The sequence below is a fragment of the Capsicum annuum genome, chromosome 8 (assembly GCF_002878395.1).
Source record: "Capsicum annuum cultivar UCD-10X-F1 chromosome 8, UCD10Xv1.1, whole genome shotgun sequence".
Taxonomy (NCBI): Eukaryota; Viridiplantae; Streptophyta; class Magnoliopsida; order Solanales; family Solanaceae; genus Capsicum; species Capsicum annuum.
In genome coordinates this window covers 5,188,754-5,251,035 of record NC_061118.1, presented here as the reverse complement: position 1 = coordinate 5,251,035, position 62,282 = coordinate 5,188,754, and the positions used below count along the sequence as shown (strand labels likewise).

The 62,282-nt window shown below is 30.8% G+C and overlaps 4 protein-coding genes and 1 long non-coding RNA gene across 6 annotated transcripts; 1 reads left to right on the top strand and 4 right to left on the bottom strand.

The window, feature by feature from the left end:
* Positions 1-8,724: 8,724 nt before the first annotated feature.
* On the bottom strand, positions 8,725-11,909 carry LOC107879606 (probable inactive receptor kinase At1g48480). Of its 2 annotated transcripts, none has more exons than XM_016726621.2 (2): positions 10,671-11,909; positions 8,725-9,485 (listed from the first exon to the last, which is right to left on the bottom strand). In XM_016726621.2, exons 1-2 carry the CDS (start codon positions 11,020-11,022, stop codon positions 8,917-8,919), a joined length of 921 nt encoding a protein of 306 aa, XP_016582107.1. In that variant the 5' UTR covers positions 11,023-11,909; the 3' UTR covers positions 8,725-8,916. The 2 variants fall into 2 exon arrangements, with proteins under 2 accessions (XP_016582107.1, XP_016582106.1); XM_016726620.2 differs by having other exon boundaries at positions 8,725-9,488; positions 10,671-11,904.
* Positions 11,910-20,328: 8,419 nt separating this feature from the next.
* Positions 20,329-28,412, bottom strand: LOC124886369. The gene is made up of 2 exons (XR_007043451.1): positions 28,084-28,412; positions 20,329-21,851 (listed from the first exon to the last, which is right to left on the bottom strand). It is a non-coding gene; the product is annotated as an uncharacterized LOC124886369 (long non-coding RNA).
* LOC107879607 (protein SRC2) lies at positions 26,734-27,992 on the bottom strand. Its single transcript, XM_016726623.2, has 2 exons — positions 27,276-27,992; positions 26,734-27,086 (listed from the first exon to the last, which is right to left on the bottom strand). The coding sequence occupies exons 1-2, from the start codon at positions 27,481-27,483 to the stop codon at positions 26,941-26,943; spliced, it is 354 nt and encodes a 117-aa protein (XP_016582109.1). The 5' UTR covers positions 27,484-27,992; the 3' UTR covers positions 26,734-26,940.
* Positions 28,413-36,199: 7,787 nt separating the features above from the next.
* Positions 36,200-37,113, bottom strand: LOC107838802 (protein SRC2-like). Its single transcript, XM_016682003.2, has 2 exons — positions 36,832-37,113; positions 36,200-36,636 (listed from the first exon to the last, which is right to left on the bottom strand). The coding sequence occupies exons 1-2, from the start codon at positions 37,037-37,039 to the stop codon at positions 36,521-36,523; spliced, it is 324 nt and encodes a 107-aa protein (XP_016537489.1). The 5' UTR covers positions 37,040-37,113; the 3' UTR covers positions 36,200-36,520.
* A 21,513-nt stretch (positions 37,114-58,626) lies between these two features.
* On the top strand, positions 58,627-59,169 carry LOC107878998. Its single transcript, XM_016726135.1, has one exon. The coding sequence runs from the start codon at positions 58,627-58,629 to the stop codon at positions 59,167-59,169; it is 543 nt and encodes a 180-aa protein (XP_016581621.1).
* Positions 59,170-62,282: the final 3,113 nt, after the last annotated feature.

Genomic DNA, 62,282 nt, shown 5'->3' with positions numbered 1-62,282 from the left:
ACTCAAGAAAGATAAAATAAAAATAAAGAGAAGAAAGAAAAGACAATAAACGTCCCCTTTAAAACAAAGAAATGAAAAATTCATCTAAAAATGATAGTCAACACTAATGATTATGCCATGCATTTTGGATTAAGCAGCTTGATCTTTTCATCCAAACTTTCTACCCATTGTTGTTGAGTTAATGACCTTGAAACTGAGTTACTTCCTTAGGTCAATTGCATTTAAGACCCCATTCGGCTAGTGGCGCCTTGAAGGGTTTTCTCCAACAAGCTTTTCTCATTTTGTTTTCCTCAGCTCACCATTGCCTTATGGTGTCTGTAAGGATTTTCCACTAATGAGACTCTCTTATCTTCGTTTTCCTTAAATCACAGTTGTGTTACGGTGCTCGTGAGATTTTTTACCGATAAGACTCTCTCATTTTTATCTCTCTCAACTTATCATCGTCTTACAGTGCCCGTGAGGATTTTCACCAATAAGACTCTCTCAATTTTATTTCTCTCCTGATTTCTTATGCTGAGGAAGACAAGTAGTTCCCAAATGCATCATCATATCCCTTGCATGCTTAGCCTTAACATCTTCAAAGATTGATCTGAAGGTCTTTCTTTGGTTATAACTTGGCTTTTGTATAGGGTTAGAAAGAAAGAATGGCATAAGGCCCAAACGACACTTGAAGTGGGGTAGGACTTACAACTTTTGGAATCGACTCAAACAATGAGGATTAACTTATGCCCCAGTTTCTTTTGACTGGTCAATTCTAAACTATTTATTTTGTTGGACCGAGCCCAGAGTAGGGCAACCTACGTATCTCACCCCCAAAAGAGGAGAATCAGGTAACGCGTAGTTCTAGCAGCTTGTTCTTTTGATTGATTCTGATATTTTTTGTTTTTCTCTTTTATTGACTCTTTTTCTCTTTGAAACTTTCTGACTCTATTTTTCTCAACACTCTTCTCTTTTCTTTCTTTTTGGTCATTTTTTTTTCCTTTTTCTTCTCTTTCTTTTTTTTCTGATGTTTTTCTAACTCTATTGCTTCGCTTGACACTTTTTCTTTGAGGTTTGCTGACTCTATCTTGATTTCAAAAGAGGGGTATGAAAGAAAATAATACTAAGGCTCAAATGGGATAAATAAAGGATGACGCAATATTTGAATAGCAGAATGAAATGTCTTCATCATATCAATCCTTGAAGATGCTAGTACATAGAATGCAATGTAAAAGTACAAGATCAATATCACTTATGACATGTTTTACAACACTAACTTGCCCCGAGCATATATGTCACCTTTTTTTCTACACTTGTCGAACATACAACTCCACCTTTGTTGTACATCCCTCACATTGAATGACTCATGCTTTCGTGGAGTTGATTTTCTTTCTGTTCCTCTTGATAGGATCGCACAGACACTGTTTGACCTAATTAAGACATTTCTTTCAATTGATGATCAAGTTATTCTTGTGATTCTAAAAATAATTGCCTTAATTTTCAAAGAAGGCTTGAACTTGTCACTAAATGTCTCAGCATTCTACCTATTTTCTCAGATGCTCTCTTTTCTAACTTTAACTCTCTAATTCAATGTTTATGCTTAAACTGGATTTTAAGATCTGACTAAAAATTTTGCAGGCATGTCATATCACTAGAATCAACATAAAATGTACTGTTATAAAGAAAACAAACAAAAAATACATATTTGAAACATAAAAGGAAAAGGGACACTTCATTTAGTTGAAATAACAAAGAAAAGGATTTGAACATAAATGATAAAGGGACAAAACAAGATAGATCCTGAACTACAACCCTGAAATAATTCAGAAAATAGAAAAGAAAAGAAAATAAACTACCAAACCTCTTCCTAGTAGGGAGAGGTGTGACTCCTCAATTGCTCAACCTGACAACTTAGCCACTGGTTTGCATAGTAACATGACTATAGCTTCCCTTACTGTTAATGTTCCGCCTCATAATTAATTTATCTTGAATCATCTTTTATATTTCTCTTTTCAAAGAACGAAAATCTTCAATACTATGACCCTGAACATCAAATGATATACATATCATACATTAGGATCAAAACTTCTTGAATGTCAGTCAGGAGTATACCCAAGGAGAGGAGTGATCATGCCCCGCTGAACCAACCTCTGGAATAAACTGGCATATGACTCTCCAATTGGTGTGAAACTATCCTTCGACTTCTGTCTCATTTTATTATTTGGCTTGGATCGAAAATCGAGCCTAGAAGGGCTTTGATATATTTGTAGAGTTAGAGGGTGACTCTGAGGAGTTGGTGCGCGCCATTGTGAATAAGAAGAGAGTTGAACATATGGTTGTGCGCAGTATACTAGATATGGAGGTGGGGAAATAGATTATACTGGACTTTGGAAGGAATTATAGAAAGCTTGGGTATGAACTTGGGCTTGAGACTGACGGTAACGACGACGTCGCCTTCTTGGATGTGTCTGTTCTCTAACTACATTGGCAGTTGCATCTTTCTCATTCTTCTTCCCTCCAGTTTCCCTTAATTGATTACAATATTGTCCCAAATATTCCACAAATTCCCCATGTCAATCTTGCTCCTCAAATTTCGATATCTCAAGGATTGAAGGAGGGTTAACGCTTGAAGACATGCCCTAGTTTTTGTGTGAAACATCTTCTTCGCTCGCAAGTCTTAGGGAACTTTTCATAGCATTTCCTGCACTCTTCATTTTTGCAACCATTTTCTCTGGCTCTTCTGGCATACTAGGCTTTTTGTTAAGAAATTTTGGTGGTCCAGTTAGCTTAAAAGTAGGATCAGGAGTATAATGATGATCACCAAAAGTATTGAACAAAGCTCCATTAGCAGTATGAAGAAGCACAATTATTGGGCAGTTGGCCAATGTAGAAGCTTCGGTAGGGGATTGAGCAACAAGATCACAGACGACATGTGGTGTTGTGATTGTAGCAGGCTTATACTTAGGAGCTAGAGGAAAAGTGGTGGAAGTATTGTGATGCTTTTGGCTTGGAATGAATTCTGAGTCATGTTGTGGTGCATCAACAACAGTATGACACTGACTTTGCAATTTTGGTGGAAAAGTCGAGGTATTTGTAGAATCAATAGTGAGAAATAGAGGAGGAGGCAGCCCACTGGCCTAAGCTCGATGCTTTTCATTCATTTGTTGTCTTAGTCTCTTAATCACTTACTTTAAACTCACATTTTCCTGACTCTTTGTTTGATCCATGATGTCACTCTCTATATCCTTGTTGGAAATAACTAACCTTTTAGATTTGGTGTGATGTGGAGAACCAGCCAGAATGCCATAAACCAACCACCTTAAACTGACTCAACAAAAAACAACAAATATGTCAGAGTTTAACACTTTTTCAAAACCTCTTTTTTCTTCTCTTTTTTTTTTTTTGAAAAGATCACCTAACCCAAAAAGGGTGCCTACATATCTCACTCCCGAGAGAGGAGAATCAGGTGTGTGTAGTTCGTGAAGTCTTGCCAAAATGGCCAATCAAACTCTTTTCTTTTTCTTTTTCTTGAAACTTTACAAAGAAAAGAAAATAACAAATTGTCAAGAATTGACGAAAATCTTTTTGAATTTTCAGCTTTAAAATTCCTATACAAAATGAAACCTACGATTATCAAAGAAAAATCTTTTTGGATTTTCAATTTTGCATTCATACGTAAATAAAACTTGAAACTATTAAAGAAAAATCTTTTTGTGGTTTTCTGTCAGAGATGTATATGACACCTACTCTAAATGAAGAGTGAATAAGATCTTTTTAAAAATTTTCAGATTTCTATACAAAATAAAACCTATAATTACCAAAGAAAAATCTTTTGGGGTTTTCAATTTTGAATTTCATACGAAAATGAAACTTGAAACTATTAAAAGAAAATCTTTTTGTAGTTTTCTCTTGAAGATGTATATGAAACACCTATTCTAAATGAAGAGTGAATAAAATATTTTTTGAATTTTTGAAATAAGATCCCCGAACCCACAATAGGCTGCCTACGTATCTCACTCCCAAGAGAGAAAAATCAGGGGTGCGTAGTTCGTTCCAGATTGGAAAATTTAGGATTAGATAACAACACCCTGACTTGAGAGATACGAGCACAAACATAAGATCCAAAACGCCAATAAAATCTTTTTGAGTTTTCAATTTGACACTTCACATAAAAATGACACCAACAACTATGAAAGAAAAATCTTTTTGATATTTTCGTGAAATGTACAAAACTCCTACAATTTTTTTTTTTTTGCATTTTTCTTTTATAAAAACTCCTATGATTGAAATTTTTTTTTGAAGTTTTTGAATTGTGAATGCATGCTAAACGAGACAAAGGAAAAATCTTTTTGATGTTTTTGTTTTTGAGAAATGAGAGCAAAAGGTAAAAATCTTTTTTTGAATTTTTGAATTGTGAAGAACAAAAGCCATAAAAAAACTCTAAAAACTACGAAAAACTCTTTTTTTTTTAATTCTCCTTTTCTCTTTTTTTCAAACTTTTCCTTGTCTACACACTTCCTTTAATTCTAGAACACGTTTTTGCCCAAGACAGTCTGTCAAATGACCCTGTTACCCTTAAAGATGCAACATTTAGCACGTAGAGATTCTTTAGAGGTGAGTCTCCTACAAAGGATGGATCAAGTGGGTCCCGCTAGGTCTCAATATGATGCACATAAGCATGACCTAAAGGCTGACCTACGCTGGGGTTCACTAACAAGGCTGTTTGGGGGAGCGTATGATCGATAGTGGCTGCAACAGCTTTTCACCTAACGGCTCCACCTCCTAAAATAAGGGTGACTCAATTATAGGTCGTGTACACACGTGTACAACGGACTTGTTACAAAAAGAATGACCCAGGTTATGCACATAATGCCAAATATAAAGAGGTAACACATAAAGTAAAAAATGTAAACAAAGAGCACGTAGGCACTCAACAATGATAAACAATAACACAAAACAACACAAACAAAATGTCTATACACCTATAATGCCAAACTAAATCGATACAACTCCAAAATAAGCTCGAATTCTGAAAACTCCCCAACAGAGTCGCCAGAGTTATCACACCCTTTTTTTAACTCCAAAATAAGCTTGAATTCTGAAAAGTCCCAAGCAGAGTCTCCAGAGCTATCACACCCCTTTTTTAACTCCAAAATAAGATTATCTTTTTAAGGGTCGAAAGGGGTTTTATTATCGAAGTGACAAGAGATTAAAAATTAGTTTCAAAAAAGGACTATTTACATTTTTTATTCAGAGTTGCCACTTGACATAATCCGGTGTGCCAAGTCACCTTTGAAAGATCCTTTTCAAAACGATGTAACTCTTTAAAACTGAGTTGCAAACAGAAATTCCAACTAAGAAATTCTGTTGACCGAGGGGGAGGTGTTAGGCACCCCTCGGTCTCGTGGTTTGACCACGGTCCCTTGGTGGAGTGTATCAGCTAATTTGACATTACGGGTGTATAAATCACACAAAAGAACACAAAATAATCAATTAAACCAACAAAACAAAACAATCCAGAATATAATGTTCAGCCCAATTATACAGTCAAAAATTAAAAAATGTGAAAATATAAATCCTATTCTAAGCTAATCCTAGACTATGCTCTACCCGATGCCTCGGGCCTTCATTATGAACGTCCTTCGAGTACAAATACTTCGGGGCATTCCCCGATGAATAAACACGAATACCTCGGGGCATTCCCCGGCCAAATGATATATACATTCGATCCAAAAATCAATGAAATCAAGCCATTCAACACATAGTTCAAGCATTCCATATCCCACGAATCCTAAATTTGCCTACCCGGACCTAAACTTTGCCTACTAAACTTTCAGCCTAAAATATGATCGTATCAAGTTCACAAACTTGCTATTTGTTCCAAAGTAAACAAAACAACAATAAACCAAATCAATCTAAATTCACCTTTTTTATCAATTTCTCAATTCAACCCTAAATTCCCTTTTATACGTCACTATTCACACGAAACGAGTATCCAAGCTCATGCTAACATTAAATTCATATCATGATTAATCATTCATGAATAAACAATGTCGAATATCAACAAAATCATCTAATCATCAACCAACAACACACAATCATACATCAATGCACCAAATCGAAACAAAACGAAAAGAGGGAGTTGAAGAATTGGACCTCAAATATTGATTTTAATATATCAGAGATAATACCGTGCCCGAAAAACCTCAATTCGAACCTCGACTATCAACCAACTCAATTGCGAAAACTCCTTGAATATGATTCGAACAGAATTCTGCGAACACGAATGGATAAGCCAAAATAGAAATCGCACAACCCGAAAACCGTATACGATTTTCGGTGAAGCTTCACCGGAATCAACTCAAAACAAGCTGATTTCAGGGTGATTTAGCTGCTGACTTTGGGTTTTTCAATGGTGAAAGGTAGATTTCGGTCAGCCACGCCTGAATCTAACGGAGATAATGGATTCCAGTGAGAAATTCGCAAGCAAACTCAACCCCTGCCAGATTTTGTTCGCTTTGCTCGATTTCTACCTGTTTCCTTTTTATCTACTGTGTTTCTCCTCAATTATCCACTATCCTCTCTGAATCCTCGCCATTCCAGTGTGTCGTGCGAGTGAATTTCAGTGTGTACGTGAATTTTTCTATGAGGCGCGTGATAAGTGTGTGACGATGTCAATCACTGTGTGTACATCGTGTTCCCCAAAAGGACAGAAGAAAAAAATCCCCCTTGTATATTAATGAACAAAATGGAGTGTTCTCTCAATCGGAGTTGTGAGTGATGTCCTTTGGTCTATGGAATTGTGGAGAAAAAAAAAATCCCCCTTGCCCTATGGGCCCCTCCCTTTTTGTTGTTAATATGTTTGTTAAAAAGGAATTAAAAAAATGTGAGGGGGTGGTGACGTAGTTTATTTTGATTGGGTAGGTTGTTAGGATAAGATAAAATTAGTTAGAGATTATTATTTTGTTATTTTGTGGAGGGAATATCACATGGGTTGGGGTGCGTGGTAAAACGGGATAAGATAATAAAAATAATTTTTTTACAGAACAAAATTACGTGTCTACAATACATATTCTAACTATTAGTTGTTGGTCAAAGTTTTCCTTTTTTCTTTTTAACTAAGGAAAAAAAAAATTTCTCTCTCTCTTTTATAAAATTTGCAATTTCTTTAGCCTTGCCTCTTTCAAGTTTTATTAGTACATCATAAGGTGTGTTTTGTTTCAAGATAGATTCATTAACATGTTGATTTTATTTTATGACAATATTTGTTATATGGACAAAAAATATTCCTATGACATTGACTTACTTTTTATGTCCTTTAGATGGTAAAATCTCTATGCAGAGATATTAAGAGTTTGTATTGTATTAATATCTCGATTATCATATTATTTTATTGTAGTTTGCAGGTGGTAGATAGAAGTCTGACGACTTTGAGGTAATTTTTCTGTAAAGGTTAGGCTTACTTTTATTATTTTAATATCTCTATTATCGTATTATTTTGTTGTAGGTTAAAGATGATATTAAATATTGGTTAGCTTTGAAAAAAATTTTATATAAAAGTTATATTTAATTATAATGTTTTGATTCCTCTAATAGAGCATTAGGAGGCTTTGAATTTAAGAGAACATAAAAACATCAGATAGTAATGGCAGTACAAGAAACAATAGCTAGTGACAAAAGCAACGCATAGTTACAGAATAGCACTGCAATAAAATATTCCGAATTCTACTTGTCTATGGATCTTCTTCGGCTCAATTGGTTCACTCGCCTTAACTTGGGATGCTGATGCCAACTCCTCAACCTTCTTTGGCTCCAAAAGCGAAAGCATTATATCCGGTGTATTCCCAGAAAGTGGGGTCTTGAGAGGGTAAAGTGTACTCAGTTTATATCACTAATTCAGGTGAAGTAGACAGACTATTTTCAATAGACTTCCGGCTCAGGACAGATAATTGTATAACAAATAAAAAGTATAAAAGCAAACAACAAAAAAGAATATCACTTTAATAGATAATAAAAAAAAATAAGACACCACAATATAATACTATAAATTATCGAAACATAAAAATCATCAAAATCCACAAACAAGAGACTACAAGCCAAATTTCCCACCTTTTCTTTCATCTCAAATCCAACAAATTCCAATAACTCCACTCCACCTACAACATCACCTATAGCCTCCGTTATTTCACTTTTTTCTCAGTTCTTGAATCACAATTACTTGGTTTTTGTGCCAAAGTTCTTGAACCTAATTCACCATATATTGATCAAAACCATCCTTTATTCCACTTCTATTAACCATATGATCACATTCATTCTCAATTCTTGAATCACTATTTCTTGGTTTTTGTGCCAAAGTTGTTGAACAACTATCAAAGCCATTCTTTATATCACTTTGATTAACCTTATTATTATCAATTGCTGAATCATAATTTCTTGGTTTTCGTGCCAAAGTTCTTGAATTTGCATGTAAATTATTTGAGGAAGAACTACTACTACTACCACTATCCAAAACTCTACCTTGACCTTTAAATTTACCTCATGATGAAGAAAAGTTGACTTCTCTCATGAATCCTTTCACCTTATATATCAAACAAACATTTGCTTAGATTCAATACAAATCAATATCAAGAAAAAAAAAATCCAACATTTATATATATGGGGTTGGTTTTTACTTGAAAAAAAATATATATGAAGAAAAAAAAATCTCAATGTGGGAGAATATGTTTAACCTCTGATTTACTCAACGCACAAAGACAGGCAAAATTAAATTGAAATTCGTTGTAATCAGTTTACAAGTGTAATATAATTTCGAGTTTTTACATTACAAACGTAGTAACCCCAACCCAACAAAAATAATCCTTATCTTTAATTTTTACAAATTTAAGCTAAGATACACATTGTATACATATATTATACATAGATTATACACAACATCAATTACAATCTGCATGTCCTTTTTATTTGATTAGCCACTGCAACCATTGAGGGCCTTTTAGTAGGATTCTTGAAAGTACAGCAAATTGCTAGTTGTAACAATTGAACCATTTGATCTCCAAATTCTTGGTAATTTTTCACCATACTCTTATCAAAAACATCAATAATAGGGTTTTCTTGAAACATTTTTCGAACCCAACTAGGCAAATCAATCCCTTTGTTCTTGCCAACGGTGTCTAATGGGGCCTTACCGGTTAGTAATTCCAACAACAGGCCACCGAAGCTGTAAACATCTGATTTTTGACAAAGGTTGTAGGCATATCCCACTTCCGGTGCTTGATAGCCCACGTTGAGGACAAGTAACATGGTGTTTGGCATGAAAAGTCCGAATAATCCCTGGTCTGAAAGACGAACATCAAAAGAATTTGTGAGTAGAACATTGGATGACGTTATGTTACCATGACAAACGTCAGATCCCTGAGTATGGAGAAATTCTAGGCCACTAGCGACTTCATAAGCGATTCGAGTCCTTACTTGCCATGTGAGTTGAGATTTCTTAGCCACTCCTACACCTTCTATGTAACAATATGTTAAGTTAATTCCACAATAATATAGTAAGAAATATTCATGAATTTTTATAAATAACAGTATATGTAAAGAAAATGCACATTAAATTTTACTCAACTTTAACTCATTAACGATAGATTGCCCCATACTATAAGGAATTAATACCTCATTGTTTTACTCACCATAGAATATTTTGTTATCAAATCAAACAGGAATAAGCAATATGATAAGCAAAAGAAAAACAAGATGAACACACATAGATTTACATGAAAACTCTTGACGGGAAAAACCATGGTCGGAGGAGGAGAAATTCACTACATCGAAGAGGAATACAAGGAGGAGCCAAAGTTCTCTATAACACACTAGAACCATCATTTTAAAACCAACCCTCTAAGTCGCACTTATGTAATACGTGCGTACAAGAAAAATTTTAAGCCCAAAAACATACAAGTCCATACCCCGATCCGTACACTACCACCACAAATCCCCCAAAAAATCTCAAACATGGATCGCACCACGATCTTTTCAAGGCCGGATCAAGAAAATTTGGGTCACAAACTCTAACATATTTGACGCCCTATCTATGCGCCCTAGTCTTGAACATCTATATATAGAGTATGATTCTGATACCATGTGAAGAAAACGCACGTGAAATATAATCTAACTCGATTTCAAAACTACTTTATGAGATACGAACTATTCAAAATCATATAAGAGGACTGTTAGAATCGGACAGAATAAAGCAAACCACAAGCAAAATAATAAATAAGAACACACAGATTTACGTGAAAATCTTTGCGGGATAAACCACGGGCAGAGGCAGAGGATGTTCACTATAATAAAAGAAGAGGAGTACAATGGGGAGAATGAGTATTTTCTGAATACTCAAAATAACCCACTAAATGCACTTATATAATACGTGCATACAAATAAGTCCTGGGCCCAAAACATAAAGGTCCATACAGCGGGGGCTTCACCCCGCACCCCCATCGGGATCAGTGGTGGGCTTTAGGATCGGACCGATAGGTCCAATCCCTACTCCACCACGACAGACCCCATTAAAAATCGCAAACATGGATCGCATCGCGAAATTTTCTGGGCCGGATCAACAAAATTCGGATCCCAACTCTAACAAATACAATAAATCAAATAAAATTATTATCTTAGACATAACGAGTTAGAAGACTTACCATGTAAAAGAGAAGCCAAGTTACTCATAGGCATGTAATCAAATACAAGAAGTTTCTCATCTTTTGAATAATAATAAGCTCTTAGAGGAAGCAAACTTTGATGATGATCACTCAATTTTGCCAATTCTTGAATCTTTTTTATGAATTCATTTTCAACCAAACAACAATCTTTTAACCTCTTAACAAACACAATTTTCCCATTTTCCAATTCTGCCTTGTAGCTATTTCCAAAAGTTCCCTTTCCCAATACTGTTGCTTCTGATTTCAACAAGTCAACTAAATCATATTCCCTTTTAGTATTCTCAAAAAACACTAGCTTTTGATTCACAAGTGTTGTTTGGTTTTGTGCCATTTTGATATACTTCTAATGTCGAATCAGGATCAACTAGCCAGGATATTGTTGTGCTCAAGACGAGGTGAGATGAATAGGAATGTTGAACGAACATAAGATGAATAGACAGGATATACTTCTAATGTCGAATCAGGATCAACTAGCTAGGATATTGTTGTGCCCAAGATGAGGTAAGATGAATAGGAATGTTGAACGAACATAAGATGAATAGCTAGGATATACTTCTAATGTCGAATCAGGATCAACTAGCTAGGATATTGTTGTGCCCAAGACGAGATAAGATGAATAGGAATGTGGAACGATCATAAGACTCAACTAAGGTAAGGTAAAGGTAATAAGGATATCTACGAAAAATCTTACACATATCTTATCATTTCTTTGAAATCGTCCGCTCGTAGTATGATGCGCCGCTTCAATGGCTCGATATGAAAGAGGACCAAAAAAGTTGATAAAAGGTCTGAAATTTTATTGCACAAAGAAGGGAAAAAGCTAGGTTCTTTGTGAAGCCTAATTAATATAAAACCTATTAGTTGAAGATTCAAGGAGAAAATACAATGTCTGACTTTTTTTTTTGTCTGTTAAATATTCCAAAAGTCAAATTGAGTTGTATATTATATTAATTAATTAATATAAAATATAAAGACTAATTAATCAGATTATGATGGAAATGACTTGTAAGCCACCTACTATATATAAATACTTATTTCTTTGTTAGTTTAGGGAATATTTCAAAATGAATTTAAGATTGGTGCATCGTTGGTATATTTTTTTATACTATCAGGTAATTTTTACCTGTTCTAGTAGGTCATTCATTTATCAAGTAAAAATATAAAAATGAATGACCTGCTACAACAGATAAAAGTCATATGACAGTGTCAAAAAATACAAAAACGATGCACCAAATTTAAACTCGTTTAATTATAGGTATTAATTTGACTATATAAACTTTTACGGCGATAAAAGTAGAATAATGATTTCAATGTGTCACAATATTTTAAGAGAATAATCGAGCAAATTAAAGATAAAAGAAAAGACAATACTTATCTAAAATGAACTGTTCATCTTAATGAGGACCCAATTATTTAAAAAAAAAAATGAAAGGACAAAACATGGCAAGACATTATTTATAATGGTATATCTACTACTAGTTTTTTTTTTATATTATATAAAATCATCCAACTCTATTGAGAGTGGATGTTATTTTATTTTTACTAGTTTAACTACACCTGCTTTGTATTTAATTATTTAAAATTAAATAATTTTATTTATTATGAAAATTTTTAATAAAGTGTAAAATTTTAAATCACTTTTCAAAATTCTTACATAATTATATTTATATATATATTACCACTAAAAGTTTTAAATGGTTGATGGATCATCACTTACATTTGTCATATAATACGGATAAGAGAGACGTATCAATTTACATCATATTTGTGTTATAATTATTTTTTTATATATAAATTTTTTTTCTTACTTTTAAAATTAAATCCTTAAAAAAATCATTGATTTACGTACTTAAAAATCATTGAAATTCATTGAAACTACGTGTGGCTCGAGAGAATCACTTGACCAGAGATAAAATTAGGAAGGCGAAATTTTAATACAAGTTGTGGAAGCTGAAAGCATTGGCTATGTAAACAAAATAAAATAAAGTATAAATAACATAAATATCAATCCTTTGAAAATAATTATATTTTTTTTATTTTTTTAATTATTTTATTCTTTCTCTCTATTAATATACATAATATAACCGACATATATATAACATTCTGTGTATATGGTGGGATTTTTGTAATATATTTAGGGAGTTGGGATTTTTTTTGTAATATTGAAAACATAAGTTGGTATTTGTATAATTTAAATTAAAATAAATAAATAAATAAATAAATAAATAAGCATCCAATACCCCCTTGAACTATGGCTAAAGTTACTATGACACACTCTAATTTCGCAAGGTTCTATTGCCTCCTTAACTCAATTTTAGAGTATTTTTGTCATCATTTTGTACTGACATGACAACTTTCTTACTTAAAATGGGGTTCACATCAAAAGTTTTATGTCAACCAAAAAAGTTGACAAAATATATCACATCAGCATAAAAGAATAATAAAAATACACCAAAATTGAGTTAAAGGTAATAGACCCCTGAAATTGAAGTGCATTATAGTTAATTTGGTCAAAGTTGACTAGTAAAAGAGTCTGAATTTAAACTAAAACACAAATTCTTAATGTTTCAAAAATTCATTGGCATACTTCATTTTCATGACTTCATTATTGTAGACATATAATTTAAACCCTCTTCCAATATTTTACACTTCTAAATGGTTCCTTTTTAAAATATTCTAGATTAATATTTTATTTTTATTTATTTCTTAAAAATTTAAATAACATCTCTAAGGTTCTTCACACTTTTAATATATTATAGATTATAAATATAAATTTAGAGGAGGATCCAGGATTCGAACTCTCCGGATGTTAAGTAAATTTATCGATTAAATTAATCAGATTATTCATTTTTTCGATCTATTGGCCAGTTGCAACAAGCAGCAGAGGACAACGAACCTTGAGTATAGAGATCAGAAAGGTCGATATTTGATGATTTGGAACCCACGACTTATGAACCACAAAAGTAGAGCCTTGCCACTTGAACTAGAGAGTGCTTTAATATTGTGGGTGACAAATTTAATATTTGACTATATTAATTATATAAGCAAAATAAAATTTTAAAAATCATATGTTGTAAACATCGAACCCACGACCTATGAACCACAAAAGCGCCTTGCCACTTGCACTGGAGAGTGCTTTGATATTGTGGGTGGCAAATTTAATATTGGACTCTCTCTCTCTATCTATCTATATAAATGATGTAAAACTCATATTAATTTTGTAGGAGTAACTTTAGGAGATGGAAGGATAAAGCTCCAACCACACATTGCAAAAAAGGTGTTAGATATGCCAGATAAGCTAGATAATACAAAGAATTTACAAAAAAAATTTAGGTTTAGTAAATTATGCAAGAAATTTTATTCAAGAATTAGAAAAAATAGCAGGACCTTTATATGCTAAAACAGAAAGTGAAGGACAAAAGCATTTTAATATAGAAGATATCAAACTAGTACAACAAATTAAAGAAAGGATTAAAAACATTCCAGATTTAATGATACCTTTAGAATCAGACTACTTAATTGTTCAAACCGATGGAAGTAAATTAGGATGGGGAGCTATTCTAAAAGCCAAACCTAATTAATAAATATAGTAATAGAAATGAAGAAAAAATTTGTGCGTATCAAAGTGGTCAATACAAAGAAAAGGAAAATATGAGTAGCGTAGACTTAGAAGTATTAGCAATAATATATGGTTTAAATAGCTTCAAACTATATATCCTAAATAAAGAAGAAGTATTAGTAAAGACTGATTGTGAAGCAATAGTTAAATTTCATCAAAAAATAAATGATAAAGCTAGTAGTTAAAGAAGATGGCTCAATTTTATAGACACAATATCTGTTTATAAAAATATTGTATTTGAATATGTGAAAGAAAAGGATAATGAGCTAGCAGATAAGTTAAGTAGACTACAGATTAAAACTAAACAGGTTAATTAACCTTTGTTTCAGCATGAGACCAACTGGCCATCAGTCAGCAGATAAGGGCAAGGTCATAGCCCCATCTCAAGACTCCAACGCTCAAACACTACTAGGTAATGTTAATTTCAAACCACAAGACTCTGCAAAAATGATGAAAAGAATTTATTTTGGTCGGGTTAATTTAATCTCATATCCATATGTAATTTATCATTTAGAGTTAAACCAGATTGTGTTTTAGATAAACCTCAGATATGTCTAGTAGACAATCTATGGATAGCATATAATAAAAGAGACACTAAATATTTTGTAGCTGTAACAAATACTTTATGTCAATATTTTTCAGACAAAAGTAGAGAAAACAGGTTTAAATATTACGTAGTTATACATGGCAAAACTAATGAAATTTTAAAACATGGATTGAAGTAGTAGACTTAATAAATGAGGTTAAAAACCCAGCTTTCAAAGATTTTAATGATTTTACTGAAGCTTTGGATTACGCTAGAGGATACCTTGGGCCTAATTACTATATATCTCCAACCCTCAAACAAAGCCCAAACAAAATACCCCAATACACGATCCAAAAAGATACAGGTAAAATAATTTTTTGTGATCACTGTTCTACAATGACCGAGGCCTTCAAAAGACTCAATGCCCAAAAAGAAGCCCTTCTTCTTAAAAATGTTAAACTTATGGAGGACGTGCAAATATTGAAGGATAAGATTATTGGTGCTTCTCAGACTAATGCAAGCACTCTCTCTCTCTATTGTGTTATGTTCATATTTCTTTGCTTACATCATTTACACTTAAAAGTTATATACTTATGTTCTTCATATAGTCTTAGTGCTTCTTCTATTGCTTGATATGGGTTTTTCCGATTATCTATATTTGGGACTATTCTGTCTGTACTCGTATTTGGACTATTTTTGCTAACAACATGTTTGTCTAGTTCTTGATTATTGAAATTTTTTTCTAAAGTTTGTTTTATTATAGCTTCAATTTTGTCATTTTTTTTCTTTGAAATCAAAGACTTTTTAGAGGTATCTTTCTGAGTACAAGTTCTGAGTGGTCTCCGTCTTGATGAAGAGCAACCTTCATCTTCACGTTTTAGCAAAGTGGCAGCCATTAATGAATTTAATAAGTCTTTACCAGCTACCGTTTGAACCGGACTAGCTGTATCTACATTTGATACAGTGGATTTCTTAGCATTCAGTGGGGAATGCACACCCATCTCATCCACTTTGTTTTGAGATGGAAAACTTGGAGTATGAGTGCTTGCATTAGTCTGAGAAGCACCAATATTCTTATCCTTCAATATTTGCACCTCCTTCAACTAGATCAAGAAGAACCATCGAAGGGGAAAGACAAAGAGTAAGTTTTTCCGACAATAGAGTTGGAAATAATCTTATTCCAGTATATTATCTAAAAGACACTCAGATATAGAACAAGACCAGAAATTAAATGAAATAATAGATATAGACAAAGACCTATAGATTTTTCAGTAAAATCAATTAAAATTATTGAACCCTAAGACATTATATAATGCTAAATATTTTTTCACATATAATCAACTATATAGGATTTATTGAGAAGAAAAAATATCAGCTATAGGAGAGAACTTTACAACCTTAAATCTAGTAAATCCTGAATCTCTAAAGAGAATAAGAAATAATAGAATGCTATTAATGCATATGGCACTAATAGTCATAGTATTAAAAGGACTAACTAGAAAAAATCTAGGATCCAAGGTATAAATAGTAATATATGATGATAGATGGTCAGATATTAAAAAATCAATAATAGGACTAACCAAAGTAGATATGACAAATAACGGAGGAATATTTTATATTAGCCCAAACTTCTTAATGAATTTAAAAGAATTTGAAAAAAATATAAAAATAGAAATCCAGACTAAAGAATATGAAGAAATGAGTAATGGAAATAATATTGTGTGTAGATTTTATAGGAAAAATGACCTTAAGTAGTAATACCAAGTTCAAACTAAAAGTAAATGACATAGTCGAAGTAATAGGTAATAAAGGAATAAAATTAATGAAACCAATAAAGATAAATTCAGAGGAATATGCAGGACGAGAATTGAATTTAGAAAAATTCAATAAGCCAAAGGTATTAGCACCCAAAACTCATTTACTGTATACTAGTAGTAAAGGAGAAACATCAGTTAGATTTACAGATTATAATTATATGAGTCAAAAGATATTAGATGATAATGAAATCGAAAGTACCATAGATACGGAACAAGAATTAATGAATATATAAATATTACAAGAAGGGTATGAAGTAGATCAAGCAATAGAAGAAGAACTAAGACTATATGAAGAACATAAGTATATAACTTTTAAGTGTAAAGGATGTAAGCAAAGAAATACGAACATAACACAATCTATAAAATATTTTAAAACTTGTTCAGAAAGAGATAATAATTTAGGATATAGAACTAAAAAGGTAGATACTATTTACTCAAACCCTGAAAGAGAAGATGAAGACATTATATCTACAATAAGTTATAAAGAACTGGCAAAAATGAAAACAACTATCTCAACAAGTGCTAGTCAATTTCAACAAACTAATCCACATACTCAATCAATAGATTATAGTACAGGTAATGTACCAAGAAGAAAAGTCAGAATAAAACCAGATACGAAAATAAAAGAAAATATAAGGCCAGTGAAAAGAAGAATTCCAATAGAAGAACCTATTAAATTACAGGAAGGATGTAATAAAGGAAAAATACTACGTATAGCAGTACATGATCCACAAATATAGAATACAGTAATAGACTTATGGAAAGGAATAGTAGTAGCATGGTTAGCTATGTCTTTTGGTCTAAAAACAGCTCCACCCATATTTCAAAGAAAAATGAATGACATGTTTGGAGAATACAAAAGTTTTGTGCTAGTTTACGTAGATGATATCTTAGTGTTTAGTCAAAACATGCAAGAACATTTAGGGCACTTGCAAACAGTTTTTAGACTATTTGTTAAATATGGAATAATAATTAGTAAAAAGAAAATGAAACTATTGTGTGTTTTGAATTTCCTTTCTATTGTTGGGTAATTAGTAGTTTGTACTGGTGTATAAGTATCATTTAGAACTAACATTATACCATCTCTAGTTATGAGACAGCCTCCTCTATTTTGTAATAAGAATTGTAACCCAATTACGAAATCTGTTTTTATATTTAAATTTCTTACTAATATTTTATGAGCATTATAGATGGATTTATAGAATTCATTACATGTATTGAGAAAATTTATTTGTGCCTTTTCGATATAGTAAGCATAGATATTATATGATCCGTCCATCTGTATTGCTGTTATTGGTTTTTTTAAGGTTTTAAGTACATGATGTGGTACTATTCTTTTGTTTATTAAGCAACTGGTACATCCTCTATCAACCAAGCCTAGAATTTCTATTTCAATATCTTGAATTCTAATTCTAGCTAATACTTTTATCGTACTAAAGTTTTTATCTTCATTACATATTAAACTAGTGTTATTTTCTTCTATAGTCATAAGTTCCATCTCTAGTTGTTCTAGGTGTACTGTTCCTTGTGAATTTATTTCATCTTCATTTTTTATAGTTTTTTTCTATTTCCAATGTAGCTAGTCTTTGCTCTAACTCATTTACTCAAACTTCTAAAGTTGCAATTCTTAGGTTAATAGTCTGATTAGTTACTTATTTTTATTCTCCATTTACATCTGGTCCTACCTTTATTTTTAGCTTACTTTCTATGCAATTTACACATGCCTCCATATAACATTTGTTGCATTTAGCTCTATTTTTTTTACTCGGGTACCAGTTACATATGTGGGATTGATTACTGTCTATTCCTTTTTGTCTTTCAAAATCATGTATACAGCCTTGTATAACATTCATTAGATTGCTAATTATTAAGTCATTTAGATTTAACTCGTCTGTTTCTTGTCCTATTTCATTTATTAAATTTACTTCTTCTGAGTCTGAAGAATCAGATTTAAGTCTATCATCTATCTCTATGCTCATTATGGAATATATACTTTCAGTATCTGACATATATTCATCTACATTTAATAGGGTCTCTTGAAAATCCTCTATTAATTGTGAATTTCTAGTTCTACTATTATTTCTTTTTGGACATATATTCGCTAAATGTTCTATGCTTCCATATGTATAACATTCTAATTTATTTTTATAATTTCTATCATTCCTATAGTCAGCCTTTGTTTAGGTATGGCTTCTTGGCTGATGATTTACGCAAGTAGTATTTCTTACGATAGTATGGCTTATTGTATTTTCTTTTATACTTTTTAGGTTTCCTTAGGTCATTATCATAACTTTGAGTTGTATATATAATAGATTTGCAGAAGTTCATTTCGTTTTTCTTTAGTTGTTTTTGTATTTATATATTTGTACATTTTTCTGTTAAGATATCCATTACATGTTGTATTTTATGTCCTATGGTCCATTTAGCATATGGATTTTGAACTACACCATCTCTTTTATACCATCTATCTTCTATTTCTCTTCTTAAAGCTCTTGGTAATTTATGAAAGAGTTTTTTACCTAATTCTTCATCAAAAGCATTTCCACTAATTGTACAATAATAAAAGTAGTCTCTTAAGAAGTTTTTTATATGTAACCAGCTTGAAATACTTAACTGTTCTAATTTTATCAAGGCATTTCTTTGTAATGCTAATAAATCACTATTCGGATCTTCCCCAAACTATGTATTTTATTTGTAAAATTATAAGGGTTTGATCCTAGTAATACTAATACCTGAAAATCATGTGGAGAGTTTAACTTGAAAGCTTTCCATACGGCTTTTGCCGATTGTCCTAAGAAAGTTTTCATATATTTGTACATCATCTCTGTATCTGTTTCTATATAATGTCATAAGTAGTACCAATAGATGAAGAGGTTTAGATAAAGGTATTATTTCAAAATAAGTTGTTAAATAAAAATATTATTTCAAAATAAGTTGTTAAAATATGCAATTATTTAGTCAGTTTTAATCAAATGTCTTGTAAATCCTACTTAGTACTCCCCCTCTCTTGTAGTTTTATCATGTTTAGTTTGTTACATTAGCCTATTTTTTTTTCTTTTTTAATTTTATTTTACCCTGTTCATCTCTCTCTCTTAACCTTTGCTTCTAACAACTTCTTCTTTAACCACACCCCGGAATATTCATCTGGCAATCAACTTCGTCCTTTATTTTAGGCGGACTCTCACAGCCAGGATTCCTAGGAATTTAAAGGTCAATCCATCGTTGTTATTAAGAAGTTAAGAGGTTAACTATATACTAAGGGTAATAATTTTAAGGAAGAAAGATTTATATTCATATGAAGTATAGAATGGTAATATTTAAACAAAAGTAAACATATTTTTTATGGGGAAAATAAAGCATATCATAAAGACTTACATGATATAACTGAGAGAGGTTTCCCTTTCGGGAACCCCCTAAGGACTTTGAAAAGACTTGAAAGTTTTATTAAACACACTTATTATTACACAAACTGAATTACAAACTGAGAATAGGTTGGTTTGGGAGAGGGATTTTAAACATAAAGGATAGAGAAAAATGTTGTGGGTTGAAGGTTTTTCTTACTTGTTTTTTCTTCGTTCCACCTTTTTCTACTAACTACTTAAGCCTTATATAGACATAAGTAAAAGGAAACCAATGGATCTACACACTACGTGGCCTAAGGACAAATGGCCGACACTAAAAAATAAGATTCCTTAATAATGCAAGTTGGGTACACATTGGGCCCATCGTCACATGTATTATTTTTCTTTTGACAGACGCGTACTTCAACAGTTTTTTCCTCTTTTGGAGGGTAGTGATAAAGGAAGCACTTTACATAACTAATATGGGCATACCCACATGACTCACCTTATCATAATGTGACATCCTACATACATAATACTAGATTCTTATTTTACTATGTATCCATCTTCTTTATCATTTGTTTGTCTCCGTCTGATTAGGCATCCAAGTTGTGAAGTGCAACAGAGTCGAAGCTCATGCCTGAATCATCATCTTCATTAGGATCTTGTGCATGTTGGAGATAAGCAAAACTTCAATGGAATTCATCTTCTGAACTTGGATTGTTATTATCTGGGTTGTTCTGATTATCTATATTTGGGACTATTCTGTCTGTATTCATACTTGGACTTTCTTTGCTAACAACATGTTTGTCTTGTCCTTGATTATTGAAAATTTTTTCTAAAGTCTGTTTTATTATAGCTTCAATTTTGTCATTTTTTTCTTCTTTGAATTCAAAGTCTTTTTAGAGGTATCTTTCTGAGTACAAGTTTTGGGTGGTCTCTTGATCAAGAGCAACCTTCATCTTCACTTTTTGGCAAAGTGACAGCCATTAACGGATTTGATAAGTCTTTACCGGCTACCGTTTCAATCAGATTAACTGTATCTACCTCCGATACAGTGGATTTCTTAGCATTCAGTGGGGAATGCACACCCATCTCATCTACTCTGTTTTGAGATGGAAAACTCAAAGTCTGGGTGGTTGCATTAGTCTGAGAAGCACCAATAATCTTATCCTTCAATATTTGCACCTCCTCCATAAGTTTAGCATTTTTAAGAAGAAGGACTTCTTTTTGGGCATTGAGTCTTTTGAAGGCCTCAGTCATTGTAGAACAGTTATCACCAAAAATTATTTTACCTGTATATTTTTGGATCGTGTATTGGGATATTTGGTTTGGATTTTATTTGAGGGCTGGAGATATATAGCAATTAGGCCCAAGGTATCCTCTAGCGTAATTCAAAGCTTCAGTAAAATTACTAAAATCTTTGAAAATGGGTTTTTAACCCTATTTATTGAGTCTACTACTTCAACCCACGTTTGAAAAACTCCATTAGTTTTTTCATGTATAACTACGTAATATTTAAATCTGTTTTCTCTATTTTTGTCTGAAAAATATTGACATAAAGCATTAGTTACAGCTACAAAATATTTAGTATCTCTTTTATTATATGTTATTCATAGATTGTCTACTATACATCTCTGAGGCTTATCTAAAGCACAATCTGGTTTAACTCTAAATGATAAATTACATGATGGATATGAGATTAAATTAACCTGGCCAAAATAAATTCTTTCCATCATTTTTGCAGAGTCTTGTGGTCTGAAATTAACATTACCTAGTAGAGTCTGAGCGTAGGAGTCTTGAGATGGGGCTATGCCCTTGCCCTTGTCTGCTGGCTGATGGCCAATTGGTCTCATGCTGAAACAAAGGTTAATTAACCTGTTTAGTTTTAATCTGTAGCCTACTTAACTAATCTACTAGCTCATTATCCTTTCATTTCACATATTCAAATACAATATTTTTATAAACAGATATTGTATCTATAAAATTGAGCCATCTTCTTTTACTACTAGCTTTATCATTTATTTTCTGATGAAATTTAACTATTGCTTCACAATCAGTCCTTACTAATACTTCTTCTTTATTTAGGATATATAGTTTGAAGCTATTTAAACCATATATTATTGTTAATACTTGTAAGTCTATGCTACTCATATTTCCCTTTTCTTTGTACTGACCACTTTGATACGCACAAATTTTTCTTCATTTCCATTACTATATTTATTAGGTCTGGCTTTTAGAATAGCTCCCTATCCTAATTTACTACCATCGGTTTGAACAATTAAGTAGTCTGATTCTAAAGGTATAGTTAAATCTGGAATGTTTTTAATCCTTTCTTTAATTTGTTGTACTAGTTTGATATCTTTTATATTAAAATGCTTTTGTCCTTTACTTCCTGTTTTAGCATATAAAGGTCCTGCTATTTTTCCAAATTCTTGAGTAAAATTTCTTGCATAATTTACTAAACCTAAAAAATTTTGTAAATTCTTTGTATTATCTAGCTTATCTGGCATATCTAACACCTTTTTTGCAATGTGTGGTTGGAGCTTTATCCTTCCATCTCCTAAAGTTACTCCTAAAAAATTAATATGAGTTTTACATAGTTCCATTTTCTTTTTACTAGTTATTATTTCATATTTAACAAGTAGTCTAAAAACTGTTTACAAGTGCCCTAAATGTTCTTGCATGTTTTGTCTAAACACTAAGATATCATCTACGTAAACTAGCACAAAACTTTTGTATTCTCCAAACATGTCATTCATTTTTCTTTGAAATATGGGTGGAGCTGTTTTTAGACCAAAAGGCATAGCTAACCATTCAAAATGACCTCCGGGACAAGTGAACATTGTCCATTCTATACGCATTTTTACCTGTCAATATCATGATTTACAGTCAAATTTACTAAATATCTTTTCACCTTGTATTCGATTGATTAGTTCACTCTTGTCTAGTAGCTTATATGCATCTGTTCTAGTATTATCATTTAACCTTTTGTAATTTATTACCATGCGAGCTTTACCTTTTACTTGTTCGCTGTGATTTCTTACCATAAAAGCTGTTGATTTGTGCTTTGAAGTTGATCTTAGTATGACTTCTAATTTTAATAATTCTTTTATTTGTCTATCAAATTCTTCAGTATCTTCATTGTTTGCTTCTATAGCTACTGTTTTTACTGTATATTCATGGTTAATAATGTCTAATTTACACATTATTTTATTGGCATCTCAATGTACTAAAGGTTTTTCTCCAATTATTTCCATTTCATCTAGAATTGCTACTATATTATCCAAGTCTTTTGGGCTATTTATCATATCTATTCTATTTATTCCTTTCTGAAAATTAAAAAATTGTGTCACAATATTGATTAGAGTATAATCCTTTTCTATGTCTTCTAAATATTCAAATTTTTCTATATTATTATCCTTTTCTAGCTCTTCCTTTTCCTCATATAGGTTGTTAGAGGAACATTGGTCACTAGGTTTACAGTTTTCACAGCATGATTTAGAGTTTAAAGTTAGGTCTTTATTGTGTGTTTTGAATTTTCTTTCTATTGATGGGTAATTAGTAATTTGTACTGGTGTATAAGTATTGTTTCGAAATAACATTATACCATCTCTGGTTATGAGACAGCCTCTTCTATTTTGTAACAAAAAGTGTAACCCAATTACGAAATTTGTTTTTATATTTAAATCTCTTACTAATATTTTATGAGCATTATACATGGGTTTATAGAATTCATTACATGTATTGAGAAAACTTATTTGTGCCTTTTCGATATAGCAATCATAGATATTATATGATCCGTCCATCTGTATTGTTGTTATTGGTTTTTTTAAGGTTTTAAGTACATTTTGTGGTACTATTCTTTTGTTTATTAAGCAACTGGTACATCCTCTATCAACCAAGCCTAGAGTTTCTATTTCAATATCTTGAATTCTAATTCTAGCTAATACTTTTATCGTAGTAAAGTTTTTATCTTCGTTACATATTAGACTAGTGTTATTTTCTTCTATATTCATAAGTTCTGTCTCTAGTTGTTCTAGGTGTATGTTCCTTGTATATTTATTTCATCTTCATTTTTTATAGTTTTTCCTTTTTTCAATGTAGCTAGTCTTTGCTCTAACTCATTTACTCGAGCTTCTAAAGTTGCGATTCTTAGGTTAATAGTCTAATTAGTTACTTGTTTTTGTTCTCCATTTACATCTGGTCCTACCTTTATTTTTAGCTTACTTTTTATGCAATTTACACATGCCTCCATATAACATTTGTTGCATTTAGCTCTATTTTCTTTACTCGGGTATCAGTTACATATGCGGGATTGATTACTGTCTATTCCTTTTTGTCGTTCAAAATCATGTATACAGCCTTGTATAACATTCATTAGATTGCTAATTATTAAGTCATTTAAATTTAACTCGTCTATTTCTTGTCCTATTTCATTTATTAAATTTACTTCTTCTGAGTCTGAAGAATCAGATTTAAGTCTATCATCTATCTCTATGCTCATTATGGAATATATACTTTCAGTATCTGACATATATTCATCTACATTTAATAGGGTCTCTTGAAAATCCTCTATTAATTGTGAATTTCTAGTTCTACTATTATTTCTTTTTGGATATATATTCGCTAAATGTTTTATGCTTCCACATGTATAACATTCTAATTTATTTTTATAATTTCTATCATTCCTATATTTTCTAACATGTCTGCCTTTGTTTAGGTATGGCTTCTTGGTTGATGATTTATGAAAGTAGTATTTCTTACGATAGTATGGTTTATTGTATTTTCTTTTATACTTTTTAGGTTTCCTTAGGTCATTATCATAACTTTGAGTTGTGTATATAATAGGTTTGCAGAAGTTTATTTCGTTTTTCTTTAATTGTTTTTGTATTTATATATTTGTACATTTTTCTGTTAAGATATCCATTACATGTTGTATTTTATGTCCTATGGTCCAGTTAGCATATGGATTTTGAACTACACCATCTCTTTTATACCATCTATCTTCTATTTCTCTTCTTAAAGCTCCTGGTAATTTATGAAAGAGTTTTTTACCTAATTCTTCATCAAAAGAATTTTCACTAATTGTACAATAATAAAAGTAGTCTCTTAAGAAGTTTTTTATATGTAACCAGCTTGAAATACTTAACTATTCTAATTTTATCAAGGCATTTCTTTGTAATGCTAATAAACCACTATTCAGATCTTCCCCTGTTAGTAAACTATGTATTTTATTTGTAAAATTATGAGGATTTGGTCCTAGTGATACTAATGCCTGAAAACCATGTGGAGAGTTTAACTTGAAAGCTTTCCATATGGCTTTTGCTGATTCTCCTAAGAAAGTTTTCATATATTTGTACATCATCTCTGTATCTGTTTCTGTATAATGTCTTAAATAGTCTACTACTACTATTCCTTTTCATAAGTCTGTTACTGTATTCCACATTTGTAGATCATGTGTTGCTATATTTAGTATTTTTCCTTTATTTCCTCCTTCCTGTAATTTAATAGGTTCTTCTATTGGCACTCTTCTTCCTGCTGGTCTTATATTTTCTTTTATTTCCGTATCTGAATTCATTCTAACTGCTCTTCTTCTTGGTACATTACCTATACTATAATCTATTGGTTGAGTATGTGGATTAGTTTGTTGAAATGGACTAGCACTTGTTGAGCTAGTTGTTTCCATTTCTGTCAGTTCTTTATAACTTATTGTAGATATTATGTCTTCATCTTCTCTTTCAAAGGTTGCGTAGATAGTATCTACCTTTTCAATTCTATATCCTAAATTATCATCTCTTTTTGAACAAGTTTTAAAATGTTTTATAGATTGTGTTATGTTCATATTTCTTTGCTTACATCCTTTACACTTAAAAGTTATATACTTATGTTCTTCATATAGTCTTAGTGCTTCTTCTATTGCTTGATCTACTCCATATCCTTCTTGTAATATTTCTATATTCATTAATTCTTGTTCCGTATCTATGGTACTTTCGATTTCATTATCATCTAATTCCTTGACTCGTATAATTATAATCTGTAAATCTAACTGATGTTTCTCCTTTACTACTAGTATACAGTAAATGAGTTTCGGGTGTTAATACCTTTGGCTTATTGAATTTTTCTAAATTCAATTCTCGTTCTGCATATTCCTCTGAATTTATCTTTATTGGTTTAATTAATTTTATTCTTTTATTACCCATTACTTCGACTACATCATTTACTTTTAGTTTGAACTTGATATTACTACTTAAGGTCATTTTTCCTATAAAACCTACACACATAAGTAAATTATTCTCATTACTCATTTCTTCATATCTTTTAGTCTGAATTCCTATTTTAATATTTTTTCCAAATTCTTTTGCTAATATAAAATATTCCTCTTTGTCCATTCACTTACTCTTTGTCTTGACCCTTTGACACATAAAGCTCCCGCCAAAATTTGCGGGTGACGTGACACCCCACAAGTCTTAATAGATCCGCCCCTTATAGATTATAGATAATAAAAGCAAAATGTACACAATCAAAAAAAAAAAAGTCTCTGTGTACCTACTTAGCATGGAACAAATAACAAATAAATAGGATTTGTAGTGAGCTCACAACAATAGTAAATAGAGAGGAATAACCTCTTTTGCACACCCTACAATAACAACAAAATACTTACTATATTCCCACATAGTGGGGTTCAGAGAAGATAGAGTATACGCAAATCATAGGGGTTCAGAGAAGATAGAGTATACGCAAATCATACCATTATCGATAGACCCCCAGCTTAATACCAATAACAGTATAACAAGCACAAAACATAAATACATACAAACATAAACTAACACCGCTAGCCACAAGATAATACTACAAACCATCTATCCGAAAATCATAGACATGCATCACTCAACACCACGAACAAGAAACTACAACACATAGAAAATGCCAACACCCCCACACCCTAGATGGCTATGACTGCAACAGCAACTGTAACCGCTGCAGTTAGTATAGTTGTTCCAATAGTTGTTCCAATTTGAGCCATCTGATTTTTGTTGATGCAATCTTGATCTTCTGATGATGATGAGTCCTCAATTATAATTTTATCTCCTAAAACACTTGCATACATTAAAGTCCCAAAATTTGAACTTTCAGAATTTGTACCACTTTTATCTACTAAGCAAGTGTTATTACCTGATTTTGCACATTGAGAATCTAGACTAAGGTGTACTTCACCAACATATTTATCTTGTTTTAAATTTCTTTTACAAAACAATTCGATTTTAATAGAAATTTTACCCTGTGCTTGTATGATTTTTTCTTCGGGTATGATGAATTTAAACGGCGTATTCCACTCGGGATTCGTCCCATTCTCAAGATCCACTTCTGTACACTTACTCTTTCCTGCTACTGAAACCTTTGCATAAACTTTCATTTTCTTATATTTTCGAACACTTCGAAGGTTGCTAGCAGAAAAAAGGGTAAAATATAAACATCTTGCTTCCATATTATGAATTTCTAAGGAGCAATTTTTTATTTTTGCTATTGATCTTTTTAAGGTGGATGCAAAATTAAATCACCTAATGCATCAATTTATAAGTGGCATCTTTTAATTACTTATAGTGACCACCAAACCTAGATAAATTATATGTGGCATCTTTTAATTAGTTATTTCAGTCAACTTTTAAGTAATCGTGCATTTTTTATGCGTGTATACACGCATAGATAAAATTTTAATCAAAATGGTGTATTTATAATGGTTTAGGTAAGTTTCATGGGGTAATAGGTCACCCGTATAATTTAGGTGTATTTTTTAAGAAAAGTCGGACAAGTTCAGGGTACTTTATGTCTTTTCTCTTAAGGAATAAAAATGTGTTATATCTTTCTAAATAGCTTAAAGTTTTAAATAAGATGGTCGGATATTTTAACACGGTATCAATACAGATTAATCAAGTTTTGAATTCAAATCATCATAGCTATACAAAAGATAAAAAAATATTCTCTCACGTATTTGATTCATGAAAGAAGAATGTAATGTTATAAATTAAATGGGAGAGCACAACCCAAAAGACTAGTCTGATAGGTGGGAGAACCCATTTGACCTAACCTTGTTGGTCACGGCTGGTACCCCTCTCAGATCCAGGCCACCACTCCTAGCACACAAGACGCCATTACTCCAAGTCGCTGGTCCATGTGTAGATCGATTTTCGTTGATCACGGCTGGGCATAGTTGGTCATGACTGACACCCCTCTTGTGTCCAGGCCATCATTACTAGCACACATGCCATCACTCCAAGTCACGACCTCATGTATGGGACTTTCAATAAAAGCACCAATATTATAAATCAAACGAGAGAGTCTAACCAACTAATCTTTTGGAAAGAGTATAATAAATCAAACTGAACTATGTGCTTTAGGACTTAGACTCCCATTGTTGTTTGGCTGATAGCTAGATAGGAAAAGGAAATAAATACTGGACGTTGATGTCTAGTAATCAATCTACCTTGGAAAATAATAGGCAGCTGTCTAAGGCCGTCAAATTTAAGGGGTCTCATTTTTTATAATAATATAAATAAATTTTTAAAAAAAAATTGAATATAATTTATAGAAAAAATAATTTTCTTATATAAAAGGAAAGAATTATTAGAAGAAGTTCATATATCTAGTGTATTATGTCTCAAGAAATATTAAATGCATTGATTAGATTATTACTTAAAAAGAATAATTAGAAAAAATCGATTATATAATTTTAAAAATAAAGTTCATTAAAAGAAAGTTATTTTATCTTAAAATTTTAAGCCTTTCGTTTAATTTTCATCTTAGGTCACGACTATGGTTAAACCGCCCCAGATAAAAGGACATATTCTTCGATTAAAAAAAATGCTTCTTTATATAAAATAGAAAGATTAAAATTAAAAAACACAAACTTTCATTAAAAAATACCTCATCATAAAATACATTTAATAATTTAATTTATTCAAAAAAAATTGAACACTTGTCCTCGTCTTCTAGGAAAGTAAGGAGGAAATCCTTAACGAGAGGTCTCGGGTTCAAATTTTGGGTGCGAAGAAAATCCTATTGCGAGCATCAATCTCAAAATGAGCCCTGCAGTCGGCGAACTAGATTAATCAAAACTTCAATACAGGTAGTGAACACCAAATGAAAAACTAAAAAAAAGATGGTTCTTTTCTTTTATCTTTGGAGAGACAAGATATATTATGATATCATGCTGATTATATTATACAAACGTCATGGATGCTCGTCATAGGGAACTGATCTCTTCAATAATTCACTCGAGTAATATATAATTATACATTATATATTACTCTTTTCATTCCGAAATACTTATCATAAATATATATTTTTATTTATTATGAGTAATAAATAAAAATATATCTTTATATTTATGATTAAGAATACAGTATAAGACAATTAATTATGTATTATATTTTAAAATAACAGATATTATAAAATATTTATTTTTATTTAGATGACAAGTATTTAAGAAGCGAAGGGATAACAATTATATTAAAATAAAAAAGACAAAGAAAAATCATGGAGTATTACTTCCGCTAATTAAACTTTCCAATTTTTTAATATTTATTTTAGAGATATTTCTGTCTAGATATTTCTTCTCACTTTGTCGATATGTCACTTCTAATCAAGTAAAAGAATAGAATTCACACTCTATATGTTTATTAATGGTAAAAACATGTGCCCTTATTCTTGACGGTTTTAATTTATACTCAGAACTAGAGAAATTAGTGGCGCTTCATGCGGTATTAATAAATAAATTATTTTATTTGATTGAATTCAATATTATAATTTGTTATAATTATATTATGAAGAATATTTTTTTTCATAAAAAAAAATTAATAATTTAACATTTATTAAATGGTGAATAGTATATTCTTTATCAATAAATTAAAATATATTCTCTAATAATAGCTTAATTGATTAGATACCTGAACTTCTACCTTATTGGTGAGGGTTCAATTCCCCATATTGTAATCCATTTTTGTTGCGTATTCAATGAAGTTAAGATCTTAATTTGAAATAATGTACTTATGTGTGCTTATAAATGCACTAAGATGGTAAGACTATATATATATATATATATATATATATATATATACTTATATATATATATATATATATATATATATAAACCAATTTGAATAGCATAAATCTCTTTAAGTTATCAGCACTATATACAAATTAATGTGCATATTGCAGTTTGGATCATAAAAAAAAAGAAGATGGGAAGAAGAAAGATCATATATACATAGAGAGAGAGCTTAAATAACAAAATAATGAAGAAATCTATTAGCAAAACGATCAAAAAACATGAAAAAATTAAATCAAGTAGATCACTGTGAAAATATTAGTAGGTAGGATGACTTTGTTGTGCTAGCAGTACTTGTAACCATAGTATTAGTATTATTTCAGACTGTGTTATTATTTGTCGTATTATTTGATGAATTTTATTTATGTTATTATTGGGTGTGAGTATTCATATTGTTTTTTGTCCCTTTACTATTCATTTTCTAGACTTTTGTATCTTGTCAGAAATAACCTCCCTATCTCACATCTGAGATAGTGATATAAACTGCGTACACTTACCCTCTCCAGTCCAACTTAGTAAAAATATACTTAATATGTTATTGTTATTGTATTTGACTCATATAATTAAATAAAGAAAATATTTTTTAATTTTTTTTATATGAGATCTGGGAGCGAACTCTGGGAGAATATGAAGCGCATGGATACAAGTTATGCCTTGGAATGAAAGACAATCCCGAATCCGATCACATACTTCAATAACTAAGGGTATCAAGTGGGCCGGTCTGACCCGACCCTACCCGGTCTGACCCGGCCCTTGTAACTAACCCGGCTCGGTTTGACCTGGCCCGATAAGCCCTAGGGCTTTAGGGTTTCGGGTCCCCGGTCGATTATTTTTTAAAATGGGTCCGGCTAACCCGGCCCGAACCAAGCTCGGTCCAGGCTCGCCGGTTAGACGGCCCGGCCCGGATACCTTTTAAAAAAAAATGAGATTTTGGGCCAAATTAGCTGTTGGCCCAACGGCTATATAGCCGTTTTTGGGTCCAAACGGCTAGTTTGAGCCCATTTATTAAAAAAAAATATTAACTTTAAAAAATATTTTTTAATCCCAAAAAAAATTCTATAAATACCCTACAACTTCAAATCATTTTTCACACAATTTTTCACTCTCTCAAATCTCATTCTCTCTCAAATCTCAATTCTCAAATATTCAATATATTTAATTTCTTAAAGTGTTCACTTTAATTTTTTAATTTTTCATTTACAAAGTTCGAGCGGAAGTTTCTAAAGTCGCAACCTTCGGATACTTCCAAAATTTGGTATTGTCTTTCCATCTCTTACGTTTAATTTTTATTTATTGTATTAATTGTTTAATATTTAATTTTATTATATTCGTGTATTTTGAATATTTTTAGTTTAACTTAATTTATATTATGGATAAATTTAGAAACCTCGCTACTAAAGTTGTTAAAAAAATTTGTCCCGGAAGCGGTAGTGGTAGTAAAAAGCGAATTACTAGCGGTAGAGGTAGTTCAAGTAGTAGATATACCCGAGTGTCTTCGCCTCCGGTACCTCTTGGTACACCTTTTGAGGAAGAAATAGTTGTAGGTGCTCACAATATGGATTATGTAAAAGCTCAGGAAAATTACGGTATAAAAGAAGAAAATGAAGTAGATGCGGTTAATTTAGACGAATATAATGAAAATATTGCTGAGACACCCGCAGTAGGAGATGCTAACGTTAGATCTGAATCGGTTAATCTCCCTCCCCGTTCTCCTAGTGCCCCAAGACCTCGTAAAAAAACTAGTGTTGCATGACAATTTTTTGAACGTATATCAAATATTGAGGTGCAATGCAATATTTGTCAACAAATATATAAGCATAGAAGTGGAGGCAAGCAAGGGGGTACGGGTACGTTAATGAGACATATAGCTGAAGATCACAAAAGAGAGTTAAATATTGCACAAGATGGTGAGGATGTTGGTGGTCCAACACAAACTAGAATGGACCCAGCAACCGGTCACGTAGGAAATAAGTATAATAAATTGGAGGACCGGGAAGAAATAGCTAAAATGGTAGTTGTGGGTTGTTTGTCTTTTAGTTTTCCTTCTTCTGATGCCTTTATTCGTTATATACAAACAATTTATAATCCTATGTTTAACGGTATTCCTAGAACTACTTGTCGGCCTAATATTTTTAGACTTCATTCACAGTATTGTTTTTATTTATCAACATTGTTAAAAAATATTCAATGCAGATTGTCTCTAACTTCTGATCTTGGTCGTGCTGTAAATAAAAATGATTATTTAATCGTTACTTGTCATTGGATGGATGGTAATTTCGTGATGCAAAAACGTATTCTTGCTTTTTTATATGATGAAGATCGTAAATATACTGGACAATTTATTGTTGATTCTGTTGTTAAAATTGCTGGATATTATGGTATCGAAAATAAAATTTTATGTATTGCTTTTGGTAATACTTCTAACAACAAGACTGGTATAACAAAAATAAAATCTACGCTATCTCCGCCCTTGCCTGAAATTTTTCATATTAAGTGTGCATGTCACATATACAATTTAATTGTAAAAGATGGTCTTGAGTTTTTTGAGTTTAATATTTAAAAAATTCGTCTTGCCGTTGGTTTTATTCAAGGAAATAATTGTAGATCGAGAATTAGAGAATTTAAAGTTAAATGTCAAGAAAATGGACTTACACCGATTTTGATGCCTAAGGAAATTGATACTAGATGGAATTCTACGTATGAATTTTTAAAAACTTGTTATAAATATAGAATTCCTATTACACTAGCTTTTAACCAACATTGCGGTTCATTTGCTGATTCTGCTGATTGCATGCTACATAATTCTGATTGGGTTGTAATTAATGATCTTGTTAAGTTTTTAGAAAAATTTTATGTAGCTACGGTTGAATTTTTCGGTGCTTATTATCCTACTGTTTGTAATATTTTGACATATATAGCCGATATTTCTGGTTTGCTCAAAAAATATAAAAATAAAGAAGGTTATAAAGAAGCTGTTGGCGCCATGTTTACGAAATTTTAAAAATATTTTTTTCTGATTCCCCCTATTTACTTGGTTGGTGCTATGCTAAATCCGTGCATGAAATATAATAATATGTGCCACTTTAGTACTCTTATTTATACTAGCTTAGAAATAAATACTAACCATGATTCTGAACAAGTACAACCTGATTTGTGGACGTCTACGGCTGATGCAAAGGATTACATAGAAAAATTATATAATCTCTATGCTGATTTATTTGATTTAGTCGTACCTACAATTATCACTCCAACTATCACTCCTCATCCTTTAGAGGAGCTATCATCTTCTAAAAGGGCGGTACATAGTGATTTTTCTGATTCGTTTTATGATTTAAATTGTTGGAACAGTGTTGATGAGAGAACTTACACATCAACTTATCGGGAAGAGCTGAAATATTATCTTCGGACGGCACCAGAGGATCGCAGACGACGGATCAATACATTGGATTGGTGGAGGAGTAATGAAACACAATACCCTGTGCTTTCAAGATTAGCTAGAGATATCTTGAATGTTCCAATGTCAACCGTTGCATCATAGAGCGCCTTTAGTCAGGGACGACAACAGCTTGGAGACAACCGACACTCATTGGGAAGCAATGCAATGAATCTTCTAGTTTGCCTCAGAGATTGGATTAGAGCGGAAAGAAGAAACCAAGGAATGGAACCGGAGCCGGGAGACGAGCTGAAACTTGAAGAAATTATGACTTCACGGGAGAATTCAGTAGAATCAAGTCCAATGCATGATTTTGCCCCCGTTGACTTCGACTATCCTATGCAAGTTCCCGTTAATATTAACATGAATGAGTTGGAAAAAATGATGCATAATTTTTAGATTTTTCATTCATGTAAATTATAAATTTTGGAACATTTTGCAATCAATAAAATTCCCCAAATTCATTCACTCCGTAGTCCTTACTTTTTATATTTTTTCATTTAACGATTTAAAATTTTAAATTGAATTTCTAGTTTCCTACTTTAAATTAAAAACTTACTTCTAATATATTATTAATTTACTACCCAATATTATTAATTTATTATATTAAGTAGCATATGTTTTATATATTTGTGCATATATCTTCTATAGAAGTGTATATTTAACATATACATGTGTATATGTTTTATAAATTAGTATATAAATATATCTATATATATTTTAATGTATATATAATGTAGTATATTTTATAAGTAGTAGTATATATACATGGAATGGTGCGTATACACGTGTATATATCTTCTATAGAAGTGTATATTTAATGTATACATGTGTATATGTTTTATAAATTGGATATCTTCTATAGAAATGTATATTTAACGTATACATGTGTATATATTTTATAAATTAGTATATAAGTATATCTATATATATTGTAATGTATATATAATGTAGTATATTTTATAAGTAATAGTATATATACATTGAATGGTGCGTATACACGTGTATATATCTTCTACAGAAGTGTATATTTAACGTATAAATGTGTATATGTTTTATAAATTAGTATATAACTATATCTATATATATTATAATGTATATATATTGTAGTATATTTTATAAGTAGTTGTATATATACATTGTATGGTGCATATACACGTGTATATATCTTGTATATTTAACGCATACATGTGTATATGTTTTATGAATTAGTATATAAGTATATCTATATATATTGTAATGTATATATATTGTAGTATATTGTATAAGTAGTAGTATATATACATTGAATGGTGCGTATATATGAGTAATTGACTAATTGTGTATATGTGTATATTTTTAAATTCTAATATAGTATATACTATATATATAGTGTATATATATTATTTAACGTATTTATAATGTATATATGTGGGTATATGTAATGTATATTGAAAGTAAGTTTTTTTTTAAAATATTTTTGACCGGGTTTGACGGATTTTTTAACTGGGTTTGACCGGGTTTTGGTAGGTTTGACCGGGTTGGATTAAGTGGGCCGGGTTAGGGTGGATTTTTATTTTTTTACTGTTTGGCCCGGCCCGACCTGTCTAGCCCCAAAACCAGCCCTCAATTCGGTTAAAATAGAAGGGCCGGTTTCAGGTCGGCCCGGCCTGGCCCGTTTGACATCCATATCAATAACAAGGTTGCTGTAGATATCTAAAATTTATGAGACTGTACAAGAAAAATTCAAATTCTGTTAAAATTTTTGGAGACTATGCTAAATCTTGAATCATGCCTATATAAATGGACAAATATTTCGTTGAAGAGTATCTCCAAAGTCTCAATAAATTCATGAAATATTCATAAGGAAATCAAAACCAAAACCCGCTCTACTGGACAATCAAATATATGAAAGAAGATCCACTAACGATCCTCGAATTACGAAGAAAGTTAAAGAAGAAACAAATTTATACTCATATCATTTATTTATATCAATAAAATTCTTGTTTTTTTATATTTTATTTATAGTTAAAATTTATTTTTCATCAATTAAAATTTGTTAGAAACGATTGCTATTTCATTGTTTGATTTGCTTCACGTAATTCAATAAGTCCAATATACTGTTGCATGAGCTGTAATAAGGTCCACGTGAATAGAATTGACAAGTAAAAGAGTTTTGAATTTAAACTAAAAACATAAATTCTTAATGTTACTTTTTTTTTTTTTTTTTTTTTTGGTAATAAGGGATTTTATTTATAGTAAAACTACAGGGAATGACATTACAACCGTGCTTCCTAAGGTTAGCCTGTGGAGAAGCAAACCTATCACTATTAGTTAATACTTGCTCCATTTTATAATAAATAAATTGTTAAATTTTGATACATAGATTAAGAAAAAAGCATTAAAAATATAAATTTAATATAATTTTTTATTTTTACTCCTAAAAAAAAAACTGACCTTATTAATATTTTTTCAAAAGTTAATTGATTGTCAAATCATAAAAATAAATTTAAAAAAAAAATTTAATGATTCACTTATTTTTAAAACAGTAATAAATACCCCAATAATTCACTTATTTTAAAACGAAGAAAATACATTGGTAGAGTTATTCATAGTAGCAGACGTAGATCGCCTTATATTACAAACTTCTTGAGATATGGGCACAAGGGGCCCGACAAAAAGAAGTTCCAGCCTTGACGGTTTCCAATTGTTTCCAAACAAGTGAAGTAGAGGTGTATACAAATCATATCACTATCTCAGATGAAATCGAGATTGTGAATTCTGATAAACTCCCAATTTAGCACTAACAATAGTATAATAAATACAAAACATAAATACATATAAACTAGTACAGTATGCATAATAAACTAACACCGCTAATCACAACATAATACTATAGCCATAAGATCATACTACAAACGATCTATCCGAAAACTATAGACATGACCACAAACAAGAAACTACAGAGACAAATAGAAAACGCCGACGCACTCCCACCCCCACAAATCAAAGAAGGACTGCAACACCAACGGTAACCGCTGCAGTTAGCATAGCTGTTCCAATAGTTGCTCCAATTTGAGCCATCTGATTTTTGTTGATGTGATCTTCTGTGAATTTATCTCCTAAAACACTTGCATACATTAAAGTCCCAAAATTTGAACTTTCAGAATTTGTTCCACTATCTACTGAGCAAGTGTTATTAGTGTTATTACATGATTTTGCACATTGAGAATCTAGGCTAAGGTTTACTTCACCAACATATTTATCCTGTTTCAAACTTCTTTTACAAAACAATTCGATTTTAATAGAAATTTTACCCTGTGCTTGTATGATATTTTCTTCGGGTATGATGAATTTAAACGGCGTATTCCACTTGGGATTCGTCCCATTCTCAAGATCCACTTCCGTACACTTACTCTTTCCTGCTACTGAAACCTTTGCATAAACTTTCATTTTCTTACATTTTCGAACATTTTGAAGGTTGCTGGCAGAAAAAAGGGTAAAATATAAACATCTTGCCTCCATATTATGAATTTCTAAGGAGCAATTTTTTTATTTTTTTTTGCTGTTGATCTTTTTAAGGTGGATGAAAAATTGATGACCTAATGCGTCAATTTATATGAACAAAAAGATGAGGACCACAAGAGCTATAGTGACCACCAAACCTAGATAAATTATACGTGATATCTTTTAATTAGTTATTTCAGTCAATTTTTAAGTAATTGTGTGTTTTTTATGCGGTATACACGCATAGATAAAATTTTGATCAAAATAGTGTATTTATAATGATTTAGGTAAGTTTTGTGAAGTAATAGATCGTCCGTATAATTTAGATGTCTTTTTAAAAAAATCAAACAAACTGAGTGGTACTTTATATTTTTTCTCTTAAGTAAATAAAAATATGTTACTCTATATCTTTCTAAATAACTTAAAGTTTTAAATAAGTTAGTCACATATTTTAATATGGTATCAATAGAGATTAATCAAGTTTAATCATCATAGCTATCCAAAAGATAAAAAAATGCTATCTCACGTATTTGATTCATGAAACAAGAACGTAGTTAGAGCCCACTTGGATATGATTAAAAAAAATACGTAATTTTTTATCTTAAGTGATTAAAAATTTAAAATAAATGCTTATAAATTAAGTAAATAAGTGTTTGGATAGAAGTGTTGATTCTAAAAAAAATTGTTGATGTGTTTAGTAAATAAATGTGGTTAAAATGATTTAAATGTCTTTAAAATTATCAATATCATAAATAAAGTGATTATTTATAATTTTTAATTATAAAATAAAATTTTTGAGCAAACCTTCAATATATGATGATTGGTTGAAAACAAAGGAGAAAGATGAAGAAGAAATTGGAAGAAAGAGACAGAGAAACGGCAAAGAGAATACTTAAAAGTTACAAGCTTGTTGTATTGTTGAAATTAGAAAAAAATATAAGGGATAAAAAGATAAATATTTTGATTAAATCTAAAAAAATATTTAATCTAAAAAGTAAAAAGTTGAGAATATCCAGCTCTCATGTTTTTATTTTTTTGAATCAATTTTTAATTTTTTAAGCACTTTCTAATTTTACTAAAAAAAATAAAAAATCTTTGGACAGACAGGATATATTATGATATCTTGCTGATTATATTATACAAACGTCATGATGCTCGTCATAGGGAACTCTCTTCAATAATTCACTCGAGTAATATATAATTATATATATCGCTCCTTTCATTTCTAAATATTTATCATATTTTTTTAAAAAATATATATTCTTATTTATTATGAGTAATAAATAAAAATATATATTTTCATATTTATGACTAAAGGTATAAGTATAAAATAACTAATTATATTTTTATTTTTTAAAATAATAAATATTATAAAATATTTATTTTTATTTAAGTGATAAGTATTTAGGAAGCGAAGGGATGATAATAATAATATTAAAATGAAAAGGGCAAAGAAAAAACATGGAGTAAGACTTCCACTAATTGAAGCTGTCAGCTCTCAATCATAACTTAAACTTTCCAATTTTTTAATATTTATTTTAGTGCTATTTCTGGCAAGATATTTTTTCCTCTCTTTGTCGATATGGCACTTGTAATCAAGTAAAATCTAGAAATCACACTCTATATGTTTATTAATGGTAAAAACATGTGCCCTTATTCTTGACGGTTTTAATTTATATATTCTCTATAATACTATTTTACTATTATTGTGAGATTTGTATAATTTTATTCGTTTAAACACACAGAAAAATAATAAATCCAGTCATCATCACTCAGGGACGGACCCACCTAGGATCCTTCGAGTGCTCGAGCACTCACTGACCTTGTATCGAGCTTTATATATACATATAAAAATTAGGAAAAATCTATATAAATTAATCAGTGAGCACTTAAAATGAATGTGATAATATTTAGAAAAAGTTATCAATATAAACGTGTACTTAATTATGATTGTATCAATACTCACCTCTAAAATTGTTAAGGTAGAAACAAGGTGAAAATCATTAATGGATATCTGTGAACCCTAGAACAATCGAGAGAGTAAAGTAAGAGAGAGAAAAGAGTTTCTGACTTTATTGAGATGAAGAAAAAATATTTGAGTTCTTCAACTGTTTCTGTTGGAAAATTGTTTAATTATTTCAAAATAATTTATATTTGAAGTGTATTGAAAAAATCATGTCTTTAAATGTATTAAAAGATATACTTGAGAAAGCTTACTTTGAAAGTCATCAAGAGATATACTTGAGAAGGTTTACTCTAGAAGTCATCAAGAGATATACTTGAGAAGGCGTACTTTGGAAACCATCAAGAGGTGTACTTGAGAAGCTAAATCTTTTCTATAAATCTTCTAAACTTACTGCAATTCTTAAGTTTTTAAAAATAAGATTTTCTAAGTTTACTCTTTTTCCTTAGGATCCTACTTAGTGATTTTGGATATTATTTAAACTTGTAGTTTAACTTGCTGATATTTGTATTAATGATTTTATTGATTCCTGTAGCCTCTGATTAATTAGGGAAAATTTATTTATCTCAGAATATCCTCTAATTAATCAGGGAAGTGCTTGTTTAATCCTGGGGAAATATTTCACACTGCTAAAATAGTTTCTTAGGACAGTGCCCAGCACGACTTAAGTATAATTAATATATCACTTAAAATAATTTCTTAATATTATTAATATAAGGTTTTATTAACAGTTAAATAATATTATTGTTATTATTATTTTTTTGTTGTTCCCCAACAATCTAAGAAACTAGGGCATATAATTTTGATCGTAAGACCATTGATAATACTGAGATTGGTGTTGCTCTGGTTACTTCAATTCCAGTTAGTTTGTCAGAAGATTATGGTATTGCAGGTACTGCAGAATACAGGTATGAAAATAATCTTGGTTACATGCCTAATGCATCTCAATGCAAGAGAATATGTGAAAGAAATGACAATCTCGCTAAGTCAAAAATAAATTTGACTGAAACGGATGATAAATTATTGCGGTCATTTCAGAAATGAATATTGAAAGCAATGTGAGAAATTAGGTGGTGGACTTCGGTGCTACTAGGCACATTTGTATAAATAAAAATAATTTTATATCATACACCCAAGTCGAGAAAGAACAAGAAATTGTTTATCTTGGGACCTCGAGAACTATTCAAGTTCTTAGAAAAGGCAAAATTCTTCTCAAACTCACATCTGGTAAAACTTTGGCATTGAGTAATGTGTTGCATGTTCCTAATATCAGAATTAATTTAATTTATGTGGCATTATTAGGAAAAGCTGGAATAAAGGTTATATTTGAAAATAATGAGGTCATATTAACTAAATATGATATTCTTATTAAAAATGGACGTTGTAATCATGGACTTTATGCTCTTAATATTATCAATGATAATGCATCAGCTTCTACTTATATGATTGAATTTATTTCTTTATGGCATGCAAGATTAGGACATGTTAATATTAAATATGTAAAGAATATGCAATCATTTAATCTAATATCTGGTTTAGATTCAAGTAATATTGATAAATGTGAAATATGTGTTGAAGCTAAATTTACGAAAAAATCATGTTTTTCAGTTGATAGAGAAACTGAATTGTTATCTTTGATTCACACTGATTTGGGTGATTTGAAACAAACTATGACTAGAGGTGGTAAAAGATATTATGTGACCTTTATTGATGATTTCTCGAGATTTACTAAGTTGTATTTGCTTAGAAATAAAGAAGGTATTATTCATGAAGTAACTCTGCCTTATTCTCCAGAGTCTAATGGTGTAGCTGAAAGGAAAAATAGAACACTGAAAGAAATGATGAATTCTATGTTAATTAGCTCTAATGCTCCTGATAATTTGTGGGGTGAAGCTATTTTATCTGCATGTTATTTACAGAATAGAATTCCTTATAAAAGAACTGGCAAAACCCCTTATGAATTGTGGAAAGGTTATAAACCTAATTTGAAATATTTAAAAGTGTGGGGTTGTGTTGCGAAAGTTCTTCTTCCTGAACCTAAAAAGAGGAAAATAGGTTCTAAAACTGATGATTGCATGCTTATTGGAAATGCTGAACATAGTGCTGCATACAAATTTCTTGTCTTGAAAAGTGATGTACTTGATATCAATATTATAATTGAGACAAAGAATGCCGAATTCTTTGATCATATTTTTTCACTATGTGATAAAATCTCTCATACACCTGTTGAAAGAGAAAATGAATCCACCCCTAATATTGAGGAACTGAGAATGAGTACAAGGCCTAGAAAAGAATATCTTCCTTATGGAAATGATTTTCAAACTTTTCTTGTTGATAATGAACCATCAAATTATTTTGAAGTTGTATCTTCTTCTGATGCTAAATTTTGGAAAGAGGCAATAAAAATTAAACTTGATTCAATTATGAAAAATAATATATGAGTTTTAACTGACTTATCTCCTGGTGCAAAACCGATAGGTTGTAAATGAATTTTTAAAAGGAAACTTAATTCAGATGGATCTTTAGATAAATATAAAGTTTGGTTAGTAGCTAAAGGATTTTATCAAAAGCAACATATTGATTACTTTGATACATTTGCAACAATAACAAGAATTGTTTCTATTCGAGTATTAATTGCTTTGGCATCAATTCATAAGCTTTTTATCCATCAAATGGATGTGAAAACAGCTTTCTTAAATGGAGATTTTAGAAGAATAAATTTATATGGTTCAACTTGAAGGATGTGTAATTTTTGGACAAGAAAATAAAGTTTGTAAATTCATTAAATCTCTTTATGACCTTAAACAAGCTCCAAAATAGTGGCATGAGAAATTTGATCAAGTCTTAATAAAAGACGGCTTTTCTTCTATTGAGGTGGATAAATGTGTTTATACAAAAGTGGTAGACAATGATTATGTGATAATTTGCTTATATGCTGATGACATGCTTATATTTGGTACATGTTTAAATATTGTGGAGCGTACTAAATTATTCTTGTTTACTAACTTTGATATGAAAGATCTGGGTGAAGTGAATATGATATTGAGAATTAAAGTTATGAGGAGTGAAGATGGTATAATGTTGTCATAAGAACATTATGTGGAAAGACTTCTTAAGAAGTTTGAATGTTGGGAGGTAACTTTGGTAGCCACTCCTTATGATGCTAATTCTAAATTAAAAGGGAATAATGGTGACCCAGTAGCTCAATCTAAGTATGCACAGATCATTGGAAGTCTAATGCATTTAATGAATTTTACTAGGTCTGATATAGCCTATGTCGTATGTAGATTGAGTAGATATACTCATAATCCCAATAATGAGCATTGGTCTGCATTAATGCGATTGCTAAAATATTTGAAAGGAACCGTGAATTATGGTATCTTATATAGTGGATTTTCTTCATCTTTAGAAGGTTATTGTAATGCAAGTTGAATCTCTAATTCAGACGAGACAAAATTCACTAGTGGTTATGTGTTCACGCTTGGTGGTGGTGCAGTATCACGGAAATCAGCTAAGCAGACGATCATTGTTAGATCAACTATGGAATCAGAGTTTGTGGCTCTGGAATTAGCTGGTACTGAGGCTGAATGACTAAGAAATTTCTTAGCGAATATCCCTTTTAAAAAGGATGATCTGTTGTCTCATAGCCTTTTGAAAAATAATGATCTATTGCCTAATAGCCCTTTGAACAAGGATAATCTGTTGTCTAATATCCCTTTGAAAAAGGATAATCTGTTGTCTACTATTCCTTTGAAAGAAGATGATTTGTTGTCTAATATCCCTTTTAAAAAGGATGATTTGATGCCTCCTGTGTATATACACTGTGATTGTCAAGCCGTAATTGCTATTGCGAAGAATAAATCTTACAGTTGTAAAAGTAGACATATGAAATTGAGGCATGATATTGTTAAGCAGCTGCTGAGAGATGGAATAATTTCCATTGATTATGTAAAGTCAGAATTGAATTCGGCCGATTCACTGACTAAACCTGTGAGAAGAAAATTAATTCTTCAAACCTCAAAAGAGATGGGGTTAAGGTCAATATGATTGTTAATAGAGATGGTAACCCAAGCTATGTGATTGGAGATCCCATAAAGTAAGTTCATATGGGTAATAACAAGTCGATATTGACTATGCTCACTTATTGAGAGTGTTTGAACTGCTATTAAAATGGAGGGATGAGTTATTGACTCTTAATGAATTCATAGTCCTTATGGATGGTGTATTTAAAGCAGTGTACACTTGATGAATTCACTTATATGAGAAGTGGAATGAGGCCGTTCCTATGAGATTTTTGACCTTAGTCTCTAGATCTCTCATGAATATCAGACGCGCGCATGGCCTATTGGCGCAACACCGTATTGAACAATAAAATTACGGTCAAAATTTGATTGATAAGATCTCTGGCTTACAACAAGAATTATTCGATTCATAGAAATATTATATTTCACCGGTAATTCTGTAAGTTAAATTTTATTGGTCTAAGTTTGGTTCATAGTCCAAAAGACACCAAACCTACTGCATTTTGTCCATGCAAATTTAGCAAGTTAAAATTCTTTTTCTATAAATTATTTTGAAATAATGTGGGGGATTGTTGGAAAATTGTTTAGTTATTTTAAAATAATTTATATTTAAAGTGTATTGAAAAAAATCATGTCTTTAAATGTATTAAAAGATATACTTGACAAAGCTTACTTTGGAAGCCATCAAGAGATATTCTTGAGAAGACTTACTCTAAAAGTCATCAAGAGATATACTTGAGAAGGCTTACTCTTGAAGCCATCTAGAGATATACTTGGGAAGGTTTACTTTGGAAGCCATCAAGAGGTGTACTTGAGAAGCTAAATCTTTTCTATAAATATTCTAAACTTACTGCAATTCTTAAGTTTTTAAAAATAAGTTTTTCTAAGTTTACTCTTTTTCCTTAGGATCCTACTTAGTGATTTTGGATATTACTTAAACCTGTAGTTTAACTTGCTGATATTTGTATTAATGATTTTGTTAGTTCCTGTAGCCTCTGATTAATTAGGAAAAATTTATTTATCTCAAAATATCCTCTAATTAATCAGGGAAGTGCTTGTTTAATCCTGGAAAAATATTTCACACTGCTGAAATAGTTTCTTAGGACAATGCCCAGCACAACTCTAGTATAATTAATATATCACTTAAAATAATTTCTTAATATTATTAATATAAGGTTTTATTAACAGTTAAATAATATTGTTGTTATTATTATTTTTTCGTTGTTCCCCAACAGTTTCCACTAACTATTCACATATATATATATATATATATATACACAAATGTGGGTTGAGTTGTGTAATGTAGATGTGGGGATAAAATGTAAAACAGATGTAGTTGTAGGTCCAATATACACGTATACACACTTATAAAAATGTATATAAAATGTATACGCTAGTTTTACTATGTAATAACTCTAACACTCCCCCCTCAACCCCAAGCTGGAGGGTGTGAACACGCCAAGCTTGCCAAGAATGTGATGATGAGCAGGGCCAGGAAGAGACTTCGTGAATATATCAGCGAGTTAACTAGCGAAAGAGACGAAATGCAATGAGATAAGACCTAATTGCACGCAATCATGAACACAGTGGCTGTCAATCTCGATATGCTTCATGTGTTCATGGTAGAAAGGGTTTCTGGTAATATGCAATGCAGCTTGGCTATCACAATAAACAGATAAAGGGTTAGAAATAGGGAAACCAAAGTCAGAAAGTAGGCGTGCCAGCCATGAGCTTTCAGCCACCACTTTGCGCAAGACTCGATATTCAGCTTCAGCTGAAGAGAGGAAAATAGTAGGCTGTTTCTTACTCTTCCATGAGATTGGAGAACCACTTAAAGTGATGAAATAACTGGTAAAAGATTGACGAGAGTGGGCATAGGCAACCCAACCAGAATCAGAGAATGCCAGCATAGTCATATTAGGGGACTTGGAAAGCAGCAGGCCCTGATCAGGTGCATGTAACAAGTATCTTAGAAAATGAACCCCAAAAAAAAGATGGGGTACCTGAGGAGCCTGAAGGAATTGGCTCAAATATTGGACAGAATAGAAGATATCAGGTCGCGTGTGTTAAAGGAAATTCAGTTTCCCAACAAGCCGATAATAAACAGATGGATCAGTGAGAGGAGCCCCCATATTAGTTTTTAGTTTAACATAATGATCAAGAGGTGAAGTAACAAATGTGAAATTAGCACAGTGAAATTCAGACAAAAATTCAGAAGTGAACTTTTTTTGAGTTATGAGATATCCCTGAGAATGAGGAGTGATCTCCAAACCCAGAAATTAATGCACTGATCCAAGATCCTTAATCTTAATCTAAGAGTTTAAGAAATGTTTAATAGCATCCAACTCATGAATATCATCCCCGGCAAGAAGGATGTCATCAACATATACAACCAACACAATATAGGAACCATTAACAGACCTGGTGAACAGTGAATAGTCTTTTTTTCTAGAAGAATAACTCCTGATTGACAAAACTTTAGAAAGCTTAGAAAATCACTGTCTGAATGCCTGTTTCAACCTATAAAAGGACTTTTTCAATTTGCAAACCAAAGAAGCAGAAGAAGAAATAGAAAAAGATACCTCCAGTCCAAGAGGTGGCTTTATATAGACCTCTTCATGAAGGTCCCCATGAAGAAATTCATTGTTGACATCTAATTGTTATACAGTCCAATTCTTTTTAATAGCTATAGTCAAGAGGATCTTGATGGTAGTGAACTTGACAATCGAGGAAAATATTCCATTATAGTCTATCCCTTTCTTTTGGGTATCACCCCAAATAACCAATCTTGCTTTATATCTTTCAATGGAATCATCATCTCTATGTTTGATTTTGTACACCCATTTAGAAGAAATAAATTTCTTATGTGGAGGTAGTAGGATAAAATCCCAAATGTGGTTAGCCTCAAGGGCTTGAAATTCTTTAAGCATAGTATCCTGCCAGGCAGGATGAGAAACAACATGTTGATAAGACTGTGGTTCAAGTGCAGTAGCTTTATGTGGTTGATCTGAAGAATGGTAAACATAGTCTGATAGATATATTAGAGCAGAGATAAATCTGGTGGATCTTCTCAGGTGAATAAAAGAAGTAGGTTGTGCAGGAGTTGAGGGAGGAGGATAAGGAGAAGGGATTAATGATGAAGGGACAAAATTGGTAGGGGATGCAGAAAGGGAGGATAAAGAAATAGAGATGGAAAATGAGGGTGGGGGGGTAGTCTAATGGAAAAGCAAAGTGAGAATGGAAAGAAGTAGGAGGGGAATAAGAAAAGATGTGTTCATGAAAGAACACATCCCTAGAAAAAAATATGGACTTGTTGGATAGATGCAATAGCTTGTATCCTTTCTTACCACAAGGGTAGCCAATAAAGACCCAAGGAATAGCCCTGGGATGAAATTTGTCCCTCCCAGCTGGAGGGGTAGTGGCATAGAAAAGGCATCCAAAAGACCTGAGATGTTCATACATGGGAGGTGAACCATGTAATTTTTCATATGGGGACAAATCATGTAGGACAGAAGAGGAAAGTCTATTTATAAGGTAAGTAGCAGTGAGTACACAGTCTCCTCAATACATGGTTGGAAGTTTAGATTGAAAATAAAGCTTTAGATATTCCAAGCGGTGTTTATATTTTATTTCCACAACACCATTTTGTTGTGGTCAGTGTGGAATGGTGGTTTGATGAAGGATTTCATTTTTAGCAAAAAATGAGGATGCTTCAAAACTGCTTCCTAGTTCATAGGTATTGTCAGATCTAAAAGACTTGACAGAAGTGTGAAAGTGCACTTTGACCATAGAAACAAAGGCCTTAAAGATGGGGAGAGCATTACTTTTGCAAGTAAGAAAGTGGGTTCATGTGACTCTAGTAAAGTCATTTACAAGGGTAAGGAAACACCTGCAGCCATTATATGCTTTGGTGTTGTAGGGACCCCAAATATCAATATGTACAAGTTGAAAAGGTAATGTAGAATGGATAGTGCTATGTGGAAAATAAAGTCTTTGTTGTCTAGCAAGTGGTCAAACATCACATGTAAATGATTGATTGGGAGAAAGTTGTGTTTGTAAAAAAGGAATTATTTTCATTTTATTATATGACATATGACCAAGTCTTTGGTGCCAAAAGATCCCTATTTTATTAGAAACTTCAGAAGAATTACAGTAAGACTGAATTACAGATGGAGTAATACGATTGATATTAGAAGAATTAGAAATAAATTTACAACTGGGAACAGAAGAATGAATCTGTATTATGGTAGAGGGATCAGCATAATGATAGTACAACCCATTAACAGCCTTACTAATTTCCAGTGGTCTCTTTATAGAAGGGCCCTGTAAATGACAAGAAGAAATAAAAAAAACTGCCAGGCATAAGAGATGATTGAGTAGTTGAAATATGGAAAGTAAATTAGAGTGAAATGATGGAACTAATAGCACATTGTCTAAGGTAATGTCTTCTCTTAAGTGCAATGAAACAGTAGGCACTACCTTGACTTTATATCCATTAGGTAATGTGATTAGAAAAGGATGAGCTAGGGGTTGTATGTTATGAAGAAGTTGTTTATTGGGAGTCATTAGAAGCCCCTGAATCTAATATCCAAGAGGTTGGAAGGATTTGGGATGAAACACATACACTATAACCATCAGTAGTAAAAACTGTATGGTTTGACAAACCTGCAAAGTTGGTAAAACCAGAATTTTCTGCATGGTCAAGTTGAGATTGATTCAGAGAGGAAATTTGAGCTTGCTGAAAGAGGCTCATAAGATGATGGTACTGTTCCTTGCTAAAACCATGTGTTGAGTCTTCTTTGTAAGATGGAATACATGATTTGGAAGTTGGACCAGATGGAGGAGTTTAAACATCTGAATCCAACATTTGTACATATGTAATAGAGGATTTCTTGTTCTTTGCGAACTTAAAATCAGGTGGTAATCCATGAAGCCTATAACAAGTTTCAATGCTATGTCCAGACTTCTTGCAATATTTGTAAATCAGGAATTTATGTTATGCTTTTTTGGTATTGAAATTGACCTTTTGGTATTATATATAAATAATTATAATATATATAAAATTTATCGGTTCGGTTTGGTTATTTCCACAGTTTTTTAAAGTAAAACCATAACCAAACCAAATAGCATCTGGTTTTTAAAATTTAAAACCAAACCAAACGTCGATTTTTTTAATCGGGTTGGTTCGGTTCATGGTTCGGTTTGGTTTTTAACCAAACCCATGAACACCCCTAGTAAAGGGACAAAAAACAATAGGAATAATCACACCCAATAATAACATAAACGAAAGTCACCAAATGCTAAGACAAATAATAACACAATCTGAAATAATACTAATACTATGGTTACAAGTACGGCTAACACAACAAAGTCCTCCTACCTACTAATAATGACGTACTCTTCCTACTATCCTTCTATCTTAATCCGACTCCTCTACACCTTCCTATCTAGGGTCAGTGGCGGAGCCAGGATTTTTAATAAGAGGGTTCAAATAGAAAAAAGTAGGCACACGAACTAGCCGAAGGGGGTTCAACATCACCTATATATACATAAAAAATAATTTTAACTACATATAAATAGCATAATTTTTCATTAAATGAGGGTTCGGATGAACCCCTGACTACAAGGTGGCTCCGCCACTGTCTATGGCCATGTCCTCTATAAGTTAAAGTTGCTCTGTGTCATGTTTAATCACTTTCCTCTAATATATTCATTTGGTTTACCTCTACCTTGCATGAATCCATATTCCTAGCCAATCTCTCACACCTCTACACTGGGGCATCTGTGGCCCTCCTCATTACATGTCTAAATCATCTCGACCTCATTTTCTGCATCTTGGCTTCCACCATCGCCGCACTTATCTTATTTCAAATAACCTCAGTTCTAATCATATCTTTCCTCGTACACCTACGTTGAATTTTATTTTTTTCTTTCATATAAATAGATTCCACCTTCAATGATACTCCATATCGTCTTAATACATGACATTATGAAACAATGATACACCATCACATGGCCTAAATTGCGCCAGGCGAAGAAGAGACCTCAAAATTGTAGAAATGACACCAGGTAAATTTAATTTTAAAATATACTCCCTCCGTCTCATTTTACTCGTTTCAAATTTTTTATTTCCTAGTTAAATTTCTCATTTTACTTATTTCTCATTAATCAAGACAAGAAAGTTTTGTTTTTCTTTTTTTACCCTTAATATTAATTGTTTTTTTCTCCCGATTTCATGTTTCATTACGGCCTTGGTGTACTATTCTTTATCTTGAGCCGGGAGTCTATCGGAAACAACCTCTCTATTTCTGCGGAGGTAGTGGTATGGACTGCGTACATCTTACCCTCCCCAGACCTCACTTTGTGGGAATACACTGGGACTGTTGTTGTATTAATTATTTTTTCTCCAAATTAAAATATAAACATCAGGATACTATGATAAAATAGTCATGTTTTTTTAATCAATGTGAACGAGTAAAATGAGATGGAGGGAGCATTTAATTAGTAGAAATGATTATGAAATTTAATCAGCTTTGACAAATTTAAGACATATCCAATTGCGAAATGGGAAGAAATAAAAAAAACACAAGAACCAAATCACTGTTGTCCGTTGACAACCATCACTATACCTGCTAGAATTACATATTGTAAAAGACCAAAACAACGCAAATACAGAAAGAAACATGCCATCTAGAAATTAAATGAAACTGATACATACATACATACATACATCTTCCAACATTAGTTTGAATATTAATTCTGTTTAGAACCCATAAACTGTAGATTCCGGCTTCATCTCTGTCGGAGGAGTAGCAAACTGGAGAAGATGATGGTCATTCTCAAAGACGGCCATGTCTTTTTCAGTCAAGTGGATGGATACATGTATTCCTCCATCATTAGTATTCATCAACACAAAATACTTGCTTATTGAATGACCTCCTAGTCGTGTTCTACTAGGTTTTCCCCATCCAAAATCTATTTCTTGGAAAGGGTACTTACATAAGCTAGTTGAAATATACACATCACAACTCCTTTGCTGGAATGTCCCTTTTCCCGTTCTATATGCATGTAATATCTCTGAAACCCATTCATTATGTTGATCTTTGTTACGCGTATTATTATTATTATTATTATTATCATCATCTCTGGACTTTCTTATATTAGCAATTACTTTTGCTATCGTGAGGTCTCCTCCTCTATGTATTGGTGTGGAGAAGACTGTTAGCATATTCCCAATGGAGGTTGGTGGTAGCGGAGGTGAAATACTTTCTCGAATATTCATATACTGAACCAATTGATGAGCTGGTGGAGACGACCTATCAGATAATGAAGAAGAAGCCGCGTTAGCAGCACATTTGTAGACAAGCGCATTCACGACCTCACTCCTCGTGGGAGGATATTGTAGTATTTCTTCAGATTTATTAACTGAGGCTTTGAGAGCGTTTAGCTTCGCGGGGGTGAAATCAAAAGTCTTTTCTACACATTCTTTTTTTTTTTTACTCACTGGTGAAACAAGAGGACCTTGATCAGGTGGTGATGGTAGTATGTAATCCTGGACAAAGTAGGGAGATAGTACAATGTTATTTGAATCATCGTCGCGGCGTGTTAATGCTGCCCAATCCTTTAAGAATCTATAAACACTCTCTGCATCTCCCACCTTGTGTGATAAGCAAACACTGATTGCTATTCCTCCACAATCAAAATGGCTAAGTTGGGCTGTAGCTAAAGCCTGATGATGATGAGTCCATAAAATCAAGGGACCAAGGTACCCCTTGAGGAAATGTGACTATATCCTTAATTCTTGAATCTGTTGAGTGATGAAGAACTTCATCCATTCCTGAATTTACTCTAACTTCAAAAAATTCAGCTCCATTATCATTACATTCCACTGTCCAATTATTTATTAGACGTCCTGCGTATGGATAGTAATAAGCTAAAGTTTTTGACAAGGAGACCTCAAGAAATTTACACAATTTTTTAGGTCCAATATTTGGCTTTTTGGGGTAGAATAATACTAAGGGTACATGATTGAGAGTGAAGGCCTGACCAGGAAGGCAAAGCTTGTGAAATATTTTAGTACAAGGGGTGGGGGAGAAAGGTTTGATAGTTTTCTTGGAAATTACTGACACCAATGTTGATGCAATTCCCATGTTTTTTCTTTCTATTTGGTTAACTGGTTGATGTTTTTCTTTGCCCAAGTATAGCTATTTATAAGCATACGAGACTTAATTTAAAAAAAACACGTATATTACGAATATATATATTAGTTGGACGAAAAGATTCCTTTACAAAAGAACAAATTATAGTTTGAGCATTCCACGCATAACAAACAAATTATACTGGTGTATGTTTATATGGCCTAAGCTCGGGCCCAAATGATCATTAAAATTTGTAGAAATAACATAAATATCAATTCTTTTTAAAGTAAATGCACTTTTTTTTCACTTTTTAATTACTTTACTCTCTCACCCAATTAATATACAAACATAACCGACATATATATAACATTCTGTGTATATGTTGGAATTTTTTATAATATTGAAAATATAAGTTGTGTATTTGTGTAATTTTTTGTTAAAATTTAGGAAAAATCATGTAACATCTTTCTCTTTATTAAATCTAAAAGTTACACAAACCCACAATTTAAATTTCACTTATTACAAAAAATCCCATCTCTTCAAATATATTACAAAAATTTCATTTTTTTTTCTAAAAATACATATACATAGCTTTCTATGTATGTGTCGGCTCTATTATGTATATGTCGGTCTTGTCATACTTGTTATGTATATGTCAGTTTTGTCATACTTGTTATGTTTATGTCGGTCTTATCATATACAAAGGTTTCTATGTATGTTGACCTTTGTTATGTAAATGAATCGGAAGAGAAAGTAAAGTAATTAAGGAAGTGAGAGAGAGAGTAAATAATTTTAATAAGGTAGGGATTTATGTTATTTTTACTTAAATCTAAAAATTACACAAAAACTTCTATCTTTTTTATTAATTACCTAAATCTCTTTTTTAAACATTCGGATACATTTACAAATTCATAAATTTTCGGATACATAATTTTAATTATGTATCTATCTTTGATCTAGTTAATGTATTATGTATCTCGACCAAATAGTTTCACAAATGGATGTATCTCACTAATCAAAATTATGTATCTCAACTTCAAAATTATGTATTCGGATGCTAATTATATATTCGAGCAAAAATAGAGTAATTAATTCTTACATTCTTAAGTTGTATCTTAACTTTAAAGTTATGTACGTGGATGCTAATTATGTATCCCAAAATTACAAAATAACAGATTATTTGAAATTTAGCAAAGAAAATGGATAGGGAGTAATTCTGGGTAAACTTGTTAGGATTTATGTAAGTTTTATTAAAATTTATAGATATTCTTTAAACTAAGGTTCAACTCTTACTTCTTTATTTGTGTGATAGCAATTTGATATTTTGTAAGGAGTTCTAAAATGTTAAAATATTAAATAGTATATGACGGTTAATGGATAATATTTTTTTTTATATATATATTAGGTTTTTTAAAAAGAAAAATTAAACAAATATGTACAAGAAACCTTTTCTAATTTTTATTTTTCTGATTTTTTGTTAGATTATAATCTCTAATGATTCAAATTGATCATTATCATAAATTGTTTGGAGATCAAATGCATTTTCTATACCAATTTTAATATAGTTATTTATTAAGTAAATTTTATATTAAAAGTGCATACACGTAAAATTAGATTCATTAACTATATTCTAAAAATTTATTATCAATTAAAATGGAATAACTATAATTTACGTTGGCATCTTTTAAAAGTATTTAACAATGAGAGTATTAATTGTGTTTACTCTTCTAACAAAACTTAATCCTGCCGTAAATAAAATCTTTGTTTATTACTTATGTTTGTCTGGCTGTCTGCATGTACACCATAAATTATAGGAGGAAAAAATAATAAATTTTATGTCTAATCGATAGATAAAATTTTAAAATAACATCAATAATCTATAAATAATATTATAAGAATAATATTTTATTTTGATAACTAAATCTATATTAAGATATAAATTGAATGACAAAATTATTATTTATGCGTTTATAATAAATTCTCAAGTAAATTATGTTTAATTAAATCCGTATTTAAAATTAAATATTCAAAAATATATGAAAATTTGAATTAGGGTGTCTTTTTAAAAATATTATTAAGGTTCATAATCTTATCAACAAAAACAATAAAAAGATATTGACCAATTACAAAAATCCATATGTGAATTATTAAAAGAAAACAAATGGATTTACGTTATTAATTTATGATGTGAGGACTACTAAAAACTTTTATTCTCTCTTCTATAATATAGTAAATTTTGAGCATGCCATCAGTGGCGGATCCAGTTCATAGTGAGGCTGAACCCCCTTCGACAAAAAATTATACTATGTATATAAGTTTAAATTATTTTTCATGTATATATAGTTAATGCTGAACCTCCTTCAATTAATTATTTTATTTATATTTTTTAATTTTAAACCCTCTCAATTAAGAAGCTGGCTGTCATGTCACGCATGCAAGAAATTTAAAACTACCCAATTAGCTGAACACAAATTATTTAATTGGATAAACATTTAGATTGCTGCGTTGGAGACAATCATGTAAGTAAATTTTAAAGATGATTTTGTCAAACTGAATTGATATACTTACAATAAAAAACAAAATGTCGTTTTGAACAGTAATGCATGAAGAGTCCCTGGTGACTTTTTAAATTAAGGATAAGGATGAATAATTTTTTAATATAATCTGAGCAATTTTTCATATTTTAAATTATTTTTTAAGATTGAATTAAATTTAAAATTAATAAGAGAGGATATTATAAAGTATCAAAGATCAAGATTGAATAAAAGAATAAATAAAAAAAATGACAAATATTTCTAGTCAAAGTATACCTATTCGTGCGATGCGTGAATAATATTCAAGTAATATTTATGATCGTTTCATATTGAAATGTCTCGTTCGAACTTGTTAAATTATATTATATTATAAAAAATTATTTATCATCTTATTTCTCAATAAAATGAGAAAATAAAATAATTTTTTTTTCTACCCACCTCCCCACACCCCAATCATTTTTTTCATTTTTTCTAATATAAATATTTCTTTCTACCGCTTTTCCCTCATGCCTCCACCCATAGCCATTTCTTTCCCCACACCCAATCCCCCACTGATAATCAAATTTATCGAGAAAAGTAATCATCTAATTGTAAACAAAAATTATGCTTCATATTTTTATAATATTATTCACAATTTAAAGATGGCAGATTATTAATAATCTCTATCCCTCCCCTTCAAAATCAAGTATATATTTGTAAAAATAATTATATAATTATAAAAAAAATAAAATTATATATCATATTTTTAATTATATTTTGATAGTTTAAGAATTTTAGATTGTCAAAACAATTTAAATTTTTATACTATTGTTCCTACATCTCTTCTGTGCATAATTTTATACATAGTAATATATGCATTATATTCGCAGATTTAAATTTCCTCCCTTCCTCTCCTCCCCCCTCCCTCCCAAAACCAATCCTCCATGTATTTTTTTAAAAAATTGTAAATACTTGTAAATTTTATTTTTAATCTTCTCAACAAAATTATTTTATTTTATAGTAATAATGCTCCACAAAGTTGTCTTTCTACTTAAGATTGCATTTTTAAAGTAAGTGCTTAAATAACTGATTTTATAAAATTCTACTTAACTAAAAAAATTAGTCATCAATTCAAACTAAAATTAATACAACAATTACTTTAATTATTGAGCTACCATAAAGATTATGATTTGAATTTTAATAAATCTGTCATTCTCTTGGAATAAAAAAAAAAAAGATGAAAAATAAGATGAAAAAATGTTATAGATGCCATTAAATTTTAAAATAATAACATACCTAAATATTTTAAAACTGAAAGTTCAAATTATTATTTTTGATCTTCAAATTATAATAAACAAATATAGATAATACTATCTTTTTTCTCTTCTTTAATAACCAAGTTAAGAAAAAGAAAAAGGAAAGAATGAACAAAATTTAATTTCTTAAAAAATAATTTATACGAATGCGTGCGTAAATATAAAACATGAATTTTTTATTATTTTATATGTGTACAAATACAACGTTTCTCTTTATTATTTCAATCATAATATGTATATTTCTTCTAATATATTGATGAAAAGAAGTAACTCAGATACAATAATCATAACATGCTCCTCCTATTCATGCTTAGCTAATATATTTTTTTTTTGGCATAACAATAATCAAAGTTAATGATGAAAATGAGTAACTGAGATACAATAAAAATAGCGTGCAGCTGCTCTCAAACTATGTAATGTTCTCTAGAAATAGAACCAAGCCTTTTTTTTCTTTTTTTGAAAAACCTCCTTACCATAACATCCTTACTTCTTTGACTTCTTAAATCCCTAGGTTGGCTGGCTTAGGTGGTGGCCGCAGCCGCTGCTGCAAGTTGTACTGGCCTCTCCCCTGGTCACTGAGCCAAATGCTCCTCCCTCATTGCAAATTTTCTTTCCCTGCTTGCTTTGTTATTTGCCCTCTTGATCTCAAATTGGTCTGACAAAGTCTTCTACCTAGCCTTTTCAGTCTTTGTACACACTTGTTCTCGAAGACATTACTCTTCATCTTCATGTATATGTCATGGTACATGTGCATGTCAATCTTCTTAGACTAAATGTACTTGCGAAGCAACTGCCTAATGACTCTAATCCTCCTCATCCATAGCACCTTTGTGGACAATCTAGCCTCTCTGGGTACCCTTACGTTTACCATATCCAGAGTGACTAATCAGTAATCAATAACAAAGAGGGTAGAAAACTTAACACTATGTAGCAGGATAGGAGTGAATATATATATATAAAAGAGATTAAGAAAAAGAATTCAATTCCAATTCAATTTTTATTTAAAAATTCAAATTTCAATATTCTTATCCTTGTATTTTTCAAATTTAACATGCTTATCTTAAATATATATTTGAATTAAGAAAAATATTTGAATTCGAATATCCTTATCCTTATTTTTTTTTCAAATTTGACATGCTTATTTTAGATATATATTTGAATTAAGATAAATATTAAAAATTAATGAGATTAATTCATATTTTTTTTTATAGTAAATACTAACAAAATAAAAGAAGAATAAAGTTATTTCTCTTCCTTATCTTTTTAAATGTAATATTATTATTTCTTATAGTTATTAGTATTAGTTATTAGTTCTACGTACGACTACTACTCCACTTTTTTTTTTTGGTTAAGAAGAGGAGATATATTAAAGCATAGAATTTAGTACAAGTTGGCCACTCAATCTGGCTCAAAAATAAGTTGGTTTGCACTACAGTTTGTGCTATTGAATTTTACAAATCTGTTGAAGCAAGTTCCTAAAATGTCTATCCAGACCCGTTCTAACGCAAACACAAGAGGAACTTCCAAAATGTGGTTGGATCCAAAACATTTCCTGCGTGCTCCTTCCTTAGCCAATGAGTCCGCTACTTGATTTTGCTCCCTAAAGTAATGTTGCACTGCTGGTCGTCCCACTCGTGTAAGCATGGACCTACAAGAATCAATAATATGGTTATAGTGCATGTTCCTGTGTTTCAGCATGTGTATGACCTGTTGGGAGTCGATGTTGATTTCTATGGGAAGGAGGTTGTTTTCAGCAACAATTTTTAGGCCCTCAAGCAAAGCTAGAAGCTCCATTTGATTATTAATCGCATTAGGATAACCCTTGTAGAAGCCCATAATCCAGTCCCCATTGTTATTTCTGATTATCCCCCATGGCTCCAATCTCTGGGTTTCCCAAGCTGGACCCATCCGTGTTGAGTTTGTAGGTGTTTTGGGGTGGAGGGTACTACTCCACTGTTAATTCTATGTACTATTGCAACTGTTTTTTTTAAAAAATTATTTTCATTTTTCTTTAATTTTTTTTTAATTTTTATTTTTATTTTTAGTAAAAGGCTTCATAGGCACATAGTCAAGTTGAGTCAAATATAATTAATTTCTTTGAAAACAATTTAATGTTTTCATTAAAAAAGGTATGTTATTTTATTTCATTTTATTTTATAAAAGTTAGCTCATATTTTTAGCTTCCACAAAGGGGTTCATCTGAACTGTCTTCGATGAAATTTTTTTACAATTTATATACGATTAAAATTATTTTTTATATAAATATAGTTGATGTTGAACCTCTTTTAGCTAGTTTGTGTGCTTGCTTCTTTTGATTTTGAACCTTCTTAGTAAAATTTTTAACTTTGCCAGAGACTATAAGCGTCTCTTATGTTGTGAGTTCGCGCGCTTTTAATATATATGTTTCTTCGCGAATTTTTCATTACAACTATAGACTCCACCCAAAAATTATTGAGTTCGCTCAAACTCCCGTGTAACACTGTAGCTCCACCCTTGTTCAAACTACGTATCTACAATAATAAAGTCATTAAAAATGTTGCTAGATTTTTTCTTAATAAAATTAAAATGTGTGACTTTTTTGAACATTCCTAAGAAGAATTTGAGTTTTAGTTTAAATTCATATCCTTTTACTAGTCAAGTCTATTCATGTGGACCTTATTACAGCTCATGCAAGAGTATATTGGACTCATTGAATTACGTGGAAACAACGAAAGCGTAATCTCATTATTGAAGTATGTGATGATCTCATATAGAAAAGTTATAAAAAAATATCTTCTCTATTTATTATATGTTTCAACACTATTAGTCTTTTACGTGTGAGTACTCTAGTTTTTCTTTTTTACGAGTCAAATACGTGAAAAAATATTTTTAGTTTTTGAATAACTATGATTTAAGTGTCTAATTGTCTTATTTAAAAATTTAAGCTATTAAAAATATAACACATTTTTATTTACTTAATCAACAACTTGTTGTATCAAGGGCAGCTCAAGCACTTCGATGATTTGAAATCGAAAATAATTGGGAGGCCTTAAACTTTTGAATAATAATAATAATGTTTTTTTTTTTTTTTAGAAAAAAGTCTATTCTTCTTATTTTTTTAAAATGCAAAGTCGTTGATATATTTCTGAAAAAATTATTCTGAGATGCAAATGGTGTTTTTCTTTTATTTGAAAAAATTACAGTACTTTTTCCATAAAGAAGACCCTTTTTGTTTTAATTTGTTTGTCTAATTTTAGCTCGCGTGAAGTCTAATAAGAAAAAAAATAAGACTTAGCTTTTAATAAAAATTGAAAGGGTCTCTACAATTTCTTTTTAATTTTTTAAAAACACTTATAATAATCTTAATTATTGCTAAAAGATGAGGCCCCTCGAATTCACGGGCCATAAGGTAAGTGCCTTATTTCCACATCAACTAATCAATGTATTCTCATACGTGGTGAACAATTTTCCACATTTACTTGTCAACCTAAATACCATTGATAATTATAATTTTCTTTGTTTGTGGTCATTGTATTTCTTGTGGTCCTCATCTTTTTGTTCTTATAAATTGATGCATTAGGTCATTCAATTTTTCATCCACCTTAAAAAGATCGATAGCGAAAAAAATTAAAAAAATAAAAATTAAAAAAAATTGCTTCTTAGAAATTGATAATATGGAGGCAAGATGTTTAGATTTTACCGTTTATTCCGCTAGCAACCTTGTAGATGTTCGAAAATACGGAGAAATGAAAGTTTATGCTAAGGTTTCAGTTGAAGGAAAGAGCCAGTGTACAGAAGCTGATGTTAAGAAAGAGACGAATCCTGAGTGGAACACGACATTCAGATTCATTGTGCCCGAGGAAAACATCATACGTGCAGAGGGTAAAATTTCTATTAAAATCGAGTTGTTTTGTAAAAGAAGTTTGTCAAACGATAAATATATTGGTGAAGTAAACCTTAGTCTAGATTCTCAATGTGCGAAATCATGTAACACTTGCTTAGTGGATCGGAATGGTACAAATTATAAAAGTTCGAATTTTGGGACTTTAAGGTATTCAAGTGTTTTAGGAGATAAATTCATACTCGCCGACTCGTCCTCATCCTCATCCTCATCCTCGTCATCTCAGGATTACGTCAACAAAATTAATATAGCTAGTATTGGAGCGACTATACTAAGTACAGTGGTTACAGTAGCGGTTGCAGCCACAGAAATCTAGATTTACCTTCGTGGAAAGGAAAAGCTTAAAGACGAGGTGGTCGGAAAATGTCTCACACGAATTATCTGGTCGCCTTTTTTTTTTTTTTAACTATCTTAGTCAAATGGATATATTGATTATGAATTGTTTTAGATTTATCTAGATGGAATGGTGTGAGTCATATGAATCGATGCTACTGATTCGTAGATTATGCATTAGTAATGTCTGTATTATTCAACGTTGTAATTAAACTTATATCTTAGTTACATGTGCTAAGTAGGTACACGAGACTTCTCTCCTTTGATTCTATACATTTTGCTTCTATAATAAAATAACATCCACTCTCAATAGAGTTGGATTATTTTATATATATATAAAAAAATAATTTAAATATATATATTGTTATAAATATATTACCATATATAGTGAATGTCTACTTTACCATATATAGTAAATGTCTACTTTGTTATATATGGTGAATGTCTATTTACGAAAAAGTTAGAAATCTCAAGATTACTTTTCCCCTATTAATAAAAGGTTTCCTTCATTGTAATCAACTCATCTAGAATCGCTCAAGAAAATAAGAATTACTCTCCATTCTCTTTCTACTCTTTCTCTCTGCTTTATATTTCATAATACATTATCAGGACGAGACTCTGCCAAATAAGGTACGATTATAAATTTAAGGGTAATTTCAAGGTTAGTAATTTCTTATGTTATCTATCTTTTGCTACTAATAATATAATTATTGTTGGATTTGAGAAAAAACAATTGATTTGAGACCATTTATGTTTTAAATTTATTCCTTAAGAACAATATTATCAAAAGGGATGATAATATATTGGATTTAAGTCCCATTTATTTATGCCTAAAACGCCTTTATATGGGTAAGACGTTGAATTTGAATCTCAATGCACCATACTTAGGGGTGACAATTTTAGCCCATATTTGTGAAAAGAGTTCATTTAACCCATATTTATTAAATTAGATCAATAATATTTCAAACGGATAAATATGGACTTCAATTCATTTTAAAAACTTATACAAATATGGACAAAATGGGTAAAATATGGGTACCTATTTAAACACAGAGATCACCCACCTATGCTTTAAATTTCATTTTTTTTCTTCTTTTCTAGTTTTTTTTTTCTTTCTTTTTTCCTTTAATTTACTTTTTTTCTTATGCATTGTTTTTCCATTTTTAACTCGTTTCTTATAATTTCTTTTTTTCTTTCTCATCTTTTCATCTATTTTTTTTATTTTTTATTTTTATTTCTTTTTCATTGTATTTTTTTTTCATTTTCTCCTTTCTCATTCTTATTTCATCATTCGTATTCGTTTGAGACCTACATGGGTTAATAAATATAAGCTTTTAATTATCCATTTAGCCTATACAATTCATAGCATCTCTTATCAATTAAATATACTCTATATATAGTCTCTCTCCTTTATTATTAATTTTTTTATCTTTTATTTCTCTTTTTTTTTTCTTTTTTCCTTTAATTTACTATTTTTTTCTTTTAATTTACTTTTTTTTCTTTTTCATTTTTTAATATTTTTTTCACTTATTTTTTACTCGTTTCTTACACTTTTTTCTTTCTTATTTTTCATCAATTTTTTTTCTTTTTTAATTTTATTTATTTTTTCTTCGCTTTCTTTTTTTTTTTTTTTTTTTCTTTTCCACCTTTTTCATTCTTGGTTCATCATTTTTGTCATTTTTCTTCTTTTTTATATTCTTTTCCTCATTTTTTTTTTGTCATTGCATTTATATTTTATATATTTTTTTACTTAAAATTTATTTGTATCATACTATATATTTCAAATAAATTTATTATTTGTATTTGAATAGTTTAGTTGTCAATATGTACAATTTATCATTTGTATTTATATACAAATAAGTATATGAATTAATTATATTTTCTTGAGATTGAAATATATAAATATACAATGTATCATTCAATGCAAATGTGTCATTAGTATTTGTATATCAAATTTATCATTTATATTTGTATATAAACAAGTATCATTAGTATGTGTATGGTTCAAGTTGTATAAACATGTATCATCTGATACAAATGTAACATTTGTATTTGTATAATTTAGCAATTGTATTTGCATAATTTTATTATTTTTATTTGTATTGTTCAATTTATAGCAATAAAATATAATTTGTATCAATATATATAAAATATAAGTGCGAATTATATAAAATATATATGACATACAGTATGGTCCATACTAATGATATTATGATGGCTAAGGCAAAATAATGGGTATTTGGTGAAAAGTCATGAAATCCGACCCATTGAATATGCTCCATTCCATGAAATGAATATGGTAGCAATATATGACAAGTTTGAAATATGACAACTTACTTCATTCTTGAAATGAATGTGGTAGCAGTGCATAATATGTCTGAAAGAAGACAAGTGATTGAATGCATGAATATACACATGGAGGGACAATATGATAATGATCATCAAAAGTCATGATATTTTCACACGCATATTATGATCATGAGATATGTTAGAGAAAAATTCTCAATTTACTCCTGAAATAAAAATATCTTGAAAGAGGTTTTAAGCTATCATAATTTGATAGGCTTAAGGCATAATGATATTTCATTCTTGGGGAATGATAAGCTTATTAATGTAAACGTGCACTTGCTTGTGATGATATCATAACTCACCTCTGAAAGAGGCAAAGTAATGGAGAGGAGTTACTTTGAAATCTACTTTTGAAGTAGTAAATCTGAAATTTACTAAAGTAAAAGGTGCATGTCATGGTAAACTTGGAGTTTGCTAGAATAAAATTTCATAAATTGATATGAAAGATGCGACATCTCAAAGATGTGCATACTGAGTAATGAACATATATTGAAGAATTAGAAAATTCTTCATTACTTTTAATGTTGTTTGTTCTCATGATAAGTTGGTTGGACCAACTAATTTTGTGATTGGATCCCTTAAAATCTGAAAAGTATAAAAGGTGAATATGAGCCCGTTCACCTATCATGTGATATGTTGAAATGATGCAACAATAAGATGATCACATGTATATTTATTGTCAACATGTAGTTTGACATTCATAAAGTTGTTTGCTCAATAAAATTGAGTTAAGAACATAATTTCCAG

Excerpts from the sequence above, each read along its gene's own strand:
- LOC107879606 (XM_016726620.2), bottom strand. The coding sequence starts at position 11,022 with ATGGCACAAAACCAAACAACACTTGTGAATCAAAAGCTAGTGTTTTTT. Across the intron at positions 9,489-10,670 it reads CTTGGCTTCTCTTTTACATG|AAGGTGTAGGAGTGGCTAAG; the intron begins GTAAGTCTTCTA and ends ATTGTTACATAG.
- LOC107838802 (XM_016682003.2), bottom strand. The coding sequence starts at position 37,039 with ATGGAGGCAAGATGTTTATATTTTACCCTTTTTTCTGCCAGCAACCTT. Across the intron at positions 36,637-36,831 it reads AAATATCATACAAGCACAGG|GAGATAAATTCACAGAAGAT; the intron begins GTAAAATTTCTA and ends CAAGTGTTTTAG.
- LOC107879607 (XM_016726623.2), bottom strand. The coding sequence starts at position 27,483 with ATGGAAGCAAGATGTTTATATTTTACCCTTTTTTCTGCTAGCAACCTT. Across the intron at positions 27,087-27,275 it reads AAAAATCATACAAGCACAGG|GAGATAAAATTATAATTGAG; the intron begins GTAAAATTTCTA and ends CAAGTGTTTTAG.
- LOC107878998 (XM_016726135.1), top strand. The coding sequence starts at position 58,627 with ATGGAGGCAAGATGTTTAGATTTTACCGTTTATTCCGCTAGCAACCTT.